The sequence below is a fragment of the Labrus bergylta genome, chromosome 7, assembly GCF_963930695.1.
Source record: "Labrus bergylta chromosome 7, fLabBer1.1, whole genome shotgun sequence".
In the NCBI taxonomy this organism is placed as follows: domain Eukaryota; kingdom Metazoa; phylum Chordata; class Actinopteri; order Labriformes; family Labridae; genus Labrus; species Labrus bergylta.
Genome location: NC_089201.1, coordinates 20,688,550 through 20,760,638, shown reverse-complemented (window position 1 = coordinate 20,760,638; position 72,089 = coordinate 20,688,550). Strand labels below are relative to the sequence as shown.

The following is a 72,089-nucleotide window of genomic DNA, read 5'->3' as shown; positions in this document are numbered from 1 at the left end:
GCATGCTAAATATATGAAGCCACCCACTAAATGAACACATGTACAGCAACTCTTGTTTCATGTTGACAGGTCACATTTTGCTGTTCTATTGCTGCACTGACCAGGTCTGTTTCTTCATCACTGTATTTTCCAAATGATAGAATGATGAGCTCATTTCAGCGCCCACAGATTTATTTCTGCTTAATGATGTTTGTAAAAGTTCAAGTTGCTAAGTTACCTTAAAAAGAACGATGTACAGGAAAATAATCATTAACGTGTTGACCCATACTTTGAGGGTTACTGTTTTGTTTTGTTGTTGGCCTGTGCGAGTATTTTTATGATTTCCCCCTCTGAGCTTCTGCAGAACGGTGCTTTATGTCTCTGGAGAGATGAGACTCCCTACTGCCTGTTCAACCACCAAGTCAAAATGTAGATTGAAGCTGAAATCCACTTACTGGTACCATATGTTATTTCTTTGGAGGCCGGCCAAAAGCAAGACAAGATAACAGAGGGCCTGGTTTTATAATTCGATTCAGATTTTCGAATCCATAAAAAATATCACTTCCTGTTACGGTTAAATCAAAAGGGAATTGAAACCGTCACTGGAGTGTTGCAATGGTGAAGGCAGACCACTCTGTGTTTGTGTCTTTGTGCGTGTGTGTGTGTGTCTGCACCATACTTGTGTGGTATGCATGGGGCCTTCTGTTTCCTCAAGATAGGCATGTGGAGAATGCAAACAAGGCTTGGGATGCTAAGTGATGCACCATTCAAAGTCTGTCAATGACTTTCAGACATACATCCGCCATTGAGAATTTGGCACATTTTTCTGTATATTTTATTTAATTAATTAATCCTCAAATATTTCATATGAGGTTCAAATGAGCAAAACATGAGAGGGAAAAAATGGGAGCGATAGAGAGAGAGAGAGAGAGGACATGAATCCTTAAATAATGTTACAAAACACGATTCTCCTCAAAGGCTTGCTGATATTTAATCAGAGAGTGCATTCAGAATAATAGCCGTGAGAGAGTCTCTGTGCTCTCCTGATAGATTGTAGGCGTGTAGATGTACATGCCTTCAAGTTTCCCATAACCACTGTTAGCATGGACACACGTGCATGCAAAAACATGCACCACATCTGCACAGTGAACTCACCCACTCAACCTTGGAGTTTCCACTCAGGTAATCTATCTTCATAGGAATAACTGAGCTTCACCCCGTCTGAAGAAACGCTCTCATCAGCACCACATACACATCCTTTTCAAATGTCTCCCACTGACTTCTTTGATGCATGATTGTATAACACAATCATCTCTCCATTCCATCAGGTGTTTCCGAACGTATTTTCTCGCTCACACATTTAGCTTCAAGATCAAGGTTATGTTTCTCCTTTCTTTGAATGATGCAAGAGTCTCTTTGTTCAAGGGAAACCTTTCGATCTACAAACAGCCTCGTTTTCTATTTTCTTTTTAACAGCAGCCGTGCTTTCCAGGGAACTGTATAGTGGTAGATGTTCCTCAAACAGGGAACAACGTGATCATACCTCAAAACAGATGTTCATAAAGGCTGCCACAAGAGAATACGGCTTGCTCAGTGCTGCTGCTTTATTAGCTGTGGCAGGGGGGTCGAGTACAATATATCAGACCATTAATCAGGTGCCCTTCAAAGTGCAGTCAATCTAGATCAATGATCTTTTTTTCCCCCCTTGTAACAGTAAATCAGATTAAGTGCTTACATTTACCATGTGGGTGTTGTTCTTTTGAGCTGCTTCTGACATGACATGGACCTTTCACAGAGGAGGCTGTGTTATGTACAGTTTATTTTATATACTAAAGCCTGTCCAGTTTAGAGTTTAAGAGGCAGACGAAGATAATAGAGAGGAAAAATGTACCTATTACCAATATGGCCATAAATCATGTCATGTTTTGAGCTGAGTATAAGGCATTGCTTTTGCACCAATGAGATAATGCAAAATTAGCCAGAAAGCTTAAAGTGTAAAATAAGCTGATACTTGTATATTTTAGATGGGACTATTTTGTTACATAATACTGGCCGATAGATAGCATCATTAAATTGTGTTTATTGTAAATTCTCATTCTCATTTCATCTTTGATCTGAAGTTGCCTTTTTCTGATCCTTTCAAGGTTCTGTTTCAAAAGAAATAGACAGCTGACAGCCAGAGATGAGATTTGAGATCGAAGAAGACATGAGCAGGATGGTTTTCTGTCCACAGAGCCACGGCTGCTGCTGGTGTTCCTTTCAACCTTTAGTTACACCACCAATGAATGGTGCAACCATTAGCAAACTGTCCTGAATCAATCTACTATTTCCTGCCAAGTGTATCAGAGATCAATGAGTGAACCCATTTGCCAGCTCTTTTTTCAAATCAAGTACTAAACAGCAGGGGAGAAGACACTCTGATGCCTCGATTACTGTAATCATACTGATCCATACGGACAAAAAAACCTCACCTGAGCACTATTTCTGTATTTCTGCATCCAGATAGCATATATATGATTAATCTGCCCACTTCCTTCTACTCCTAGTCAGATCATATATTGTTCCTGTGTTTAAGCATTCAAGCTATTTTCTCTTCTTGCCTGTTTTGACAACCTCAAGAACACCACCTTTTCATTTTTCCAATCTGGCCCATTTAAACAGTGATGTAAGCATTTAAAGAAAAGTATTTAAAAAGAGTGAGATCTATCTTATCTATAAAGAGCCTCAAAGAGGTTTTTAGTGATTCAAGCTTATTTGAATCACTAAAATTCTAAGTATTATGGTTCGAGTGATGCCTTTGGGTTCACACCGGTTTCACAGAGACTTCACAGCTTGGATTTAAAGTTAAAACTCGAATGAGGGAATGCACAAAGATAATCCCTAATTTGGCCTTTAAAAAAAAAAAGGTGCAGGTGCTCCTTCACCATAAAATCGTGTCACTTGCCCATCGTTTCTGTATCCATAGACAGAACCTATAAAGATGAGTTAAAAGCAAACTATTATCTACTCAGTGATTGATAGAAATAAATGATTCGTGATGAAGGCATCTGCTTTGATTCTGCCTCAGATGACTCAAACACATTGTTGAGGACTTCACTGTGTTAATGGTAGCTCTTCTTTGACTGCTTTCAGACGGTCGCAAATCAGATTTTCCCTGTTTCTTAATGAGACTTCAAACTTTGATTTCATTCATGCATTTGAACTACTACAAGCCAAATGTCTACAGGCTTTGAGTTATCTAATAATGCTTCAACCAAAATGCTATTTAACGTAAAGTGAAATGTGAAGCTAATGACCCAAGTGTCTCACAGAAGCCAGCATCAAACTGAAATGTCCACGTGAGAGCTCAAGAGCCGATCAGCACACAGAACATGTGAATACGTGTAGATCTGAAGTCCGCCTACAGCTGAGGAAATGATCTGGAACATCATGATGGGTCATTAGAAACAGGAACAATTAGTTTCAGGGCCGGCTATTTTCAGTCATAACAATTTTTTCTATGACCCCTTTTGGGTAATTTTTTTGTTTCATTTTTCTATGAAGATATTTGTAAGAACTTGAAAGGTCTGAAGCACAATCATTGTAAAACATCTTGAATCAAACTGTGTCGACAATCAGTTCTTTGGAGGTTGGCAGAGGATAACCCTGTCATCAGCTTTGAGGGGGCGTAATAAAACGTTTTCTTATTGGGACTGAGTGTGCCCAATTATGGCACATGCTTTTATAATGCAATGTTGTAATCATAGGTTATTAGTTTCTGTCTTTTCAAACTCATTAAAAAGCCTCCTGCTGCGCGCTGAGTGGTGATTATAAGGCCTTTATAAAGCAGGGATAGCTGGGCATTCCTCTTTATGGTTTGCAGGATTCATACAGCCTCTTTATATACATCAGTGTCCTTGTTAAGTCGCATATTTGATGTTGATTTTACCCCAGTATGTATAAAAAATAAAGAAAAGATGAATAAAAAAGAAAACAATTGTTTAAGCGTTCTACTTATTCAAATTCAAACACAGAGACGAGGAGAGCGCCTTGCTACTGAAGCATCTAAGTTTTCATTATTTCTTCCACGTAGGGTTCAGGTTGCATAACCCTGTGTGTACTTGGTACGGATTTTCACAATTATAAACCTGAATGTGATGTTTACTGAGGCACTGATTTATCTTCGGCCTCGAGGCCAAGGCGAGCATACAACCCTACATATTGACTTACATAAGAAATGTATTACAGCCGGCCTCTGCGGAGGTCCTGTTAGTTCTCATAACTTCATCCATAAAATAAACAGGTAATTAAATGTTTTGTTTGACGGGATCTTCATAGGGAGAGACTGCAGTCGTCTGGGAGACAAAATAAGGTTTGTGCTTTTATTAATACTGTAAAAAACAATGAGAGAATGTGTTGTGTCTTTCTTTACATAACACACAGTTTATGTCAAATAAGGGGCAAGATGAAGTGACAGAGATAGCGTAAGGTCTTAATGGTATAAGCCAGACAGAACAAGGGGAAGCGTGTGCAGTCTGTTGAGATCAGAGATTTTTCTCTTGCCAGGTATTACAAATAGCAGCTTCATAAACAATGTATTAATCTTCTGTGTGCATCTGAACACACAACGATCCCTTCTGATGCATTCTATCCTCTTAAGATTGAGAGACTTGTTAATGTTCAACAATATGTTATCATTTATTTCTGCCAACACAGCAAATAAAAAGAAAATTCACACAGATCTAAGGAGGACTGCACAAAGTAGTAATTCAATGTCTTTATTTGTGGTTCAATTAAAACAACAATACAGTATGTCACTTTTTCACGTCAAAATAGAAGCTTTAAAGTCAATCTACAATAACTTTCAACAGGGAGACTCTTGACTTTGGCAGAAGTGCGTAGGACATTACGGCACTGGTTCACAAAGCAGTCTTAGTCAGGCTAAAAAGAATCGAGTAAGCCCTGCTGTGTGCTGACTGATACGATGGCTTTGGGAATGGTAGGCTGCAAGTCCGTCACAGAGTCTAAGGCTAACTCTGGTGCAATGCATCAAATGGATACATTTATGTTTTAATTGCACAAGGTCCCTTACAAATAAAGTTGAATTGAAATTAATTTGAAATTGAGCTGGCTATGTCAATACACTGTGTTTACGACAGTGCAGTTGAGCTCCGAGACCTTTGCTGGCAACAAACCAAATTCATCCACTTGTTGGTTTAAAAAAGTAAAGGTTTTTTTATTCTCAAAGCTTTTTGATAAGATAAGGTACTATGGGGAACTTTAATTTTACTGTTGATTTTGGCGCCCCCGTTTTCTGATCTTGTCCTGCACATGAGTTTGTTGTGTTTTCTGACTCACTCAGCATGACTCTGGTATCCAAAATGTCAAATAAAAAGGCTCTTTTGGCAGGGTGCTGTTTCTTTGTAGAACACCTACCCTTTGACAGCGGTATACAGACATAAAAAAGAACTATTTTGAAATAGTTGATCTTATTCTTTATGGTGCTGTTTGCTTTTAAAGGTCATATAGAGGCATCAGTATTCATTTCAGTCAATTAAATATTCAGCTAAAAAAAACTTCACAGGCATTTTAAGTCATGGAAGAAGGACATTATGTTTTACATCAGAAGAAACTCCCTAATAAGGTGTTTCTATCCCAAAGGATAAAACAAACAACGTAAAGTGACTAAGAGAGAGCCGTCTACAGAACCTTTATCCTGTGAACTAAGGGAAACACCCTGTAAATGATTTAGACCGACTTCTCTGGCTACTCGAGATCACACGATGCATTCCCATGATTCCTGGGCCCAGACAAAATGTCCTCTGTTATGGATGGTGAACTGAGTCTTAATGTTCTGACGCTGATGAGACAAACTGAGCCTGGAGCTGTAATAACAGCACAGGACGTCTCAGATGAACGTCTTCAAAAACAAGAGATGAGGGTAAACGCGGTTGAGTCCGGCGTGAAGAGAGACATCCGCTATACTGTCCTTGAACCCCCCCCAGGACAAGACTGGACTGTACCAGAGTGTATAAGTGTGTTAGAAATCAGTCACATAACAGAGGCTCCCATAGGGGGAGGTGGATAGGTGGTCAGCAGACGCCCAGGGCAGCAGAAATGTTCCTCGCTTGGGGTTCTGATGATGAAGATTAGGAGAGACTAACATAGGAAAACATTAGAAAACTTCATTAAACCTGTAAGCTAGGTCAACCGGCCAACAGGAAACTTTTGGAAGAGGCCCCAGTTTGTACAACTCACTGCGAGGGCCATCGGAAATGAAAGAGAGCAGAGCCTGCAGTGAACACAATAAAGATAACTGTGCTCACTATCAGCACATGGATCAGAGGAGCTGAGGAGCTGCCGGATACCCTCGGACGGTTGGCAATTATGTGCCTTCGTTATGGAAACTGTAATAAGCAACTGACATTGTTACGGCTCACTTATGTAAAGAAGTGCAGGACAAGTGTGCAATAGAGGAGGATGGAAGGATGGAATCTTTAACAGAAAGAGAAGAGAAGATAAAACATGCAGGAAACTCAGAAGGCCGGTTATTTCAAGGTGAAGCGTTGAAATGAAAGGTGTTTTGAAAATGATGGCTGTTTTCTGATGAAGTATTTGCTTTAATCTGCTTTAAGCTTTAACCTCTGAAATTATTTTTTCAGCAAGCTCAGGGTTAAACCTTTAACCAGTAATGCAGAAACACTGTAAAATTTTCTCCGAGAATGTACTGTAGTAGGTGCTTGGAATATGTCTTTCAGTGCGGAAAACCAAATCAAAGCTAAATATATTCTCACTATATTCTAATAAATGAAGGTGTTTATGCCATAGACTGCAGTGTACACAGCCACTGCGTCAAAAACATGCAGGCAATGTAGAAACATGAACCTCCACTCTATGATTTGGGCCAGCAGGGGGCCACTAACCTCTGCAAAAAAGTGTGATTGTATATAGATGAGGAAATTATGCAACTTCTTCATTGATTTATTAGCTCAGTAAATATTTCCCTTTGGTGTGTATGGTCAACATCTCTTGTTTGAAGTCCTCCTTAAATACAGTATGATATTGATATAGTGAATTATGATCCGGTTGGGAGAAAATAGACAGCCAAGAAAGTAATATTTAAGGGCATGGCATGCAATTGACTAGATGTGACCACATCAACCTAAAAAGTCCTTGTTGAGCATTTGGTTGTGCTTAAACATATTTTAAGGTTCAGGCTGTTTTTTAACATGTTACAAAACTGTTTACAGGCATCTGATGAACATGGGTTTTCCCACTTAAAGCACTTTGAATTGCTTGGTGTCTGAAAGGTGCTGTATAAATAAACTTGCCTGGCCTTAAAGCACCAGCTCTGGGCTGGACTCTCACCTTTGGCTTTTTATCACAAGTCATTCCCCAGTTTCTCATTCATGTTTCAGACTCTATCCAAGGTCCTGTTTTATCAAAAGAGACATGAAAAGCCAATAAAATATTTTTTTCTGGTCAAAGTGAGCATCCTATATTTCCATTTCCATTTTCCCGTTACAGTTGCAGATGCACATTGCCGACCAAACTGTTTTTTGCATTTGCTAGACCTTTCCCCCCTCAAGCTTCCCTCTCTCGACCAAATATGGTCACCCAAAAAAAAAAGTGTCATCTAAAAAAATACCAAACTCGAAATAGTTGTACACAAACCATTTAGTTACGTCCCTGTGGCTATACTTCTTTCTTACGGTCAACTGTTACATTAAGAATGTTTCAATGCTGTGACGTTATTGACTACATTTTATGTGCAAACACCATCAAAACTATTTGGCCAGATTTCATTTTTACTTGAAGTTATAAGCAAACTGAGGGAAAAAAAGTTTCCAAAGGTCTTTGTGATAGCAACTTCAGAAAAACAACAACACAGGGATTTAAGTGAAACTCAACCTTTTAAAGTCCACAACACAACCAACTGACTATTAGTGGAAAAACACAGCACATAACCTCTTTCGTAACTTATTATCGAAACCAGACTCCTGCAGTTTGAAATTCAAGTTTACCTTTTGAAACGCTTAACTTGATCAAAAATCAGGTTCTTGGATCAAACCAATTCAGATAAACAATTTAATCGGTCCATCATCGCACCGGGCTCTGCAGAGGAACGCAAACAACATTCCAGTGTGTTGGTCAATGCATTCCTATTACATTAAATGGAGACTCAGATTTTAAAAGCCGATTAAGAAATGCATTAAAAATCTGCAGTTTACATTATGCTAAAATCACAACAAGAGATGTCCAATGCAATAGGATACAGAGGATTTTATAATGGTTAGTTCACTTTGCAGAAACACTGTAGAGCGTGTGACTATCACTTTGTGTAAACTAGCATTTCACACTTTGACCTTAAGCTGTTTTATTGTGTATGGGTTGCTCAAAGTACTCCCTCTGACTTTGACAGTTGTGTTTTTTTTAAGTAAACATAATTGCTTTCTAGATATGTGGCTAAAACTGTGAGTGGGAAGTACAGGAGTGATGTGGAGGGTGTGTACCTATACTCCATGGGAAAGAGGCTGCACACTGTAAACAATGCAGTTATTCACCAGAGTGAACTTTAAGCAAGATATAAAAGAAGAAAAATCGCTGCTTATTATTTCTTAAGTGTTTAAACGTATTTATTTTTGGTAAGGTTGTAAATTTAAAAAAATCTCATTGAACGTTTACTCAAATTAAAATTGCAATCGAAAATGTATATAAATATTCAGCAACTAGATTTAAAAATGATCCTTAGTTCTGTCATGGCTTCCAGGACACAAAGGAGGAAAACGTGTGTTAAGATTAAGATCCAATGAGTTTTCAAGGTGTTTCATTTTTTACAGTGTATTCCCTTTACGCACACGCCGATTGAAACTTGACTCGGGTTTAAAAAGCCTTGAGAGCAGCCACAAGTCAGAGAGCAGCGTGTTCTTCTCTATGAGCATCAGGTAGCTCCATATACGGATCGGAGGCACTTAACAGCCCCTCTGGCTCTGTATCTGCTGGGGCGCACAGAGGGGCAGTGCCATGCACACTCCTGACTATGCCTTGCTCCTGAGTGGAGGGAACCAGTCTCGGGGCTATAGTCCCGCCAATGACTTGATGATGGGGACGCCAGAAAACGACACCGTCCACCTGAACGGATCCGATCCGTATGCCCGGAACGAGGAGGTGGCTCAAATCGAGATACTGGTCCTGAGCATCACCTTTGTGGTTGCTGTGATTGGGAACTTAAGTGTCCTGCTGGCAATGTACAACACCAAGAAGAAGATGTCGCGGATGCACCTCTTCATCAAACACCTGAGCCTAGCTGACCTGGTGGTCGCCTTCTTCCAGGTGCTGCCGCAGCTCTGCTGGGAGATCACTTACCGCTTCTACGGTCCGGACTTTCTCTGCAGGATCGTCAAACACCTCCAGGTGATGGGAATGTTTGCTTCCACCTACATGATGGTGATGATGACCCTGGACCGGTACATCGCCATCTGCCACCCACTGAAAACCCTCCAGCAGCCCACCAAGCGCTCCTACATCATGATCGTCTCCACGTGGATGTGCAGCCTGGTGCTCAGCACTCCGCAGTATTTCATCTTCTCCCTGAGCGAGATCAAGAACGGCTCGGAGGTCTACGACTGCTGGGCGCACTTTATCGAACCGTGGGGCGCCAAGGCTTACATCACCTGGATCACCGTGGGCATCTTCCTCGTGCCCGTTGTTATTCTTATGATATGTTACGGCTTCATCTGCCACAGCATATGGAAAAATATCAAGTACAAGAAAAGAAAACCAACTGGTGGGGCCGCTGCTAAGAACGGGCTAATTGGGAAGAATTCAGTCAGCAGCGTTACAACAATCTCCAGAGCCAAACTGAGGACTGTTAAAATGACTTTTGTGATAGTTCTGGCGTACATTGTTTGCTGGGCGCCGTTTTTCACGGTTCAGATGTGGTCTGTGTGGGACGAAAACTTCCAGTGGGCTGGTGAGTGCTGAAGGAATGTTTCAATTATTATTTTAATTAAATTTCCCACAGCTTTATTAGTGATGTGACATGCAGTAATAAAACAACACTTTAGATGACTGCAGAAGCAGAACCAGCCTTCCGTTAAAACTCATAGTGCGTAAACAATCTTTCTTAGTGCGCACAGCCATTACGCACGAATGTATCTGGCATACAAAATCAAAATATGCCTACATGCATTAAAGACAGACTCTACTGATGAGTCAAATTAAAATGGTATAGCCAATATAAACGAATATTAAGTTTACATGCCACTTTGTTTGTATGAAAGAGTCAAGTGCGACACTACAATGAAAATGTAAACATCATTGAGGAGGCTTCTTTTTAGATCTTTAATCTTAAAATTCTAAAAAGTCAAAACAATTTAAACCAGGAAAAAATAACGTGTAATTGGGTGATTAAGCTGCTCTCGCATCCGTTTTTTTTTTTCTTTTACAAATGTGCACCAGTCAAAACTACTTCAGTGATATGATGAAAACAACACTTGATCCAAATAGGCTTAAAACAAATCTGATTAGAAAGGAAAACTAACTTTTTGAACTTCTGCAGTATGGCAGATTTTCTGCTCTTTGCAGACTTGACAGATTTTAAATTTCAACACCAGATTAATTGCATTAGCCAGGCATTTCTGCAGCCTAGCCTGCACCAGATGTTTTGCACATTGATCATCCTTTTTCCTCTTTGCTCTCTCTGTTCTCCAGATTCTGAGAACACAGCGGTGACTCTGTCTGCGCTGCTTGCCAGTCTCAACAGCTGCTGCAACCCGTGGATCTACATGATCTTCAGCGGTCACCTCCTCCAGGATTTTATGCACTGCCTCTCCTGCTGCCTGAGACTGAACCCCGACTACAAGAAGGAGGACTCAGACAGCAGTCTCCGCAGGACAACACTGCTGACTAAAATGACCAATCGAAGCCCAACGGGGAGCACAGGCAACTGGAGAGAGCTGGACAATTCTCCAAAGTCCTCCATTCAGGCTGATTGATCACACAGCGAGACAACTCTGTTTACAGGGGTGGGAAATAAACTATGTATTGCAGGGGAATCAAGATTAAAACGCAGATTTAATTTATCTTAGCTCTGGGTAAAATGGACAGTTTCTTAAAAGCCAAACATAATCAAGCAAATCTATCAGTTTTTCATGTAAACAAGATCTAGAGGGAAGCTGTTTGAAAAAAATCAGATAGGACAGGGAATTGCAAAAGTTACTTATAATACATTATGTTTGTTCTTATACTGGAAAATATAACAGCCTTAAGTAGACGCAACAGATTTGCTGAGATTCTTTTAAATGTACTGTATTTATAAAAAGCTCCTCTCCAGGAATACAGAGGCTTTTCACAGTGGTTGTGTCTCCCTGCAGCTCCGCTAAACACCTTTTCCTGTAAATGTAAAACAGCAGCCAAGCAGGAGGTGTGTTGTGGTGAAAAGAACTCCTCCAGACAGCGTGTCTTTAAGTAATCGATACAGCACCTCATCCTTTGTGTTTAGCTTTCCGTTTGTGTTTTTTTTTCTGTTCGGTTTTTTTTGTCAGAACCAGACATAAATTGTTTTGTTTTTTTTGCTTTGTTTTTCAGCTGCACACACATACACACACACACACACACACACATGAATACAGGACTTTGTGCATCCACCTTCTTACTATATGTCCTTTGTGTGGATGCTGCAACAAGAAGACCGTTTACCTTGTCACGAACACAAAAGCAGACAAACAAAGATTATAGGAGGGTTAGAAAAAAGGGAGGCTAGCCACAGCTGGAAGAGCCTACCTATGAACCCCCGGATCCGTCCTCCCCCTCCCCCTCATTGTGGCGTTCACAAAAATCTTGGGGGTAGCTTACACATTCCAAACATGCTACGTCAACACACTCCCCCCGCTCCTCCTCCCTCCTCCCTCCTCCCTCCTCCCTCCTCCTCCCTCTGACATCCTGCACCATTGCGGGGGGTCTGTTGTGTGGCTTGTGTTGCACTCGTGAAAAAAAAAAAACTTTCCTCACATTATTTTGCACGCAGCACCAGAATGGTTCCCAGACCACCTTTACAACCGCACATGCACATTGCATGTTGTATGAAGGCATTTGTATCTTAATGTTTTGTATATTTGTACATAAAAAGGCACTTCAATACGTGTAAATAGGAGTAATATTTGTAAATCTGTTCAACATGAATTCTATTTGTCTGTACTGGCTTGTGAACATTGAAAATAATGGAAATATCTTCTAAATATATATGTAAAAATATACATGTTGATGCATTGTTTGCTACACTGGCTCCGTGTTGTGTTTTTCGCAGCCACAGCTCATTTCACTGTTTAGGCTTCATTCAGTTGCTACACAACCTCTGCAATCTCTAGTGTTATTGTTGCTTAAGACTGATTGAGCAATTTTGAGTTTATAGAGCATCTCCAGCCAATCCAAGCACTTACATGCTGCCAAGATCAAGGATTATGAAACAGAATAACAAAGACGCTCTATTAATAAGAGGCTTCTAGTCAACAAGCTGTCCACCTCCGCAAGACTTCCAACAGAAAATGTAAACAGAATGTAAATGTACCTGTTTCTGTAAATAAACATAATACAGCTGTTTGTACGGTGTATTTCTGGCTGCAACATTATTACATTAAAGGGTCAGTTCAACCTCGTGAACGAATAATGTGACAGTTTTAGACACCTAAAGGCATTGAAAATTCATATTTCAGCATTTCTGGAACATGTGTTTATTCACGTTAATGTTCTTACTTTTCTCAGTTGCATAAGAAGATCTTTTCACTCTTATGTCTGCACAATAAGAATGATGCTACAAAAGCAGGTTATCTTACGTTAGCATCCAACTGGAAAAAGGGCAGGGGGTCAGCGAACCTGCCTCTTTAAAAGATCCCCCTCCCAACACTTTACTAATAAACCTGATTTAATGCCATTCATCGTTCATAAAGAGTGTGAACATGTCCACTTAGGGTTGTGTGGAGGTTATGTTTGGGACTTTAACTAGGCTTTGAGGCAATGACTTTGCTTCTTAGGCGCCGTTAGGTCGATACTGTTACTTTAGGACCAAGATAGGACCCCCTTCTCGTGTGTTTATGCAAAAATAATGGGCTTCTGGCTGTAGCTTCACTCTCACCATACCTTTTGAGATTGGTCGTGATCTTTTCTCCAACCCTTGGATAAGAAGGAAAGCTCATTTCCCAAACTTTTTCTTGACTTGTTGAACTTGTCTTTCCAGAAACAACATCTCTGTTTCTCTGGAGGATCTACAGAGCACACAGCCGACTGTTTTAACTAGGACATTTGTTTCTTTGGTCGAAAGTAGCTCCAAAGAAAAGTGGTTACACCAAGGCATGTGTTTTATTAAGAGTAACATTTTTCCCTGCCACATTTGCCGCCATTGTCCTGTGTTGCTTCAAATAAAAGTAATATTTCAGAATCTCGGCAAATAAAAGCTCATCTGTGTGATTAGGTACCAGTTTAGTGAGTAAATGTTTTTCATAATATGAATGATCTGACTCACTAATTGTCTGTCAGACTCCACCAGGAACGTAATATAATTTCATTTGATTTTTAATGATATTATTGTCTAATCAAGTTATTGAATTCCTTTCCTTTTTCTTGAAATAATGTGTTAACACCTCTTATGAAACCTTAAATGTGTAACGCAATAATGCCGTGATGTTTCCTAATCCAAATTAAACACAAACTTTATAATAGAATAAAAGGTTATATCAGCATGTCATCTTATTCTGAGCATGCACATTCCCCTAAATGCTTTAATACTGACCATATTTGTAGGTTTCCTTCCTAGTAACTAAAACCTCCCATCCCTGTTGATCCTCTGCTGCTCAACTTATCTCTGACCATCTGACCTTATAACAAGAGTCTGGCAGTCATATCAGAGAGACTTATGGGAGGGGAAGTCCGACAGGAAATTATATTAGTCCCTATAATCGGTAGGAGAAAGGTAAGTACAGCAATAAAGGATAGAGGTGGTTATGGTCGGCAATAAAAAGGGGAATAAAATAAACATCGGGCAATCCCTGCTGGTATCACCTGGGATTATGCAGCCATGATTTCTACTTGAGGCGGTATGAAAGGAGTATTGCTGTATAGTTCTAATGCGCATGTCTCAAATCCCACGCGTAGAACCTGCTCTGTATCTCGTTAGGCATGTCAATCATTAAGGAGCATACATCTGAAAGGCAGGCCATGCTAATATGATCCCCAGCTCAGGTCGTCAGTCAGTGAAGACCAAGCAAAGGCTGCAGGAGGCAGTGATTGGGTTTCTCCAGAGAGTATGGAAAAAAATATGGCTTCAAATAAGCAAGAAAAACTGGAGGAGTGCCATGAAGAGGGTCTTTGTACCACTGCATTCTCTGATTATTGTAAAAAGGAATCACTTCAATATGTTTTGTCTAAAATATATATCAACCTGCGACTACAAGTAATATATTCTATCAGTGTTTGTATTTTGTTTCTTGATGACAGGAGGGAAGAAAAAGGAAATCATTCCCAAGATCCACTTCACTGCACAGCCTCTTGGTTACTGAGCCGCTAGAGAGACAAATGGAGTGAGGCTGACACATTTATCAGAGAGTTGTCTGTACGGTGGCTGACAAGTACAAATGGCCCAAAAGATTTGATGCAGTTTCAAAAAAATTATACAAATACAAAAAACAGCTATGAGCAATGACTAGAACTGCAACATTGTTCTGTTGCTTTTGTCTGGGCTGGTGTGTTTTTGTCTTTTTCTCTGATTATGCATTTGATTGAGCTTTCTGCATCACACAACCCATTCAGCATTTCTGCAACATATTCCTCGTTGAAACGAGTGGAGGGAAGAGATAAATCTAAACAAAGAAGCAAATCAATCGGAGGGCGACCCGGGTTCAAATCTGGCCTGTGGCTCTTGTCCTTCCCACTCTCTCTCTTTCTCCCCCCGATTTCTGACTATATCCACTGTGCTGTCTCTCAATAAAAGTATAAAAAGCATGAAATAAACATAAAAAAAAGAAGTGGATGAATACAGAGGGTCGCTCAACATGCATCTGCAGTCATTGTTCTCAAGAATCACTTCACATATACTTCACTCTGTTGCATCTCCAGCATGAAAAATTACTTCAAACATCAGTTTGCCATTTCTTGATAAACTCCTTCAAAGCAGTTTTGTAAGAGCTGAACATAGACTGTATACAATTGTACAGTCTATGGAGCTGGAAGGACGTAAATGCTGAAGGAACTGGAGTAAGAGTTGAAAAGAAGATTGCTAATGGGCTCCCTCTGAGACATTTTATTTTGGGACTAGAAAAACATTTTGATCCTGCATTAGTCAGGACCAACCCTAAGAAGATCCATGCTGCTTTTCTTGGTAATAAAACAACATCCATCATGTTTTTTTTCCTGGCACGAAAAGGAGTCCTGTTTTCTGTCAATTTGGACAAATGTGTCCACAGCTGTCTTCCCTCCACCTGACACCCTGCTGTTTCCTCAACCTACAGACACTGTTACTGACCAGCCAGCAAAAAAACAAAACAAGCTCAAAACACTCACACATGTGTTTACAAAGGGACTATTTTTAGCCTGGGTCTTGAACCAAGATTAGAGGAATTACAAATTAGCCTATTTCTAATACAGGAAGTTCTCTCAGCACTCTGGTCAGAGGAGTTAAATGAGACGGGGAATCTCGGTGTATCTCCCGCCATCACATGCAGCCCCTCACTTCCTGCTCTATTGTTCTCCTTCCGACAGCCTTGAAAATCACACCTATATAATAGTCTATTTCTATAGACTATTGTGCTGTTTTAATCACTCCCCTGCGGTCATTTATTTCATGAAAACATGCAGGTCTAAACATGCTTGTGTATGAGGTTTGGTACTCAATCAGATGTTTTCGTTCGAGACTTATTGCATCCTGGAAGTGTGAGGGTGGCTGAATGGGAAACAAATGTAAAGAACAGCAAGAAAATCAGCCACCCAATCAGATTTGGACCAAAGATAAATGACCGTCTATTCACAATTAAGAGGAAAGAAAAAACTGCTCATGTAGCTAGTGCTGGTTTTCTGTGACATTTATCTATTTAGATGGCATGACCTCCTTGTCTACTCTTTTTCAAAGCCATATTTCTTCGCACAGTCTGTGTTGAGTTGTTTTTCAACTGTCAACTTTCCCCCCTTTTTCCCCCCACCAAGTGTCCATAAGTTATTGTTTCTACCAGCTAAGGGTTCAGTTCCTGGTATGCCCCCCCCCCCCCCCCCCCTTTAGCTCAATGTCCACAAATTTGAGTCCAGCAGTTGTTTACATGCTAATGTGTCCACGATTTTAAGGTCAGCACTCGGCATGGGCTGAACGTGCGGGTCAGTTTGGGAGCTGACCCTAACATTGGGAGCCTTCCTTTCTTGTCATTTTGTCTTGGAGATCACATAACCGCTGCGTGACTCAAAAGCAAAGCGTTTGAAAGCAGGGCTAATGAAAGTATGAAGGTCATGAGGAGGTCGCCAGGTGGATGCTGCGTGGAGGTGATATAAAGCTATTAATGAAACACTTAAGGACAGTGAGATGCTTAGTTTGAGCATTTTTTTCTGTTCATACATTCAAAATATATTTAATGTTGAAACATGCAGGAGAAGAATTCATCTTTTCAAACAGGTTTGTAATCTGTGATGTCCCTTAATATTTACCTTCAGCAATATATTTAAGGCCAACATGTGCTTCAAATCAACTATTTGACACTAGGAGTGCTTCAAACGGAAGTTGGGGTGAAAAGCCTGATGTCACAGAGAAGCTGGATATGTAATTATCTAAATATGTGGATAACATTACCGTCACTCTTTGCCACCTTCAGGTCGATGACATTCTAATGTCACTATGGGAGAAATGATATAAGAAGAAGATAATGACATCATTGTCAGCATACAAGCAGTTTCTAAGTACATATTACCAAAAACACAACCCGTTGAAAGACTGGAGAGGAATCGGAGTTGTCTTTCCATTTTTCATCCATCAAACTGATTTGTGTCCTGGCTTTGCTTGTGCAACACACACACACACACACACACACACACACACACACACACACACACACACACACACACACACACACACACAGCAGTATCCATATATACACAAACCTTTTTTATGTTTCTCAAAGAAGAGCAAAGGTCATATACAAACCTTATTAATCAAATATGTCCTTTGAAGTGCTGCAGGATCACAGCACGGCCTCATACGAAGGCTGCACACAGATGATAGACTCGCTCTGTGCACATCCAAACCAGGTGGGAATCAAAGGCAGAGCAGGGGAGGTGAGCTGAAAGGCTGACGGACAGGTTGTGTACTCCTGCCTGTGCAGTCCAAACGCACAAAACACAAATCCGACATATTTGTGCCAGTGCAAAAGATCCCTTGAAATGCTTTGTTAATACATTCTATGTAAATGTCAAATAAATGTAATTGGCTGCCTCTACACCACAAACACAAACACACACCACGACCATTAAATTGGAGTGGCATGTGATGCCTTCACAGCGTACTTGTTGCCTGGAAACCAGCAGCAGGTTAAATTGGCAGACAATGATCCCTGCTCGGGTCCGCAGGTCAGGGAATAACTGACCTCTCTGCTTATTACAGCCTTGTTTGTGAACAGCGATGTCACCACAGGAGCGAGATGAGGTGTTTTCTCATATCACTTCCCCGCCTGGTTATTTAATGCTGCATTTTCCAGCATCTGACGGAGTAGGCTGTTCACTTCTTAAGATTGTTTTTTTTTTTCTCTGTGATTTTATCATGACTTATCATCTGAAGGCGGTGTTAGGCTTTGAACAGGGAGCTCTGGGTGACTGTGAGTCATAATGTATTGAGGATGTTTTCTGAGAAGAACATCTCTTTTAAGAAGGAAAACAACTTTGAAATAGTGAGTTTCTGTCCAATATCTGACATGCCAATGTTTTTCAAATCCTTTTGACCAACTGATAAAGATTCTTGTTGAGACATTGCAAAACCATCAAGTCTTTCATGTGGATTTACAGATTGTGTCAACATGACCCTCAGGCAGACATAACACACAGTTCTCTTTAAACTATGTATCCACTTGTGAAAAATAAGAATACAACTTCAATTCACAAGTTTCATGCAAAAGTGTCTGTACATTTATCCAAGTTATATGCATAGCTAATTAAATGAAGAATCTGCAACATTTAACACTAAATACAGCAGAAATATCCTCTGTAGATCTCTCTGAGTCCTGACTGTCTAATGAGTGAGAAGCGCAAATCTCGCCAGCTGTAATGTTGTCGGCCGTGTTTACATCATGTTTACATGGACGAGACGGCCTTGTGTATAAAACTGTTTCACTCAAGCACTTGAAAAAATAAGAATAACACACTGACACTTGGATGTCACGTAAATGTCTTTAGATCACAGTCATTATGTGTCCATTGACGTGCAATATGAAGCTATGAGTTAACCAAAGTGTGCTAACATCAGCTGGCTAACACAACAATGCAGACCACAGGCAATTTCAGCTCGAGCAGAGGACAATTTTGGCACCAATAATCAGAGGATGGCTGATAGCTAGTTTGAGCTTCATCTGACTGCATCAAATGGTGTAATAGCACAGCCATTATAAACAGGCCTCCATCTAATGAGTATAACGTGTGCATGCTGAGTGAGATAGCATTGCTTATTTACATAAATAACTTGATCTTATTTATTGGGATAAATTCAGACGTTTACAATGTGTTTATCGTGAAAACTCGTGTGGGATTCTTTGTTTTGTTTTGAACAACATCGCACAGCCACTTTTTATGCTTGTATAAATGTGTCTCTGTCAATGTAAAGTTTAAGTGTTTGAAAGCAGGGCTAATGAAAGTATGAAGGTCATGAGGAGGTCGCCAGGTGGATGCAGCGTGGAGGTGATATAAAGCAATTAATGAAACACTTAAGGACAGTGAGATGCTTAGTTTGAGCATTTTTACTGTTCATACATTCAAAATATGTATGATACAATATGTAAATGTGTCTCTGTCAATGTAAAGTTTAAGTTTTTTGTTTGGTCATTACTTGTTGTTAGGTTATTGGTTGTCATTGTGATTATAGAAGTGTGTATGTGTGTACCACCAACCTGCCAAGGGACTACAGATGAAAATTAGCGTATGGCTACAATCTGGCATATTTACATGTTTTACTTATTTAATCTGCACTCTCCCCATTTTGAATAAATAATGAAATAGCGAGAAAAAAAATTGCACAGTCCTTGTCTGCAGGTAGCATTTTGTATCTTTCGATACAGAATTAGCAATAAATTGGAAAAAACATTATGTCAGAAATCGGGACAACAAACTGACACAGACATTTAAATAAAGCACTAAAAGCTAACCGGCTTCATCAGAGGTTCCTTGTGTTCGCTCCTCTTGGTATAAAACTTTGCACGGACAATATACATGCCACATGTGAGCATGTCTTATATTTCACTATACGGTCAGTTAATCCTTAACTGCTACATGTGCATTTTTCCCAAGTTCACTGTTATCACCTGTTTTTAGTGTGACAACAGCAGCCCACTTCCTGTTCTGTCACATAAAGCTGTAGTCTTATCTTATGGCTGCGTGAGAAAACTCGAAAACGTGACCTATTGGGATCTGCTGTTAATGGCTCACGTGCCCTTCTGCTTCACACTAATGTCTCAAAATCAATGCAGGAAAGATCCATAGTGTATTTTAAATCATTTTTAAATATTTACACAACAGGCCTTCAACATTTAAGATTAAATGATTTATGTTGACTGCAGAGTTACCAGAATATTTTAGGGCCTTTTGACATCTTGTCAAAAGGTCCTAAAATATTGAAGGTTAAATCCTAAAACAATATTTTTCTCTTCCTGTTAAACAAGTAAAACATAAAGGCTTTAATGTTGCTCTGACTATATGAAATGAATCTTCCTCATCAGTATGCATTGATTTGTTCTTATTGACTTTTGCTTGTTTTGAGACTGTCTGCGTGTTCATTGTCTTGAGAAACAAAGAGGCGGTAGCCAACAATGTCTTCATTATGAACCTGGAGATGTACTTGGTGATTACACATGGACTCCCATAACAATGCCGTGAGCCAGTTGTGACGTGTAAGGACACCGTCAAGATCACAAAATTAGTCGTACCAATAGTGGATGTTTATATGAAAGTCATATGTATAATTGCTTGAAAAATGAATTAGATAACTTGATTCAACATAACATAAGTTGAGGAAGTGAATTTTATTCTAAAATGTAATTTGACCGTCATACTACATTACATAAAAAGTGATCAAGTGATCTCCTTGGGCATCGTGAGAATGCACATTTATATACTTGGACAAAAAGTTATATTTTTTTTATATAAGGAAAGTGTATAAGGTTTATTTCATGAATTACTTTTGATCTCTTAATCATATTCAGCACAGAATGTTCCTCTTTTAAAAGCTATATAATTATTGTTAATGCAAGAGTCTTGCAACAAAAAAAAAAAGTTTCAGGTTACATAATTTACATATTAAGCAATACTACAGATCTGTTGGGCAGTGGGCCCACCAGAGAATAAACCTTCATAGAGGCAAATAAGGTGGTGAACAAACACATCTGGAATGACCTACACAAACACTCTTGCTCCTTATGTTTATCAAATGCTATATGACTACACACTTAAGACAATACATATTTAGCTTTTTTGCTACCTGTAGCTAATCTCAGACATGTTTATCATGTACAACAAAGACAGATATAAACCCCTCTAAGAAATGTTCTTAAAGAAACAGCGAAAACATTACATAACCTCGACAATAACATATATATCCTGTTTTTTTTTTTCACATGCAGACACTAACAGCTACTTTGCGGCTCAGAGGGGGGTTTACCCCCCTATGACGCGAGGAAGGCAATAACAGAGACAAATGGTCATAGCATCTGACCATCCCCAGCTTAACCCTCTGACAGGCCAGATGGGAAAAGAATTTGCGTCCACTGACCCCCATAAATCACACAAACTCACAGTTCAACACCAGTTACCACAATCTGTTGGTCGCGTGCAATGTTATTCCCTTCCACAATTACAAACTATGCATGTGTTTGTGTCTGTGTTAGATACAATGTCACAGTGTTTATCCAATGTAGACATTTAGGCAACATTTGCATTATTATAGGCTACATATGTAATGCAGTTGGCCTTCAAAGATTCACACAGAGGAACAGATTGAGTCATGCTTAGTTTCTACAAAACAGTAGTCCAATATGGTTTCTATTGAAGATTTTTAAGTACACTGGTGACATCTGCTGGACATAAAATATAAAGCATGTAGAGTAGGTTTTTGTGTTTTGACCTGTATCCAGTTATTGTAGAAACCATTTATTTATGTTTTTAAACATCCACAGTTGTTTATTTTAATGTTAAAAAGGAAACAACAAGAACAAACAAACAATGAGTCAATCATTATAGAAACAAAAAAAACATCCTGGATATACGAAACAAAACCGTAAAGATGTGAGCAAAAACGTCTGCAGCATTGCTTGAGTTGGTAAAGCAGTTTTTTTTTCCATTACTATGGAAACGGCCTTAAACAAGATTAGCTAGCAACTGATTTCCAGACAGCCCAAGGCACACGTTAGCTCACTTTATGCACACAGCACTAACTCAGTTTTAATGCAGCTCAGCCCGGGCAGTCCTCTTTCTTCCTCAGTCTCCCTGTTTGAATTAGCTGTCTGTGAATCATCCCCTTCACCCACCAACATCCCTCGTGTTTTGTTGTTGTTGTTGTTGTTGTTGTTGTTGTTGTTGTTGTTGTTGTTGCATTAAACAGGTAAGGGTGCCCATAACCAGCACGTGAGCACGCATGAACTTATTTTTCTCTGAATTGATTCAAAACTCGTTACAACACCAACACAATGAACATCCTCAGTTATGTGTTTATGTTATCCAACATAAGCAATCATGTATGAACTATGAAGTTAACAACACAAGCAGCAAAGGTCAGTCAATGGGTACTGTAAGGCCTGTCATTACTGGCGCCACTGAAACGTCATCACATAGATTCAGGTATGAATGTGGACCTATCGGTAGTCCATGTGGTTTGTAATCAATTGCTATAGGCTGTATATTAAACTACTTTTATCCCGTATAAATTCAGAAAGTGCTTACCCTGCATTCAAATTTAGTTGCATATTAAATGTAGTTTCATCAACTTCATACTGGCTGTAAATCTTTCCCCAGTTTTTAAAGGTTACAGGTTATTTTTGTAAAAGTGGCAGGATTAAGAGCAAATCAGTGCTTATGAATGTTCAAGCGCAGTAGGGTGAAACAAGAAGGTTATGTGCACAGTCACGTATTATTGAATAGGCCTACTGTTTCTCTACCTAAAGATGGAGTAGCTGTTGCAGATGCAGTATTGTAGGCTCTATGTATGGCCATCCTGTTACATAAGCCACATGATGCAGCTCTTTGTTTGAAGTTGGCTTTTCTGTCCCCATACTATTTGTTTCATATTGTTCCTTTTTTTCATGTAAGATAAAAATGACATAGTCTCTCTTTCTTATGTTGGCCTACAGCATTATGAGATATAGGCCTTTATCAGATGAGTGGAGCAATACTGCACACTCCTGAAAAGTGTTTTTGAAATACTGCATTTCTAGAACCTGTGCTGACATGAAGATGTTTTAAACTATCTCACACAGACAAACAGATCATCCGTACTAACACTAAGCTTCGCCACCTCCACGTTATCGTCTGCTACCACAGTGTGTCGGCAGCTGTCTGAGTCCATCGGTGAGTCATTCATCAGTTTGACTAGCAGTCTGATTACATTCACACACACACACACGCGCGCACACACACACACGCTCATGACCCTGTCAGCAGTGTGATTATACAGAGACAGAGCTGGAAGAGAAATGATGAGTGGGGAGAGGACTAAAAAAAAAATAGAAGCTGATTAAGATTGTGTAGAATCATAGATACTAGTCTACTGTCAATAACTAACATTTGTATCATCTATTATGAGAAATAGAATCAAAACGTAGCTCAACATGCTTCATTTAAGACGCAACAATAACATTGGAAAATAATTAGATCCACAACTAGAGCTTTGTGTACTGACTGATCTACATTTACTTTAACCAACAATAAAAGCAGCAACAAGTTTTTAAAGTTAAATTTAGACGAAACGATACGATACGATACGAAATGAAATGAAGATAGGATAAGAAACTTGTTTGTTAGCGCATCAAATAACAACAAAGCAACTTGTGATACGATACACTTTATTTTAACTTGCACACACAATGTGCAGATAATCAAATGGATCCAGTCTTACAGACAAATACAGATTCACACAGTGCACAAAAAGGATCGACATGTTATTTCATGTTGCTAATGTTATTGTGGGCCTTCGCTGTGTTAATAAAAAAATCTTGGGTTCAGCTCATTCCCGCCGACAGTATGTGTTGTTCCTCACTTCAAGACTTTAGCCTGTGGCGATGTTGCTTTGACTTCAAACTTATTATAGTACACTTGTAATGAAGAGTCTTCAAAATGTCAAGTTGAAGGACTGCTAACACTCACTCTTAAACGGGTTGAAATCCAGTCAGGCGTCATTTTAAATAAAAACAAATTGATGATCCAGTCTAAGGTGTATCATCTCCTGCACACACGCTCACACACTGGCTCACTGTTGGTAATTAGGTCAGTGGAGCTCTTTCCTGGCAAACTCATGAATAATTGATCTGAGATAGTCTGCCAATGAAGGAACTCCACTTTGATCGGAGTTCATTCATTTTCTCTGGAGACTTTGTGTATAATGAGGGAGCTCACAGTGTTAATGTGCATGTAAACTTAGATTTATTGAAGATAATGCAGCTGTGCTTTGGTGCATAGAGATAAGGTACTCTCAAATTCAATCAATCCCATGGTGTTTACTGTCAGATTTAATAAACTTCAAACCTCACAAGAAGACACTTGACTTTCTGTGTGCGGTTTTGCATGCTCCCCTCTTGCATGCGTTGGTTCCCTCCAGATACTCCGGCTTCCTCCCACATACCAAGGACATGCTCATTAGGTTAATTGATGACTCTAAAATAGTCAGTATGTGGATGCGAGTGTGAGCTGTTGTTTGTCTCTGGATGTCATCCCTGTGAGTGACTGCCGTTGATTGGAGGGTGTACCCCCCCCCCCCCCTTGCATCTCACCCACGACAGCTTGTATCTGCTCCAGCCTCTTGCTTCCTTGAATTGGATAAACATTATACATAATGGATGGATGGATCTATTCAGTGATTAATATGGAGCATATCAGACATATTTTTTGTGGTATTATCTTAAGAGATCTTGTGGCCCTATTTTGCAACGGTCCCATGTCTCCTAGTTTAATTATAAGACCTTTATTGTTTCAGTTGACATTATGCTTTGTTGTTTATTGCTATTTTTTTCTACCTTTGATTTCTGATCACATTGTACACACCGTGGTACATGTTCTACCTGTGTTTACTCCAGACACAGTATTTGCAGCCATGTCAGAGGTCAAATGAGTTGTAGATGAAAATTACATGTAATAAGTAAAAGCTTATGGTCTATTTCAGAAGTTTAGATTTAATACAAAAAATGACCTTGTAATATGATTACAGTAAATTGGTGTCTAGTTGAGCAATGAAGCCAGGCTTGGGTGGGATGAGGGCAGCATACAGTCTATGGGGTAAACGACAAAAGTGTTGCCCTGAGACAACTTAACAGGTTTACCTGGTCATGCTTGACTGAAGACTTTTAACAAAGAAGTGATTCTGACATAACCTGGGAATCTTTAATCACACAGTGATTGAATTACGAGTTTTTTAATAGAAGTAAACCCCCTGGAAAAACGGCCATGTATGGCGGTTTTAAAGAACGTATTCTTGTTTTAATGCTAGTCATGCTTTTCTATTTAAAGGATGATTAGATGTCTGCTTACTCTCAGTCGACTATAACAACTTGACTTCATGGTTGTTGATAGAAGAGGACTCTCTCCAGATGGTGAAGTTTTCCAGGGAACCGTCAGACAAGATGAATTCTAATCAGTTGGACTAAGTGCCCATGTATGACAGTTTTCCATCACTACAAGGACTTTTTAGAAAAGGCATTCTTAGGCTGCCATGACTGAAAAACATCACCTTTCAATGCTGCTGGTCCTCGAATAGAGAGAATCCTGAGAGTGTGATCTGTGGGTTGGCTGCTCCACAGACTGTGAGATTGTATAACAGATCATTTTGTGAGCTGTACTTCTCTAAACTGCAGCTCCAAGTGTGTCCGTGTAGTTCGTGATGTCTAGACACACATCCTGATGTGCTGGCTGAACGCCCAGCCAATCATACTGAAACTGACTCTCAGAATAAACTGGACACACACACACAAACAGAAATCGACATGTGATGCACAAGGTAACTTGCCAGACGTATCACATTTGCAGTTATATACTGTAAGTGGTTTGAACTGAACTATTGTGGTAAATGTAACTCCTCAATTTTCCACCGAGGAGAAATTTGTGTCTTTGTGCTGCATTCATTTCAGAGCCGGATATGATTCTATAGTTATAGTCCAGTGACAGTCAGTTTAAAAGAGAACTCAGTTTGAGGGAATGAGGCTACCAAAATAAATATAAAAAAACAAACTTCAACATTACATTATTCCTCCTGGTTTTAACTACTGCCATTACATGTATCACTCATTCATTTGTTTTTATCAGGTTGTGTCTTCTTTACTTTGTATTTGGTTTTATTATTGCCTCGTGTGCAGCTTTGGATGTCTCTGTTATTGTTTTTTATTATTTTTAATTTACACTAATATGTGCAGGTTGCACTCTGCATGTGAACTTCTTATTAATGTTCTTCCTGATAACAGTGTTGGTTTTAAACCCTTCTTATTTACAAGAGATGTTATCAGGTACAGAGAACATGCCAAAGTCAGCTGACTGTACTCACACTGTCCTTCCTGTGAGAAGGAGGAAGGGAAAAAGAGAGAGGAAGGGAGGTTGTGTGACCTTTTTTCTATGTAAGGATATAAGGACACTCAGCGTTTGGCTTCAAAACTCTCCGTCAGCAACCAGTGGGGGATTACTGAGCCTATGTCCATGTTTTATACAGTCAATCTGTGTGCTCCAGGAAACGTCTCTTGAGTCCACTTTCTGTTTAACATTACTAATAGAATGAAGATATATAGCCTCAGATGTATGCATACATTAGTTTAAATACTATCCTTTACAGTTCCCATATATTGATGTAAACATCTGTTATTGGGGTATTATTTCAGTTGATAGGACAGAAAATTACTCATATTCTACATGTCTTGAAAAAAAGTCCCATATTTGTTGCTGTTCAGCCCACAACTTAAAAACAAATATGAGATATTTCCCTTGTTTGGTGTTATACCAATATTTTATGGTACATTTTAGCATTCTGTGATCTCCATAAAATGAGCAAGAGCTGTTTGTGGCAAAAGGGAGGGTTTAAAACTTTAATACAGATTGAGCCTTATAAAGCAGATAAAAGGAGTGACAATATTAGTTTAACACAATTTGTTACCTTGGGGTCTGTCTGAGGACCCCAAGAAATTCCAATCTGTGTTTTTATGACTGCTAAGTGCGTCTGTGTTTCCCAGGTAAGGCATGGATGGTGTTTAATTTGTGTCTATTTGGGGCCCACTTTTCTTTTTTGAAGTACTTCATTGACTATAGACAAACAGTCAGACATGCCAGTTTACAAAAGGACATACAAAGAAACTTGAAACTTGAAATCATTGACATAGATTTTGTGTTCGTAATTATAATACAAGAGACTTAAAATATTGTGAATCAATAAGAAAAAGCTTAAAAGAGGAAGTTGAGCTCAGAACTTTGGCCTTGTGAATTTGACATTTTGATAATAAAAGTTTCTTTACACACAGTTTCTTTATCATTAAATGTGAAATAAGTGCAATTTTTTTTATTTTTTTTATTTTTTAATCTCCAATGGTAAATCGCATGTTTTGTTTTGGGCCCACTTCTCAGAGCATTGAGTCAGCCGTCTGATGACGTCACCCCGTAGGCTACTTCCTTGCACCTTGCAAGGAGGTAGCCTACCCGCCCATACGGGATTACGCACCTTTGACCTCCAGCACTGTCAAACAGCCTAAGCTGCTCACAGAGATGCCAGAGCGTCCAAATCCACCAGCAGCAACCGGTTAGTCACATGACCAGCGTACAGAACTGCCTGTCTCTGTGTGTGTGTGTGTGTGTGTGTGTGTACGTGTGTGTACGTGTGTGTGTGTGTGCTGCTTTTATTTCCGCGTTCACCGAGGGAGAGAAGAGCTGAGCTGAATGAGTTTTCACGGCCGCCCTGTGTCTGCACATTTGACGCCGAGAAGCTGCGTCGCCGTGCGGGAGGAAACTCACACAATCGCATCGCCGCTGCAGGACCATGCTCACGCGGGTGAAATCGGCGGTGGCCAATTTTATGGGAGGTGTGATGGCTGGTGGATCCAACGGGGACCATCCCGGCGGCTCGGATCTGCCGCTGAGGTACCCGTACAGCAGACCGGAGTTCCTGGGACTGTCGCCCGACGAGGTCGAGTGCTCGGCGGATCACATCGCGAGACCGATCCTCATCCTGAAGGAGACCAAGCGGCTGCCGTGGTCCACCGGCTACGCAGAGTGAGTAACCTGTATGCGCGTCCATCTTTTTCTTGCACAGTAGCATCCTTCCTGGACCAATGGTTCGCACTCACACATGAACAAAACGTGAATGCACCTGCCGCCTTTGTTCATTTTTATATGGAGGGATTTCATTGGCAACATTGGCTTTAAAAACATGTGCAGAAGCTGACATCGTCGTTATATTTTCCCATCAGTGACAGCCTGCGCTACAGTGTAAACATTACAGTGTAGAGGAGACCAGCTCCTCAGGACATAAACACGCCTCTACCAAGCAGATGAGGTCACAGTAATATAGTGTTTACGGCCATAGAAGAGCACATTATGATTGTGGAGTCATGGAAGTAAAAAATATCATAAAGTAGGTTAAAGTAAGGTCACAGTTGGTGCAGACTCTTTGCAAAAATAAATCCTGCTGATGCTATCTTTTGCTGGCAACATAAAACTGCACCCTCAAGGAAGGATTTTCAAAGCCCTAATATCTTTTATTGGTTTATACAGAGGAGGCGAGGCAGGAAGGCTCACGTCCTCACCTGTGTCACTTGTATATCGTGTTTGCATAGTCATATATTTTTCTTTAATGGATTGTTGTCTTACTGAAGCTGGTCAAACCTGACTTAATGCAGGTGAGGTATAATTTGCAGCAAGCAGGAAGCAAGTCATCCTCCTCCTCCTGTATCGCATTGTTGATGTCACTTATCTGATGTTTGGGATGCACAGGATCCATTTTGGCTCCCTGAGTCACGGCGACACATCATGAGCTGCAGTTTCTACAGCAGCATGAAAAGCTGAAGTTTGCTAAAATCACAGCTTGACAAAAACTATGGAAGTATTAGAAAATGCACAAGTAGGGAAATATTATGTCGTGTTTCTAATGGCAGATAACAGGAGCTGGAGTTGTGAAGACTTAATTCGCGTGCGGGATGTAACGAGTCACTCAACTCACGATACGATTCACGATACTGTGTTCACGATATGATTCTCTCACGATTTGTTTTACAAAATGAGACTGTAGACAAATGATGACTGAAAAAGATTCCTTGCTTGTCAGTGTGGTTTGGCCTTTTAATGTTTTTTTTTGTTTTTTTCTCAACAAGGGGAGGTGATTGGTGCTTCTCGTTGTGGTGTGATTAAATGCTGCATCATGTTGATCATGCTATTTGTGTCGTTCCCCGTCTTCTTGTAATATTTGCACACAGTTCTTATCTTGTCTGTTATCTTCTCACCTCTTTCACTTTCTGTCTCGGGGAAGCCAAAATGCTTCCGCACCTCCGATTTTAAAAGACCGCGGTGCGTCCTCAATTTCAAACTCTTGCTCTACAGCTGCTGACACTCACAATATTATTGCCATTCATTTTTCAGAGGACCGATCGATGTGAATCTTGACTCCTTTGAATCGATTTATCGCGATTTTACGATTAATCTTTACATCCCTACGTGCAGTTGTAAGAGCAGCATATTGTTCCACTGCCCAGGCTATAAAAAAAAAAAACCCTGCACTGCACTAAACAAGTTCATATTTTATTTGATGGCGCTTTTAAAGATCGAGATGTACTTTATTGATCTGAAAGTGGAAAATGATGGTGTTCCAGCAGCTACAGATTATCTAAGCATATCATAGTAGACCGACTAGAGTGAACACAGTATTGATATACTTTTACACTAGAAAAATAGACTTTAAAAAACAAATTTATACCCACCAATAATACAATAAAGAACAATGTATGAACACACTATGCAGGGAGGTCGATTGAGATGTTAACGTGAAAATGCACGTTTACCTTTCAGGACAGGACTTCACTCATAACTGAAGAGGTCAAAGAGCGCGTCACTGCAGTTCAGTGCCCTGAATTCACAAGTGAAAAAAGAGCAGTTAGTTTGTTCTGTGTTGTCCTTCTTTACATTAAGTCTTTATCTCCTCTCAGTGATGGGCTGGAATGATAGAGTACTTATTTCCTGCAGCTTAATTGTTTAATCGGTGATGTCATGAAGACACTCAGTGAGAGCGCTATCTGCAGAAACTTCCCCTCGTCCCTGTGCATCTAATGTTTTTAACTTCAGCATTTCTCCCGTTAACCCCCCCCCCCCCCCCCTTGATGTGCAAGTGCTAAGTTGTCATGTTAGGTCAGTCAGCACTTCATCACAACACTTCAGCAGCCCAGTCTCACACCCTTAGGCAAGTGTTCCTTTTTTTCCAGGAACTAGACGGGACAAGGTTACATTTCGTGGGCAAAGAGCAAGATGAGCACTGCTGCGACACACATCAATTTAATCGACTCCTAAAATGTTATAAAACAGGGTAAGAGACATGATACACAGTTTTCCCAGATATTAAGTGAGTGTCATTCTACTGCTTGTTTAATTTGACCATCATCCCATATTTAAGACGCGATTTTAAAAAAAAAAAAAAAAAAAAAAAAGAAGAAGAAAATAGCAGATTCCCACAATCCATATTCTTTTATCAGAGAAAATGAATGTGGCAATGTTGTTCCAACCATTTTCCTCCTCTTTACTTGTTCCAATTCCGACAGTATCCCTCTGGTAATAGTAGGATTTGATAAAAAATGCACATCATTGGTGGAAAAACACTGATTTCAGGCTAGAGCTGCACTGTTCTTACTTATTATAGCTACACCATAACTCTCCTGAAACCTGTTGATTCTTTGGGGGCAGTGGATTATTAATAATTGCCTCTGATTGCTGCATTGACCGACATCCTCACCGATAATCTATTCCATATTTTAGGCAGTTTCAGAGGCCCATACAGATACTTGTACTAGTATGAATCCAGGTCTACAATTGTTTCTTGCTCCTATATACTTAAAAACATTGCAGATTTATTTTCTGTGGACCGTGTAAGTGATCGTGGTCTCGACGTCTTCAGTGTTAAGAGATCTTCATGGTTCCTGCTTGCCTTCTATACAATGAGGAAATCCCGTGAACATTTTTTTTTTTTACACACTCTCCTCTCTCTTTCTTCATGCTAATCTCTCATGACCAATTTTTAATCTGAAAATGGAAAAGAAAGAAAGAAGCATGAGAAACCATCCCCCCTCATATGTACGATAGTGGTTGCATGAGAGTAAGCTGAAATAATAATCACTTGAAATGGAACTTATTTTACTGAGGTTTCTGTGTCAACTCAGAAAAAAAGGAGTGAAGTTTCAGCCAGGATTTTCTTTGTGGTTGTGTGTGTGTGCGTGTGTGTGTGTGTGTGTGTGTGTGTGTGTGTGTGTCTGCCCATATGCGGCAGCTTGGCAGAGCATCAGCCAGGACTGAGCCAAACTGTGGATTTGTCAGCAGCTGGCCGACCAGCAGGCCCGTGTTGTAGTGAAATCTCGCAGTGTGTGAGCAGAGAAAACCTGAGCACATGTGAGATGATGTGATCCATACAGAGCCACAGGGGGGTCACACAGGGGGTCACATACTAATGACATCAGGTCTCTTTAATATAAAGTCTTGATCGGAAGTTGTGATGGTTACAGATCCACATTGTAGCAGCAGTATGAACTTTGTAAACAAACATGTGCCTGCTAGCTAAAGCTCCTGTTAGCATTTAGCTCCAAACAGATCTGTGCCTAAAACGCCAGCTTCATATCCCGGAATAATCCTGGTTTTGAGCTGCCAGCTTGTAAATATTTTGTTCAGCTGTGGAAACATTTGAAGATTTTACTGAAGTGACCGATAACGTCATAACTTACCCCGCACATCAGTCAGTATTATGCTCGATGTAATTACACTGAAATTCAGTAGATGTGCTGTTATAATGTCAGTGTGCATGTTTTATTCTCGCACAACCCACACTGTCATCAATCAACCTCGATGATGTTAATGCTTGAAAGTCATAACTTGATATTTTTCTTCTTCTTGTTTTTTTTACCAACCATTACATACACCATCAACAGCATGAGCACAGTCTAGCAGATGCCCCTGCTGTAAGCATAATATACATCACGATGGTCTGAATAATTGAAGAATATAAAATAGAAAGGTGATAAAGTGCAGGATTGATCACTCTAAGTCAGTTTCAGTTTCACCTCTTATCATTCTTCACGTCTTAATTTCTTTTCACTTCTGTCCGACACGATCGCTGTCTTTTTCTTTTTCCTCTTCTTCGAGTCTGCCATCAACTTCTCTTTTGGCCAATTCAAATCTGTTCGTCTTTCCTTTATGTTATGAATGAAATGGTGACGAATTAGCTGGGAAATCTGTTAGGAGAGCAATATATTTTGTTAATTCCAATATGCGATTAGCTACCAGTGATTCAATAATTGTATCACGAGTCAGGACGACGGTATATCACCTTACTGATATTTTGTCCCGCTGCTATTTGCTGCCGACTCTTAGTTTTGTATTTATTGTTTTTTTCTAGTAAAATGTTTTTTTTCATATGGCTGGCTTTTAGGAGTACAAAACTAAACTTTAATGTGGTTGTTTTTCTTGAAAGAGAAGATAAGGGTTTTGAAGGGCAGCCATGCCAATATTGACAAATCTTCCGTAGTGGAATGTAAAATCAAAGTTCAGGATCCCACAGGATGACAAGCTCGTGCCTCCTTCCCTCTACGCTCTGTTTTTTTTTTTCTCTCCTCTTCATACCCCTGCCTGTCTGTGAGGCCTTCCTTTGCCTGCTGAGGTTATTCTAGGTTATTGTGTTTCACATACATAGCTGTGGAGAGAGGACGATCAGTTCTGCTTTACGTGGAGGATTGTGATGAACTGGCTCAGAGTGCGTGCATAGCTTGTCAGGTCCACTGAGCGTGATCATTTGAATGGATCACTGACGATTGCTCACTCTTAACTTGGGTGACCCTTTCCTCTTCAGCACACTTCTCAGGCGTCACTTTTGCAGACAGGCTGGATTTACTGCTCCTTTTCTTCCAGTTGTTTTCCCCCCTCATCATGCATGCACACCAGCACAGTCCCCTAATGCTTCTCCCCTATGAGGGTGAAGCTCACAGAGCCGCAGCTTTGGAGGGGTCGACCTTGCTGTGACATGGATACAAAGAGCATGTAATACATTAAACAGAGCAACTCTGCAATAAATGCTACCTCTTATTTATTGACGAGGTCATAGATGTTGGTATAAGTTAACGAACTAAATTAATAAACATCGCGAAAGTCTGAATTTATTGGAATAAATCACAAATTTTAAATGTCATGCCATGCAGGCCTTTTAACCAGGTAATTAACCCATTGAGATCAAGCTCTCTTTCACAAGGGTGAAATGAGGACGCTCATCCAAGTGCTTGTCGCTGTTGGAGGTGACACTAATATTTGGGAATTATCACATAATACTAAAAATGTTCTCACTCCTCGTCTCTTTTTTTTTTTAATGCAATTCTTTGTTGAAGTCAAATTAGAAAAGTGATCAGTTAATCAAAGACTACTAAATAGAATTTGAAGATTACCTTTGGTTGGAGTTCAAAGACTGATTTAAACAGAGATCTCACAACAGAATCATAATGAAGCTAGTCTACAAGGCCACCATGCTTCTATTGCAAGAAAAAGGGAAACGTCTGCACGCTGTTCAGCTCCCAATGAGCAACTTAATTAAGGGCAACCTTTCCATCCAAAGGATCTTCTTCAGGCCCTTTGGATCGAAACGTGGCCCTTTAATATAGTTGCTCATAGGGAGCTGAACAGCGTGGGGACCTTTCCCGTTTTTCTGCAGTTTCTACCTTTTTTATTGTCCTGCACCTGTATAGCTTGGATGTGCCCACACTAGTCTTTTTTTCTCATCATGATTCTATTGTCATCATTTGGTTTGGACTGCTCGAGCTTGAGCTGCTGACATGTTGGCTTCAAGTTACTTTCTGAAAAGAGGACAGGAAATGTTCTTGCAAAGAGAGCTCATGTCGGTAAACACCTGGATGTGGTCATGAAAACCAATCAAGAAAGTGATAAAGCTAACTTACTTTCCAGTGGTAGAATTAGAAGTTGAAACCAACCGACTCTCTTTAAGAGTACCTGGAAGGTGAAGTTCAATTCAACTGCTCATCATCTTAGGCCTCCCTCCTCCTGCCTCAACTTGTTAGAACAGGAGAGTATTAGAATGAAGAGGGTAAAGAAGTTGTGACAAAGCTTTTTCCACCCACTCATTCAATCATACGATCACTCACTCGCCGACTCCCTAAACACACCCCTGCAACCTCAGCAGCAGTCCGATCAATGCTTAATCAATATGCGTGTCTGTAAAATAAACACCATTAGCACCGCAGCACTTAGTATGTTTGGTCTGCGGTTTGGCGGAGATTGACTTGAAGGTATTCTCATCTTGAATTCTTAAGGAAAGAGAACAAAGAGAAGTGGCAACACCTGGCCCAGTTGTTCAAAAGTATTACACCCAACATGTTGGATCAAATCTTAAGAATGGGCTGTTGAAAAGAAAAGATCTGAAATACGTAGATGAAATAGGTAAACCAGTTTTGTCTTTATGCGGGATAACTTTAATCCAAAACGCAGGATTATCTTGACCCTAGCAGAGGGGTCAAGATTTAAAATGGAATGTATTAACACAAATGTAATAAAAACCTTGAAGTAGTCAAGCAAAAACAACACACACGATGTTCATACTGTAGACATGTTCTGTGTTTTGCACTTTAATTCCTCTCTCAAATTGAAATTAGAGTTGTATGATAAAAATGAAAGGCTTACTATGAGACTTTCAGAGCAGATTTTCAGATTAAAACAATGCTCTCTTCAGACACGCCACCTTTATCCCTCAGCTCCCTCCTCTCCTTCTGTCTCCCCACCTGCCATGATCCTCCCATCCTGTTTCACTAGCAGGGCTCTGTGAGGCGAAGACCGAAGCAGACGTGTACCAATAAAGTTCTGAAAACAAGATTTTGCTATCAATTCACAATGTGCACCTCAGAGTTTATTCACTTCTAATATTTTTGTCTTTTTAGGCCATTAAAAAGTATTTCCTTTGGTTTGGAAAGTCTGTTGGTTCTCCTTCAGTTGCACACTTGCGTCGACACTCAGTTTTAATGTTTCTAGTCACAGCTTCCCTGAATGGGCAGGGCCATCGCTCTTCCCACTCATGGTGGCAATGCTGATGACAAAAGGAGGGTGGATTCACTCGACAAAAAACAAAAAATCAACCATGTTTGATCCTCTGAGTGTCAAATAGACAAACTGAAGGAAGCACGTCCTGTCCAATGTGAACACAGACCCAAAAACAACAAATCACGAGGGAGTTTAACTTCACTCTTTTTTAGGAAGTCATTACTACACAATATAATTACACATGGTATATTTGATTTGACATTTTAAAGAACCCTCTATTTGTCTGTATAAAATATTTAATTCAATGAAATTTGAGGAATTTTCATTTTCTGTGGACAAAGTATGTAGTACTATGTAGTCTGAATCAGAATAGTATTTAGGAATTCAGTCTAATGAATTAAGCATCGATCATTAAATATCTCTATAGTTAAAGAAGTGCACAACAAAATGCCATGAATAAGTGTGTTGTCCTTTAACTTTCATCGTACATCTGGATTTCTTTTTTTATTTTTTTTTATTTTTTTTTTTACTGTCTAGCAGTAAAATCAAAGTAGTGTCAGACTCGGCTGTAGAGAGGATGTTCATGAGCTGAACTATCCACAAACAATGCCTCCCAGTGCTCTTATCCATCACATGATGCAGCACATGTTCTTGTGTTTTTTTCTGCTACATAACTGAAACGATTTATGTTGTTTCTGCCTCAGAGGGACGCGTTGTGTTAAAGTGCAAGCTTCATGTGTAGCATCACCATGAGCCCCCGCTGCTACATCATGTGCTTCACACTGCAGCGATCACACCTTAGATAAACTTTACAACGGAAACTCTGATGCGGCAACATAAAGGAGCATGAAACCAAATAGAAGTCATGTTGAATTATATAAGCAATTACTCTGTTATATTTGCTAAAAAAATAGCTGTTGAGTTTATGAATTGTTGTGAAATATATTTAAAAAAGCCAAAAAGATATTTTTGGGGCAGCATATTCAGTCTGTAGGGACTTCCATACTGTAGGGACTTAGATTAGGAACCTCCAGTTCCTAATCTAAGTCCCTACAGTATGGAAGTTGGTCTGGTTGCTGGAGAGGTCACTTTCCAAGTACTGCTGAGATACCCTTGAGCAAGGCACCGAACACCCAACAGCTCTGGTGTGCTCCCGGAGTAGCAATTAATAAAGAATTTAAAAAAAAAAAAGGCCAAATACAAGTTGTTGTTTTTTTCCATCCAAAAGTGAGAGCTAGTAAAATTACAGACAAGTTAAAAGAAAGAAAAGTGCAGCGAACTTGCATATTTCAATAACATGTAAACAGTTTTCAGTCCGGATAAATGACTTTTTTTTTTTCTTTTAATATCAAAATTGCTGTCTCTTTTAAAACAACCAAACGTTTAGTTAACTTTTTTTTTTTTTTCACAGTTTTTGTTCTGCATTTTTATTATCTACCATCGAAAGAAGTAGGAAAGTTTTTTCCTAATCTAATATTTAATATTTTAAAGGCTTTATATGCAATTTTTCACACTTAAATATAATAGAAATCAAGTATATCCTCTGAAAATAACTCTGAGTGATGACTGTCTACAATGGGTGTAACACCCGAGTCCCACTGTCTGTGATGTTTTCAGAGTTTTCAGAGTCATATCTTCAGTTTGTTTATATCGCCGGGACGGCCGGCTGACTCCTCCCCTCGCGAATAAAAGTTGTTTAATTGAGGGACTAGAGAGAAGAAGAATAACATACTGTACTCACTGTTTAACTGTGTTTCTAGATCACGCTAATTTCGGGTAAATTTACATGCAGTGTGAAGATACGAGCATAATAAAGATCGCTAGCATTAGCATGCTAACACACAATGCACCGCAAGTTGTTTTGGTTTCATGCTGGTGCTCAAGGGCGACATCTGCTGGATCAAAAAATTGCATATAAAGCCTTTAACCTTCTGAATGTGACCTGCTGGTGTCTGATTGGACCATTCAAGCAAAAAAACTTGAAACACTAACCCTTTCCTAGAGGAGCTGGACTGTCGGTTCCAACTCTGACGGGGTAATTAAGGTCACACCATTGTCTCAAATGTGAAGGAGTGAAACAGGGTAAGAGAATCCGACAGCCCTGCTCTCAAGACACTGCTCATGCCTTTGGGGGGGGGGGGGGGGGGGTAGGGTTTCTCTCCTTGTATCGGAGATGAAAGGCCTTGAAAGCTCTACTGTTGTCAATCGTGTGATCTTAAGGATTCCAGTGAACGTTGCTCAGACAGGCATGATGGTGCATGAAGTTTGTGGTCTTCATTCTTCATGACAAGTTAGGGAAAGGGAATAAAGACACAACAACTGCAATGACATAATCCCTAATACTCTCTGCCTTCTTTTGTACCATCATTTCATTGACCAAGTTCAAAAAGAAGACTTTACTTTGCTGGTTCTTGAAAAATGTGACTTGACCAATATGTACATGGTCACTTTACAACTTATGTACACGTTATTAGTCTGATCGCTCTTTTCTGTAACACATGCAAATGTTCAGTATTAGTCGTAAACGTGTTGCCCCATACCTCGATGCAAAAACTGAAAAGATGGAACAATAGGCATATAATACAAAATATGCATGCTCTTCTTCTAGTCTTTTTACTGCTTCAACACTTGAATTCCCCTTCTGGAGATCAATAAATGATTATCTTATCTTAAATATCCTTAAATTAAATGATATTGAATCCAATCAAATCGGGAATTGAATCAAATTGGGATCCTATGAATCAGAATGGAATTGATTCAGGCAACCAGTAGTACACGACCAGCCCTACATAGTTATAAAACATCACTTTACTATAAGTATGAAAGTTCATTCCTATAAAATAATAGTGCTGTAGAAAGATTTTAGCTAATGTGTATTGATGTGTTGCTTTGGAGATATCTGTTGTTGTGGTTCAGCTGTTGTTGTAGTGAAGCTTACTCATCTTTTTCATGGATTAATAGTGTATCATTTGTTCCATTGTGGTGGAACTTGAAGTTGCTCTGTCGTGGTTATGGTGTGTAGTGGTTTTAAAGTGTTGTCCTCTTAGCCAGTAGCCCCATATTGTTTTAGTGTCATTTGTGAATTTCACTGTGCGTGAATTGAATGCTGTATTAAAGTGGTTGTGTATTGTTGTGTAGACGTTTTTATGTTTTATTACTGAACAGAGGTCTCTTGTCTCCTGCTGGACGGGACTACATTTAGCTCATAGCTAACTCTGGTGCAGCTGTTGTCAAAATAAACAACATAAATAAAAAAAGGTTCCACTTCTTTTTGTCAGAGCTTGAACTGTATGTCATGTTGTTCTTGACAGAGATGAGTGAGCTTGGTGAGGCGTTAGTGAAAGGGGTCCAGCTAACAAAGTAGTTACATAATAAATCGATTGACTGATTGATTTTTAAATGTTATATAATGTCACAAATTCTGAGACCACAGTGTGCTGTTCTGTCCAGAATCCAGAATCCAAAGATGCTATAATTTATCATTTATATAAAACAAGAAAAACTGCAAAAAAGAAGTACCTCTTTTATTATTGACATTGTCAGTGTTGTGCTTTCTCTAGTGTAAGCTGTTAATTGAGTTTATAAACTATAATATTACAAAGTTAGTGCCTCTCTGAGCTCTTTACTTGTGAAGGTAAAACACAAAGATAATAATAGTGCAGAGTCCCTGTGCACTGTGTGCAGGCAGGGAGTGTTTCCTTTAAACCTCTCTCATTGACACACTACAGGGAGTGTGCTATTTTTAGTTTTTATGATAGGGAAGTGGTAAAAAAGCCCATTGTGTAAGACCCCAATTCGAATCAACCTTTCTTAGAGAGGGTCTGCTCAGATTAATATCCTGTCAGTTTTACAGCCGCCTGTGTTTACTTAGCTGGAGACAGCAGATCCCTGCTCTGCATGTTCATCCTCATGTCCAATTAGGATGAATGAAACCGGATCCTCCACAGGGAAGTGATCTCAACTGCCTCTAATGATCAACATGGAGACATATATGGTCTCAATTATTTTATATGATGAGAACTATTCTGGAAAGGTCTCGACGCGTACAAAATAAACATGTCCAAAATGAAATGACTTTGTGAAGTTCCCATTTATTGTAAAAAAAAATGAAGTAGACAAACCGTGATGATGATTTGATGACTTCTTGTTGCTGAGATTGTAAGTGTTTGTTGTCGTTGATTTACGTTATGTTACATTACCCTGTGTTACGTTAAGAACCGTTTGTTCCCACCACCTATGCCACCATTTCCTGTTCCACCTCAGTTAACCCACATTATCAATTATCCCCACCTAGTGTCCAAATTAAGTAAAGAATTAAGCATATAAACCAAACCCATTCAAATACAATACATAATTACACACACAGAGTAGATTGGCTCCTACGATAGCTTTAGAGAAAGCGTAAAGACACTTACTATGGGTTATGGTCTGCTGTCAACAGAACAGGCGTGCATGCTGGGAGATTTCTGCAACGAACACTTTCCACTAAACTGGTAACTTAATCAAAATGGTAATAAGCTTCATTCATTGGGCACTTCCAATAATGCAAGAACCAAAAATGCTTCACAACAGGATTCATCAGGTTCATAAATTCATAAAGGATATAAAATATAATGAAAAGGATCAGGAAAAGCTGTCTTATAAAAGTACGTTTAAGTAGGGACTTGAAAACGCTGACCTAACATCCCTTACAGTCTGTCCAAATGGAGAATACTTGTAGTTTTGTAAAACAGCGTCTGGTCGTCTATGACTCCAGCAGCAGCTCACAGCAGTAGGAGCAGTAGTGCACCATCTGCCAGGTGTTGCATAATGCAGTATTTATGTTTCTTTCTGCCCTTTGCCCTTCATGCCTCGTCTCAAATCGAAACGTGTACTTAAAGATTGTGTACGTGCCGACCTTATCCTACATTGCCTCACTCAGTCGTGGAAAGAAATGCTCTCATGAAGGGGCAGAAATGGAGTTTGGTGAGACATTTTAGTGCGGAGAATGTCGTGTGGATTAAAGGCCACAGCTACAGCTGAAATGTTAAAGAAGATATTGAAACTCCCTCAAACCTGCAGCTGTGTATGATCTTTCACCATCAATGTTCCAAGTAATTTTCCCTTTCTTTGTTGCGATGAATGCAGAGTCATGAATCACCTTCTGAAAGGTTAAATCAAAGACACAGCTGCTGCTGCTCAACTGCGTTTGTGTTCAAAGACCGGAGTGATTGAAATGATGTGAGTTAAGATGACAGACGATGTCTTCAAAATAGTTTCCCCCCTCAGATCCTTCAGGCTTTGTTGTGTGTTTGTGTGTATTTGTGTGTGCACGTGGGTTTTTTTGTATTGTATTTAACCTGATATTTTATAGATAAGGTACACGATCCCCTTTGTGAAGGAAACATGTACAAACAAAATGTTGTCCAAGTTGCTGAAAATATCATTTTTTTTAATCTTAGATGAAAGATGATGTCATAGTTAAAGTGAAGCACAGGTTTCATCCCCGTTCGTCTCTCTGTTATCTCCCCTTTGTTTCAGGGTGATTAATGCAGGAAAGAGTACATTAAACGAGGACCAGGCCTGCTGTGAGGTGCTGGTGGTCAAAAGGAGACCTGCAGGAAACTCCACACCCAACCGGACCCCCACGGACCGCAGGAGGTCTTCCCTGCCTAACGGAGACGGTCTGAACATCAGAGACTACCAGGTGGGTCAAACTTAAACTTCTGGTTCCTTAAATAGATATCCTTCTTTTTTTTCAATATTAGCTACTAGCATGACATCTTTCAAATTCATTTATGTTCCTGATCATATGATTTCTGGGTATATAAAAGTAAGAAACACTCTAGATTGTGAGGTGAAGTGGAAATTCACATAAAAAAAGACTCATTGCAAAAATGCAAAAGTCAAGTTTGATTACCAGGAAAAAAAGTTAATACGATTATTAGAGTAATTTCATCTGGATGTCAAATTTCAGTCCAACGACTGTAAATCAAATTGCCCCCGCAGCTTCTACACTGAGATGTTTATTCACTGATGAGATCCATGAAATGATCAGAGAGACTGTAGTGTCTCAGTTGACTTGCTGGTGGGACCTGCCGTCTCCTCTTCCTGTCCCATCAGCAGTTTACTGGGGCGTGCAACTCAGCGTCCTTTACACACCACTGCGGCCTTCAACAGCTCCTGACAGCCACTAAAACAGGCAGGCGAATAAGCGTCGGTTCACTGAGACGCACAAGGGGAGCCTGACCGATCAGTGATTTTAAAGACTGATAGTGATTTTAGTTTTTGAAGAGTTGACTTCGGAGGCAGCAGATAAGGTTTATTTTATTATTAAATGACAATTCAAAAATATCTCTTTGGAGGACCCATATCGACCTACTGTCCTTCCACAAGTACACAGTGTGGTGTATGAAAAACTACCCAGTATTTGCTTCCTCTTGGTATATTTGACCATCTTTTTAAAATTAAAGCTATATACTTCTTTATCTACAGGCTGGAAAATGATTTATCCCAGAAACAGTAATGTCTATCTCCTGTGTTTCACTTTGTCCTTTCTGATTGGACATGCACTCTCTGCTCTCTGCATCTCCAGATAGAACTCACTCATTTTATTTAATCTCCAAAGGCAATATGTATCTATTTTGAGTAATGCTGCTTCTACAATTTCCTCTCAGCCCACCAGTACTTTGCTCAGGTCCACCCAGAGCCTACAGCAAACTCAAGCAAGTACCTCATGACTCACTGCTGCAGTGATACCAAACCAATGAGAGTAGTGCTGAAGCCTGTCTAGTGTTCTTAGTTTGCTTCATAGGCTCCTGTTGTAGAAATCCACCTGGACTATATTTTTAGAAATCCAGACCTATAGTGTGTGTAGAGATAAATACGTGTTAGCAAATGATGTACACTCAGTGACCAGAAACATTTAGAACAAATGCTGCCACTGCACAGAAAGTCAGCCATCTTTTTTTATGTAACGTACGGTAGGAGGAGAAAAAGTACATCAATGCAATGTTTAGTTTGACATATTAACCATATCAACTAAAGAGAAGAAGAACATAAAGTATTATTTATCCATCCATTATCTATACTGCTTTTCCAGTTTGTGGTCTCAGGGGGGCTGGAGCCGATCCCAGCTGTTATTGGGTGACAGACGGGGTACACCATGGACTGTTTGCAAGTCAATCACAGGGCTGACATATAGAGACAGACAACCAGCCACACTCACATTCACACCTACGGGTCACCAACTGACCTAACAAGCATGTATTTGGACTTAAGAAGATACCTCTTATGTTGAAGAAAGCCATATGTTTGATGATACAGTAACCAAATTTCAGATTGATAAAATAATTGAGCACACAACAGCACATTTTTAGGTGACCACATAGACAATATCTGTTTACTGTGGACTGCATGTGACCTGATTAAGTTTGGTGATGGCTTGTATTCTCAGTTAGCGCACTTGTTATTCATTAAAAACCAGAAGAGTTTCCTCCATAGAAAATCAAATTTAAAAAAAGTGAAGGAAAACTTGAAACCATAACAACACTGGTATAAATGATCCAGGTCCAGACCCTCAGGATGGTTTGGAAAGTATAAAAGGCCTTTCAATTCAAAGGGCTAGAAACATTTAAGATACACCAACACGTATCGGCTTGCCCTTTCTTCAGGGTGTAGTGACACACTGAGACAAAGGGAGTCATTATTGCTGCAGCCAGTCACCACACTGTGTGCACAGGTGAAGGCATGCAACGTTGTTTTTCTTGCCTCTAGGGGCATTACATAAGAAAAAGATCAGATTCAAGTCAAAAAAGCAAACCTCACAATAAAATAATGCATTCAAGTGAATCACATGATATCAATATGAACAGAAAAACAGCAAATAATACCTGTATACTAACTGTTTATATATTAAATACATGTATTTATATATTGAATAAATTACATCATACAAAGATAATCCCTAAAAAAACAGAGGAAAGAAAACCAATGATTATTGAAGACTACAAAATGGAAGAGTCAGAGTCCTCATTGGGCAATGTGGGTGTTGCCTTTAACACTAGAAAGACCAAGGCAGTCATTTTGACTGTTTTTTAATTTTGCAATGTAATAACTTACTTAAAATAAAACCTATGTAACTACAGGACCATGACTTTTCCTAAATGTGTCTATATTTTATTCTAGCATTGTTATTTTATCAAAAACACAAAACATAAAATAGTTTTGAGTATTTATACCTTGAAAGTCCATATCATTTCAGTATTCGCTACTTTTTCCCGCTCTTGAAGGTAGAGGTGGGCGATATGGGAAAAATATCATATCACGATTTTTTTTTGGCACGATCACGATTTTATCACAATGTTTTTCATACTGTTTAGACAAATTTGTAAGTTGCTGACCAGTTCAACCAAACTGATTTCCCTGTATAATGTTTTTAAATGCACAAAAACTGCGCAGACAAATTTAATCTATTTGAAAAACATCTTTGTAGGAGGTCTGGAGGTCTCACCCAGAACATCTTTAGCGCCAGAAATGTCTTTTCCCTCGATTTGATCGATATTTATGCACAATTAGAAGGTTTTCACACCTACGGAAAATTATGATTTAGTTATGTGTCCTCTTTTTATGTTCATCAGGAACATTTTCACGCAGTGATGCATTCATTTAAAAACATGTACACTTCAAGTTCTTGTGTTTCTGTTCTATTTTAGCCCTGCAGAGTTCCTACAGCTGGAGCTTCATACAGGCTCTGCAGCCTTTGTTTTTTTTTTTTTATGACATCATTGGACTAACTTTAGTTTAGTTTATACATAATAAAACATAATACAGAATGGGTTCAAAGTAAGTTTTATTGACAGAAGAGTTTAATTCACAGAGGGGGCGGGACATTGTTGATTGACAGACAGACAGTCACCATGGTTACTCACTCTCACCTGCCTGCTGCTTTGTAACATTGTTTAGCCTAATCCCTATAAATTCAGTATTCACAACAGGTGAGTTTCGGGTGGAGAGGATGACAGTAACTTTGAAAAACCGAGAGAGATCAGAAAACACAGACAGCAACATTTTAAACACCGGGGTTATATCTCCCCTCACTGTCTGTCTGAGCTCCTTCCTGTCTGTCTCTGACTGTTAACGTCTCTCTGTGTCGCTATCTGAGATGTAGACTAATCTTAACTGTGCACACTATGCAGATAAGTTAACTGTTGCTCACAGCGTGTCGGTTTCCGAGATGGAGTTGTTTTTGCGGACTTTACTTTTAAGTTTCGTTTTCACCACTGCGGAGCAAAAAAGGACGGGGGGAGACGCATCTGTGTAAGAGCATAAACTGCAGCATGATAGAATAAACACATTAGCCCAGTTCTACGATCTCTCTGCTTTGGCAGATCGTCAGCAAGTTAAAATCCTTCACGATCTAAGATCGTTATATCGCCCACCACTACTTGAAGGTGCGCATCGCTGTTGCCTAGCAACTATTGTTTATAACGCTCGAGCCAAGGAGGAAAGAAAGCTTACCCGCCTAAAACCATATAGAAAGAATAGGAGACATACATTTGAATTAATCAACATTGAAAAGGCAGAATAGAGTAAATTAGGATCTGATTTAGAACAGAATAGAACAAAATGTCAGGAAGGAGGAGGATTGCTGCCACAGAGGCTCCAGAGCCTTGATGAGGCAGAGTGTGATGGAGGCGCAGGTTCGGATACGGAAAGTGATGTCTCCTGGTCTCTCGAAACTTCATCTGACACTGACTCTGAGATTGAACCTGAGAATGATACAGAGATCATTCCCATTCGCAAAAAACGCCGGCTGCTGTTCCCGTGGTTGTCGATAAACTATTCAAATTTCAAATTCATTAGAATTTAATGTTTGCGTCCTGAAGTTTATTATACCTTTCACAACATTACAGATCCATTTATTCTTATATTTGATATTGATTATTGAAATGATATGCAAAAAATTCGTAAACAGTCAAAATGACTGCTATGGCCTTTCTAGTAGTGATAGAATGCCGGTCGTTCGAGTGTTAAGGGGATGATTCCAATACGACTCTCTTTGTTTGAGGTGTTTTCTTTCATCTCCACCCCTGACATCAGAGCTGATCACTTCAATAGCTGATATTTTAAAGTTGCATCACTTCCATGTTGTGCTTCCACCTCATTTTTGGCAAGAGGATAATTCCGATGAGCAGTCCCAATGGCATACCTGTGCTCAGCCACACTGTCCCTCAGCCTCCTCCTAGTAAGGCCTATAACCATATTTATTTAGTTTATGTAACCATAGAAACCATAGAAATAATTGTAGTCCCTCATTGGTCGATCAGTGTATAATTTCTTGCTACCCTTCCATGCTGTATCCTGCAGGTGCAAACACTGACAAACTTTGTTAATGCGATGTGTTTCCATGTGTCCAGGACTGCTCTGAGAACCTAACGTTCCACTACTGGGCGCTGTTCGATGGCCACGCAGGCTCTGGCGTGGCCGTCGTGGCTTCCCGCCTTCTGCATCACCACATCGCCCTGCACCTTCAGGAGGTGTTGGAGATCCTCTGCACTCCCAACCTGCAGCCCCCCACCTGTCTCGGGGAGGAGCCCATCAATCACCTCCTCACCCCGACGTCCCAGCGCGCACTCACCAGGGCCGCCTCGCTCCGTGGCGCCGCGGGGGCTCCAGGCTCGCCCAGCACCCCGCCAACGCGCTTCTTCACCGAGAAGAAGGTTTCGCACGAGAGCCTGGTGATCGGGGCCATCGAGAATGCTTTCAAAGACATGGTAAGTAGGGAAAATGAAAAGTAGATGGTTGTCACAAAAAGTACTGTGATACAGATTTAGTAGATTAACTCCATTACACCCGAAAAATGAAACTTCACCCCTTAGATCACCTCAAACAAACTGTCTCTGTCCCAGTTACCTGTAACTAGTATTTTACTTCTCTCTGTTTTATTATATTTTTGTTGTTTTATATGGATTTCATCCATCATTTTAATGTGTATCTAGAACAAAGAAGGAAGTCACGCCCTCTTTCTCAAAACTGAAAAAACAAAACACATTCATACATACACCCTTAAAAACATACACACTAACATTGTAGCCAAACACTGCACTCTCATACTGTTTAGATGACATTTATATAGATATATATAAAGTCTTTATGTTATGTCATGATGCAATAGTTCAGCTTTGACTGGTGCAGCAACGCGCTGAAAAATTAAGATTAGGTTTGTAAATATTAAAACATAGTTATGATATAATGATATCATTGTATGACTGTAAGCTTTTCACAGCGCATGTCACAATCTCACATTCACACTGAGGTGCCAAAGGCTGCTATGTAAAGTTTCCATCAGTATTAACTATCCAATTCATACACGTTGGCACTCCACTGAGGCAGAAGCGGGCGCAATTTGGGGTTCAGTGTCTTGCCCCAGCACATTTCCAGATGTGGAGCTGCAGGAGCCGGGGATCGAACCTTTCTAGTTTTAAGGCGTCCTACTCTACCACTGATCCACAGCCGCTCTGCTCAAAGACAACTGCACAAGGACTCGATAGCACCAGTTCAACAATTAAACATTTCTAAAATTCCTACTGTGTGAGTGTTTTCCTCAAAGTGGAAGCACACGATGTCAGTCAGTCAACAAACAGGCTCCGAGCAAGATAACTGATGTACTTTCCCCTTCTGGCTGCTTCGGTCACACACTCTCACCATCTGGCCGCGCAGTAAGTGGATGTTGGAGACTTTACTAATGCAGAGGCCAAGAGATCAAGACCACAGCCAATCAAAACAGTGCCGGCTTGCTGCACAGGCTTTGAGAGGAAAGAGGTCAAATAGCAGCGGCCTGAGTTACAACATGAGGGGTTTTGAACAACAGGGTTTGTTTTATTTGTCCTCTGCTGGGCTGTGGAGGAAAATGATCTTATAAACTGTCAGCAACAATGTAAACGTTTAACCAATTTGAAATTAAAACGCCCCCCTTTGGATGAAATCAAAAAAATATAATTGAGTAAATGACCAGTCTAAATGTAGATCACTATTTGTGTGATTGACAGCAGATCACATATAATACATGTTGTCCTGCTGCTGTAAATCCTGCAGCCACCCTGCCCTAGAATATGAAACATAGATCCTTCAGTAAGGCTGAATTCATGTCTGCACAGCCCAAACTGTGTGCTAATAGTTACCATGTGTGGTGAGGCTGAGATCACATGGTAAGGTTACATCTGCAGATCAGCATAACCAAATAAGAACATTTTTAGTGCATCCTGGTCTTACCTTAGTTGAACCACTAGATGGCAGTGTGCAATTAACTATTTTTACCAAACTGAATGCACATAGTATTGGGCCTCTTAAACCTTGGTGTGTGCAGGTGAAATTATTTCACCTTCAAGTGTCTGTAAATGAAATTAACAGTCTGTTGTGATTTGTTTTGGTTTTATGAGGCTTGGGTTTGTGATTAATAGTTGGACAGTTTGATTTCACAACAGCAATTTCCTAGAAAATGTAGCAGTTATATGAAGAAGGCCTGTTATTGAGCAAAATCTACATCAGAGACAATACGTCTATGATTCTTTTTTATACAGTATTAAGCAAGTAATCATTTATACTTAATATTGTGATAGTTATCTCTTTATCTTCCTCTTCCTCCAAGTCTGCTCTCTCTGCAATCAGAAAACATCAACATCAACATCTCCTTCTGCTTCCTGTCTCTCCTCTCACATGCCTCTCTGGCTCTTCATCCAGCTCTGAATCTTTTGTTGTTACCTTACGTGTCCTCTCTCTTAAAGGGCAAGTGCACTAAACATCCACCTTTTTAAAAATGCAGATAATGTCACAGAGAATGTACCTCGACCGTCAGAGCTGCAAAATATTCACACAGTGGTTTAAAGCTGGAGTTCAGCAATCTACAAGGTACTTCCTATTTTTTCAAGTGTGTCATTGTTTCTCCAGGTGATCACAGCGTATTTCTATGGGCTCTAATTACAGTGTGAACTTTCCTCCACAGCAGTCATTTATTCTAACTTCAGTTATTTTGTCAAATTAGATGCAAACGATCTACAATGATAGATACCTCAGTGAAACTCTGCCCCCCAAAGTCCCCCCCCCCCCCCCCCAATCTTATTTTTGTATTGAAGCTCATCCTTTAAGAAAATGGGAAGTCTTGGGAGTATATGATTTCACATTCAATCTCTGAGATCACTGAGCCTCTGAAGCTTATCAGCTGGATCCACCTTTAATTCTGCTCCGACTCGACTCACTGCATTCCTATGGAAGTGGTTTTTGTGTGTTTTAAGCTGCTGCTGAATGTTGATAAACACTCAGGGATGTGTAGAAAAAGGGCACACAGCTCATCAGTCAAAATGTTGATTTGGTCACCTTCAGATCATCAGGCTTGTATGATCCATTAGTTTAGTTTGACCTTATGAGCTACTGTATATGTGTTCAGCTTAAGCTGTACTTGTGCAGACTACTACCACTGTTGTCTTACTGCCATTTGAGGTTTTTTTTTTATCTTTTCCAGCTCAAACAGAAAGCCGATGTTCATGTTTTTTAGAATACAAGATTATTCCTTTAAGTTACTTTAAGTATAAGGTGTTTTGTCGTTAGCCTTCAGGATTTTTTTTTTTTTTTTTTAAATAGAATCTTTGTCATGTGTTGTCTTATTTTGAAAAGCTTGGCTCTACATATGTGTATAGTAGAGTAAAGTTTGTGACTGTGTGCATTGACAGCAGGTTATTAATCCTCAGTGTTCAAGTGACATGAGCTCATTGTTGAAAAGAATTTGCCTCAAGGTCCTTCTCTCACTCAAAAACAGCTGATAAGCAACAGCTTTGGCTTCAGTGATTAATTCAGTTAATTACCTGTCTCACTTTCCATCACGAGAGTTTTCCATCTTTTACCAGCTCTTTATTTCTCAAGAGTTTTCTTCCTTTAAAAAAAAAAAAGAATCTTTTCGTGTCAAATAGTTTGAGGCTTTATCATTGATTTGGGAAACTCTTAAACAGATGATGTGAAGTGTGATGTGGACTTTGGATTTGAATATTGTTTTTAATAGAATGGCAGAATTAGATCTTTTTACTCACTTGATAATCACTACAGTTCTTTTTTTGTCATAATGGGGTGATGTAGCCTAACCTGATGTGATGTGGTGTGATGTGAAATTTCATCTCCTTATCTGTCAGTTTCACCTCTAGAGATTTTTTTTGTTGTCTTTTAAGGACAAAGCGTACTTTGTAGGAAAATAAACCTTTGACTTGATTTGGATTTGTAGAATTTGTTGTTTAGGTATGGACAATGAATGTTCCTCTCCTGCTGGTTGTTTAGCTTCATGTTCAGATTCTTCTGGTTGGCAGAGTAGAGACGTGTAGATCTTTATGCAGACATACTTCTCATGCAGCAAGAGATACTGGACACTGTCAGGAAAATTATGTATGGCTCACTATGGATTCATGAATCACTCAGGGTAAAGGACACATTTGTTAAATCTTCCCTATACATGTGTATCCACCTTGTGTAACCATCATGCCCCTTCACTCCTGAAACGATGTCCCACAACAACAGTATGTGTTTGTGTTTGTTCTGAAAATGAAAATACCTGCACAAAACGTATAAAAACGCCCACACATGCACTCACTCTTATGAATTGGTTTTTATGCACACACAGTTATAGCCATGCACACGCACATGCACACACGCACACATTTGTCTATGGTTCCTGACACAAACACCTGTGTTCGAGCACACAATGCCAGCATACATTCCAATCCACCTCCGCCGCCTGTCAGAGAGACACACAGTGTCACTTCCACGACTAAAGCACACACAAGGGGTGAGGTCTTCAGTTTGGGAAATGTCCCTCATGGGGTAAAACTGGTTCAGGACGGCTTTGCTTAAATGGTTAGCCGACATTTTCACACTGCACAGTCTGTTGATATTGACTGAGGGATGTGAAGGAGAAGCTGGGGATATGACTTGTGTAAATCAGTGTACTCCTGGTGATGAAAGATACAACAGAAAAATCAAAGTACTGGGTCTTTTTTTCAATTCTCTGTTTTGCAAACAAAATCCCCGCCCCAAAAAAAATAACAAACACCCAAATTATATATTTTTAGACACTTCAAATCCATTATCACCCCTTTACCTTTACCCCTCTGATGTTTTGTGACTCAACCCCCCCTCTCAGGAGCTGCTAACAACAGACCAACAACAAGAACATAAAGCGTTAAACAAAGTGTGCACAGCTCAGTTCACATTTACGTGAGCATTTTGATTAATTCCCTGACAGGTTAATTATTCATCTAGTTAATGAACGGATCGCATTGGGGTTTTTTTTTTTTTCTTCAAATCATTTTTTGGTTTAATTAGCAACAAATTAATCTGGGCTAATTAACTGCTGTAATAACCAGCGGTCCCTGCAAACTCTCTCTCCAATCCTTTAGGTCTCCATAAGGTTTTATTGCTGCTTGACTCATGGCGCTATTGATAAATGAATTCATTATGTTGCTATAATTAATAACGGCATCATGGCGGGTGTTTAAAGTTTAAGGGCAAAATTTCACGCAGTAACAGGATTTCTCTTAAAATACTTTGTGTAAAAAAAGATAGTTTAAAAAAAAAAAAAAAAAGTTTTTGATGGCTGTGGTGGTTAGAAACATGATTGTTTGCTGATGATAGGTTTTGATTATTTGAGGAAGGGGAATCAATCTATGTGTGCGTTTGTATTCAGGATGTGCAGATAGAAAAGGAGAAGGCAGTCTACAATATCTCAGGTGGATGCACAGCTCTTGCGGTCATCTATTTGCAAGGGAAGCTCTACGTCGGGAACGCCGGGGACAGCAGGTGAGATACCCAAACACGCACTTATTTAGACCAAAAATATACCCTTGCAATGAACCTATGTGTGTCTCTTGTCTGTCGCTCGCAGTGGGAGAAACGGTGTCCCGTCTAAAATAAACTGACTTCTATTTTGTCTGCTCCTCTCCCTCAGAGCTATCATTATCCGAGCCGGAGAGGTCATCCCCATGTCAGCAGAGTTCACGCCGGAGTCAGAGAGACAGCGACTGCAGTTCCTGGTATGAACGAACCTTCCTTACCCTCCTTACTCGCAGGCACAGCTGTCAGATATTAGCAGACCTGACCTCCCCTCCCGTTGAGACACACTGACTATGCTTAGCTCTGTCTCTCTTGCTCTGCGTGCTCTCTCTACCAACTTAATAGACTATGGAATTGTTTTTCCTATCCCCTGGGTATGTCAATCTTACTCTTATTCTGTTTTTCTCTCCCCCCACCCCCCCTTATATCAAAGGCCTACATGCAGCCCCACTTATTAGGGAATGAGTTCACACATCTGGAATTCCCGAGGAGAGTCCAGAGAAAGGAGGTTGGGAAGAGAATGCTGTACCGTGACTTCACCATGTCAGGATGGTGGGTTTACTCATTTATTCCTTTTCAAACTGACTTACTGATATAGTTTATCCTAATGAGAGAGCAACAATAATATCAGAATGATTTGTACGGTGCCTGGGAAGTGCGAAGCAAAATTACAAAGTGTGAAACACTTTTACAAGATTTGAGACAATTTACAAGTGACAGAACACTCACGGTACAAGTCCCCAAACAAATGTACAAAAGACAGAATCTTGACGGAAAGGGAATGTGCCAAATGCAGGAAGTGACCCAGAAGTGATTGAGTGAAGAGTCATTTTGTTTGAAACAAACTTGGACTGGTAAAAGTGTTTCACATCTTGTAAATTTGTTTTTTTTTAAATGTAAATGTGTTTTGTCCTGGGTAAAAGTGTTTTGGTTTTTTAATTATGTTTTATAAAATGTTAAAATGTTTTTCAAGATTTAAATTTGTCTTAAATCTATTTAAAGTGTTTCACACTTTGTAATTATGCTTTGTACTTCCCAGCCATCATAGATTTGGACCAATTACAATATATCACATAAATATACTTGTATATACAGTATGCAAGCATGAAAAGTAAGCTATTTTACAGAACATTTAATCAGAAAAAACAACAACATTTCAGTTGATTTTAAATATGTGTCATTGTGTTGTTTGTCCAGCTGAGAGCACTAAAACTCAACAATTTAAACTACTCTCAGCACTGTCTGCGGTATTTGTACCACACAAACATGGTACACAATGTTTTACAATGTAGCCCTCTGAATATCTTTTATAATCATACCTGTGAAAAATGGGTTCCCATTAGTAGTAAAACATGGCTATATTGTTTTCAATATGTGCTGCCATGTAGGTAATCTCTAAAGTCAGTATCTGTTTTGAAAAACTATATATCAGTCAGGCTCTAATATAAGCTCTGCAGACTTGGAGGAGAATACAGTACACCACATTCAGTATGTGTGGCAGTAACTTTCTCCACTCCCTTCCTGCTAAATTATTTAAAGCTCTAAACACATTGTTGAAAATACTGCTCCTTATTTTTCACATCCCGACACTTCCTGTGCATCAGACTGAATCCAGATATGAGCCCTCAGAGAGACGCTTTTTATGTGGAGCTCATTCCCGCTACCTCACATAATCATGCCTCGCTGAATTGCATTACTTTGTTACATTATCTTCATAACTCTGATAATCAGAGTCTGATTACCTCTAAGGTTTCCCCCAACGAGTATAGCCACCTGCAGCATTCTCCATCGATTCAGTGTGCAGTGGTTTTAAAAAAAAAAAAAAAAAAAAACTCTTGAAGTGAAGCTGCAGTGGCAGAAGGAGAGCAGGAAGTGGCCTTGACATTTCTGCTTCAGTATGAGAAGAAGGTGAGAAAGAATCTGTGGGCACATCAAGGACTCACTCTTTTATCTTACTGAGAAGATAAAAAAAAAAAAAAAAAGGTCAAAGAGAGAAAACCAGATGGAAAAAGAGGAAAGATATGGAGAAGTGAGAGAATTTTATTTAACCCTTAAGTGAACCAATCAGAGTTGTATTTACACTAATAATGTACTTAGGTACCTATACTTGTGTTGTAGATACAATTTTATTGTAGCTGAATTGAAGTCCGCTAAATCTTTGTTGAACACCTTATGCTGCCTAAACAAAAAAAAATATATATTTATCAGGTCAGGGCTTTTCATCTCCAGTGCCGTAACTCTGTTTTTTTTTAAATTACAGCCTCTAAGCATCGATCATCTTGTGTGGCTTTTTTTTGACCCCTGTGCACAGAGCGGAACATCTTATCTCTTTGATGAACCCGTCTGACACACGCGTTATGTGTTTTGTGTTCTTCAACAAAAAATATGTTGTTTTTTAACTGTCAAAGGTATCACTCAGCTCAGTCGGCTTTGAAAGGCTTTTTATGACACCAGTCCACCGGCAGAGGTTACAGGCAGTAAAAACACCTTTACAGAAATAGTCGCTGTTCAATCTGATGGTCTTGTTTGCTTCTGCGGGTCACAAAGAAGCATCGCTGTTAATCAAAGTCTGTTTCATTACCAAATAAAAAAGGCCTCAGAGTGCATTTATGGACAGTAAATTGAGTATGTCTCCACACTTTGTGTAAACTTACTTCACTTCCAAGTCTGTGTTGTTGTTTTTTTCTATTCTCATCTATTATTAGTGGTGAAGCCTTTTAAAGGTGCACTATGGGGTTTTGGTAGAGAAATGTAAAAGTTGGAGAAATGTACAGATTCTGTGGTATATGTTCATAACCCTATACTCAAACTGTCCTCAGAGGAATATTTGGTCCCTGTAACACTGTTAGAAGATAAAATGCTACTCGAGAAGTTAAGGTGGGGGGTCCTCAATAGTGAAACCGTAACTCTCCTGGTAGCTTTTCTCACTTTGCTCACTCAACAGTGTTCAAGAGACCCATTTTTTCCTTTTGAAAGTTTGTGTATTTAGTTCAGAAATATAGCATAGAATGTATTCACTTCTCCAACTTTCAAATTTGCCTCCCAAATATACATAGTGCACCTTTAATGATGTATGTTCTTGCAAGCTCCTTTGAGGAGTTTTCTACCTGTTTATGAAACACACTAAAGACATTCCTGATGTTGATAATATGCAAAAGCAAACAAGATCATCAACAACGATATCTCTCTATATAAAGCTATTTTGAATGTCTGTTACATACAAAGTGACTGCTTAAACAGCCTTTGTTGTCACAAGTTTCACCACAAGGTTTAATTGTGAGTGTTAGATTTGACTGTTAAAGAAAGCAGGGTGGCGTTTATCAGTAGAAAAGACTACTTACACATGTACAGGAAAAGATCAGCAAAGCGATAAGAGGCCCCACTTTGTCCACAGGGGAACTTAGTTTAGCTGGTTTATATGCTGATGGGAGGTTGAGTCTTTTACACAGTTGCATATCTTACAACTGTTGTATGTCAAATCTTATTATGCCTAGTTGTTATAGCTGTTATAAGGAGCTAAATATAAAGATTATTTTTGTCTATGAATTTTAATGGATCTCATAGAAACATTTATTTACAAATACGAGTACACTTAAAAAAAACGTTTAAAAAAAAAATGTATTTGGTTGCTTACTTCAGCAGACTGGTCTGTGCCGTGTTTTTTGAACGCTTGATTCATGTGCACCTGCTGTTGAAAATCTCTAATGCACATGAATGCGCTGCTGTGTGTATATACATAAAAGGTGTAGCAGGTGGAGATGAGCTGTATATTTCCTGGCACCACCTCGGCTCGGCACATGTAGGTCAGTCTGCAGCTGTGTTCCATGTTGGACCCAGAACTCACAGCCTGACGTCTGCTGCTAACCGCCTCGGCAGCGCAGACCAACCTGTGATGTATTTTTAATCAGGTTCTAACCATAAGCAAGTTCTGCTCCTTTCACCCGGTCTATGTCTGGGTCTTTTTAAATGAGTACCCTGTCAGCCGGGGCTCTGATGTGCGTGGATGTGACTTAACTGTGTCATCTCATATGGGTGCACTTCAGACAGTCTATAGGTGCAGATGATCTTTTTTTTTTTTTTTTTAAAGCCTCTGAGCTCTCTGTCTGTACATGTACGCTCTCCTGTCTGTATGTGCAGCTAGCGTGCCCACATGCTGCGTGTGTATGTGGGTGTATGCTGGCATCCAGTTCCCTCAAAGGCATTCATGATCAAGGCCACGCTCTAATGAGGGCATACTGGTCTGCAGCCCACCTCTCTCTGTCTTCCTCTCTGGACTATAGGGACTAGATTGTGCGCTGGCGTTGGTAATGGTAGAAGCCTTGTGGAGACATCTCCGAGTGATGGATGATGAGTGGTCAGCCGTGTTTGACACGATCAAAACACCGGGGCAGTCAAACCAGCCAGGCGGAGGGAAGGCGAGGAAGAGGATGCATGGCTGGAGAGGACAGAGACAGGTTAAAAAAGAAAAGAGAAAAATGACAGTATGACCGCAGATAAAAATAGAGATACAGGAGGAGAGGGGAAGGGAAGAATGTAGGTAAGATTTGAAGAAAAATGACAGAAGTTAATGTGTAAGACACAGAGGTGGGCATTGATAAATGACAATGATTAGCGCTCAAGCTGTCTCTCTTTGAAGTCCCCGCCCCCTGGAATGCCTGTCTGTCTCCTGATCCTACAGACAACAAATGAAAGAACAAGGGGAAAAAAAACACACACCTTCATCTCTGTCACACATTTTCCCTCCCTCTGCTGCTTCTCCTCCTCCTCTTTTCATTCTTTACAATGCCTTTGTACCGGCATGACTGATATCTGCGCTTAACGGTGGCCTTGCTCTGCCCCTGAACGCACCACTCGATCAATAAAAAGCCCATCAACGTCGGCCAAAAAGTTTATTTGAACCCCGCTGTCAAATGCTCCGATTTGTCTGACTCGTCCGGTGCTGACACACAAACCCGACCACAATGTCACCTCGAAGTCTGTCAATGTGTGACCACTTGAATGTTTTGTGTGTAGACTTGTATGTAATGTTTGTGCTAATGTTTCTGACATCACATGACATCACTCCTCTCTTGCCCGTCTCTCATCACCTGCAGAGATGATGATACACCCTCCTCCCCCCTCTATCCTTTCCTCCCCCGTTTTGTCGATCTTAGTAATCATGCTTTTTCAATGTATTTGCCGTCCAAACAGCTCTTAAATGTGAAGGCGCTCAGTGTTGTGGTCAAACAGTACAGCCAGTTGAGCTAACTCTCCTTGCCCTTTTTTTGTACTGCGTGTTCCCAGAGCAGGAATCGGGTATTATAACAGGATTAATGTGTTTGTGTCTCTCTCTGTCACACACTTCTCTCAAGTCTGACAGGGTGGATTCGCTGTAAACACAAGTCTCAGGAGGGATGCTGTCCCCGACAGCAGGCTCCGGGGATTTCTTTCAAGATGTCTTTGAATAAAGACATAAAGTGTGTCTCTGTGCATCAGTGCTTCACGTCCTGGAGATGAAATAATTAAATAAAAAAGAAGTGAGGAGTGTTTTAGCAGGAGAATGGTGGTTTCATTTTTTTCAAATAGAGAGTGCGAGTTCCCCCAGTGTAATTAGTGCCTCTTTTGGTGCTCAGATTAGGTTTCATGTCATCAGACTGCTGTTTTAGAGGTTTTTCCACACCATGAATATTGCAAACATTAGTGCATGAATTCGTCTATGGGTCGTTATTTTGTGCTGCAGCTCTTCGCTCCAAAGATCCCAAAATGAATGTTTTTTTTTTTTCGCTCCAGAGATCCTCAGGCTGCAGACTGTATTTCTGTGTTTGTGGGCTGCACTCGTGGTGATACTCCTCGCTCTGCACACTGTTCTAAAAAGTGCTGAGTGAAGCAGTATAGCGCTCGCCTAAGGTGGAAACATATGGTCTCTCTGAGTGGAACCAGCAGTAATGTAAAAACCATCCTGGTCTCTCCTAATCTTCTCCACAGCAGCTGAAATATGTAGGATGAAGTGTGTGAGGCCGGCCTGAGTCATATCATATTCAAAAATATTACTTTGGGTCTGATTTAAGCAGCTTCTCAGACTAAATAGCTGTTTATTTTTAACATTATTTTACCATAAAAAGAAATGTCTACTAAAGCCCAGTTTCCACCAAGCAGTCCAGTTTGGTTTAGTACAGTTTGGATCACTTCGGTACGGTAAACCCTGAACTTGCTTGTGTTTCCACAGCCAACCATATCCTTACTTGTTAAACGGAGTGTAAGCCAGATGGAGATAGCTGCGTCAGCTATGTAATAGTGTGACATCATAGCAGCCCAACACAGTGTAGCCCGCTATTAATTAAGTTCAACAAAGAAGAAGAACGGGACACAGTAAACAAAAGGGACCCTGTAGGGTTGGATCGGTACCCTTGGCACCCCAACAGAAGGGTACCAAAAAAGTAGGACGCTATGGATCCCTTATTTTGGTACCATTCCCAACTTTTGGCGGTGGAAACCACAATAAATGTGTACCAAACAGAACCAGACCGCTTGGTGGATACGAAAACTCTTAGGCATGTATTACCTTATTTCCTCTGGTGTTAGGCTAAAATAAAGAATAACTTGCATCTTAAATTATTGACCAAGGAACGGCCATAGTTCAAACAGACAACAATTTTCCATTGGTACCTTCTGAGAGTTGAGAAACTAAAACTTTTTCCTTATTCTTTGGAAATGTGCTCAAATTTCTGTCCTTTCTGGTACTGCATACTGACACCGCAACAGCATGGGTAGGGAGGTGTGAGTACAAGTGAAGGGTTCACTTCAAGTTCCTGAGCTGTTGAGGTAAAAAGTGTATCCTAAGACCTGGCATGAATGCATACAGTATTCTACAGTCTTTTTTTCTGTCTTTGTGCTGCTGCTTTGTCTGGTCTCAGTCTAAATTATTCATCAGTTGAGGAAGTTTAAACACTGCTCCGAGAGCAGGGGAATGTAAACGTGGATAGTCTTGCATCATTCATCCGCTTTACCTCTGAACCTTCAGAAACATGCATTGTAGGCATGCACACACACAACTGTAGCAGTAATCCAAGAGTGTCTCATACATGCACAGATGTCTAACTCTTTGTCACTAGGGAGACTTTTACAAAAAACAGTTAGAGAGACTAGGAGGGAAATATGCTAAGGGACTGTGTAGTACTCTGAGTGATGTCTGGGAGGATTTCTTTCCCTCACTCTTTCTTATTCCTCCTATCATGCTCTTTCTCTCTGTGCCAGTTGCTTCAGCAGCAGCAAGGCCTGCAGGGGGCGATGGGAAAGCGATGCATCTCTGGGGCACGTGCACGCTGCCTGCCATAAACCAAAAACTCATTAAAGTGTCCTCTCTCCCCCTGCACAGGGCTTATAAAACCATTGACGACGATGACCTGAAGTTTCCCCTGATCTACGGCGAAGGCAAGAAGGTAAGAAGTGGTCAGACCGCCGCTGGCTGAGTTACTCGCCTGGCCTTGTGTGTTTCGCTGTAATCAAAGCTCTCCAGGGCACCATTACTCAAATCCCCGACCCCAGCCCCTTCACATCTCCCCCCCCCCACGTCACTGTGTGGAGGAGACAGCCACTGAAAGGCATTCCTGTTGCCTTTCTCCACAAGTATTCATAACCACTGACTATAGCACTGAAAGCATCTGATCTAATTCAGTGTGTTAACACACTGTCCCATTTCCCTCTCACATCACACTCAGCTTGGGAAGTTAAAAAGCTGTTGCAATGTGTTTTACATTTTAATATGTATGAATAAAAAAAAAAAACTCAATAAATAAGCAAATGGAAAGGGGGAAAAAATCTGGAGGGGAATCTGTCCATGTTTCAAAATAAAATAAAATAAAAACTGGGCCTCTCAGCATTCACACGTTAATCGCGATGCAATTAAGGTCTGAAATTAAAGCATTTTTTTTTTTAATCGCATTGATCGAATGTAATTTTGTCCCTTTAGGCGCGCCGTAGCTAAGCCACCACACAGACTTTGTCTCTTTGCAGGCACAGTGATGTAAAAGAACGACACCACTGTAAAAAAAAAACCTCCCAGACAGCTCAGTTGACAAGTCAAAAGTAATATCCACCTCGCGACATCAAACATTTCCCCCTTTTTACATTCCTCTGTAGCTGTTTTCATTCACTTTTTGATCTGTCTCAAGTTCCTTTTTCCGTGGTTAAGTTAATGCTGTAACCTTGAGTTTACCTCAAATTCTTTGAAAATAAAAGCAGTTTCCTATCTCAACCCAGGAATAAAGTACCCTTGGTTTAAGCCAGTTTAGTAATCCCAAAAAAACCTAAAAAAAAAATGTTGCAATGCAAAATAATGGAATTTCAAACATTTGTGTAAAAATGAGATTAATTGCAATTAAATATTGAATTTCAGCATTTAATGGCAAATTAAAAAAAAGATAATTTGACAGCCCTAGAAAAAAAAGCATTCATTATACCAGCTACCTTTTAACAAAAGCTAAGACTAGCATTTAAGCACTTCACGTTAGCTTAGCTTGTAAAACATTAACTAGTCATTTGTTCCTGCTAGAATTATGCTTGCTAAATTATGTTAGATAATCAGATGCTAACTAGTTATTTGTGTCAACTAAGATCATGTTAGCGAACTTCTGTTAGCAGGAATGATGTTAACTAGTTATTTGTTCCAGTTAACATTGTATCAGCTAGGAATTTTGAAGTCCCCATGAAATTAAAAAAATATATATCCCCCCCTTTAATCCGGCGTTCCTGTTTTTAATCTTCATTTATCTGCCATATATAGTTCAATAACGCAATATCTGAGTATTTTTACACAAAATAACCTTCTTTTCTTTTCCTGGCAAACTTGGTGATGCGGTAGTAAGGGACTCTTGAACTTCCGTTTCCTGGGGACTTTAAGCCTTTCCGATTTAGTTGTGTAAATCTACCAAAAGGAAGTCTTAGATTTCAGCCACTTCCAAGCTAAATGTAATATCTAGTAAGTGACTGAATGCTGACCTAAGCATTTGTTGTTTTATTGTGTGTAGAACTATCAAACCGTATATTCACTATTAGCCAGTTCTTAGCTTAAGGTATTTTCTGGAAAGTGGCTGAATGCTAACTTTAACTGTTGATTGACCTTTGCTAATATTTAGTTTTAAGTATGAGCAGATTGTCCTCTGGATTTTCAATAAGAATGGTCTGTGTTTCTAATTAAACTGAAGGCAGTTAATTTGTCAAAAACATTAACCCTAAATGTTTGACTAACAACACAGCAGTACAGTATGACAGCTGTTGAGCCTCCCACACTGAGCATGACTTAGAAAAAATAGCCGCCATGTCAAAAGGTCTATCGTCTCACAGCAGGTAACATGTAGCACTAGAACAGCTATGAGTCAAAGGTGAGACTCCCACCTGAGCCAACTGTTAGTGGATGAAAAATGTGTTAAGAAGCATATGAGAAGTGTCAATATGTTAACTGAATCTAACGTCCTTCAACCACTAACTTGCAGGAGATTCTTTTTAGTTGTCTGACAGGAGACATAAAGCAAAAGGTCAAAATCTCAGCACACTGTTCATGACATTTTCCTTTCCCCGGCGCTGCTGTACATGTGGCGCTGTGCAGCATCTTGTCCTTGTGGCATTGAAAAGGTCAGAGAGGAAACACGATAGATCTGAATATGTTTAACTGTGGCCTCCTCTAGTTTTCAGTTGAACCCAGACAGACAGTAGATTTACATTTGACTGATGACTGGGGCAGATGTCACCCCACAGCGCTCCCCTGCCTTCAACCACGTACGGGTTCACCCCTGCACAGTCAGCCGTGCCCACGTCGTGTCCTTTGAAGTGAGGCGCAGAGATGGATGTCTAGATAGAAGAGTGAGGGGGCTTTGTGCGAGGGAGAGAAACGCCAGAGCACTTCAAAGCCCGGCGTGCAGCTCGCTGGGCCCCAACGCTCAACAATTAATCCCAGGATGTCTCCCCTTCTCCGCCGGAGAAGCTTTGCCGCCACTTTCAAGCGCTCTCGCTTCTCCCCACCTCTCTGTCTCCTTCCCTTCTATGTCTCTGTGCTGCATACTGATTCAGGCTCTTTGCTACCAGGCCTCAGTCGCCCTCATACTCTCTCCTCGTCTTTATGTGGCTCCCCTGTCACACATGCTGTACAGTAGATTCAATTAGCCCAGTTCCCTAGAAGCCATTTTTAGAAGCGGCAGTGGTGATTTGTGCGGATAGAAAGAGTCAATAAGAGTTTTGTAAAGCTTACAAATGAGTTTGATGGGGTCTGGGGCTCATGGAACCTTCGTTAGGCACTCAGCACAACTGGAAGGTGCTGTCTCGAAGTGTGTGTTTATTTGCCTGAATGCTGCTCATACATCCAGATACTCTAGGAATGTCCCATGCTGGTTTCTCTTTAAAATAATAAGGGATGAATGCATAGGCTCACTGAAGCAAACTAAAATCATATTGTGTCTTAAACTTAGTCTTACCTTCATCCTAGGATGTTTCCCCCAAAAATAATTCAGTATGCTCTCAGTCAAAATGTCTCGGTTCACAGTAACAACACATTGATATGACTGATACAAACACTGACAATAAATTAGAGCAGATTCATGTCAAATAGAAACTTACACAGCTTCTCTGAGCTGAAAAGATAATTGCAGGTTTTTACAACTATGGTCTTGTAAAACAAAGTTTTAATCAAATTCACAAGTTAGCCAAACTGAATTAGAAGCTTAAAAAGACAGAAAAAAAAAAACCTCCTAAAGAAATTATTCAGAACTGAAGATTAAGATCCAACCTGTCTCCCCACATTCACACACTGATGGTAGAGCTTTGTATGCAAAGTGTCCATCAAAAGCAACTAATGCCATTCATACACCACCTACCAAGCAGTGGGAGTAACTTGAGGGTTAAGTGTCTTGCCCAAGGACACATCGGGCATGTAGCTGTAGGAGCTGGGGATCGAACCCCCGACCTTCCCGTTAACAGATGACCGACTCTACCAACTGAGCCACAGCCTCTCCAGACAAGCCAATCCCTGCACACTACTGAGTGTGTTGTTTCTATTTGGTTTCTAATTGAGTTTCCATTTCTTCTTCTCTTTGCAGGCTCGTGTGCTGGCAACCATCGGGGTCACCAGAGGTCTTGGGGACCACAATCTCAAAGTGCACGACTCAAATATCTACATTAAACCCTTCCTGTCCTGCTGCCCAGAGGTAAGCTCCATGTTAACTGTTGTCCTTCATCACTTCATCCTTCACTGTTTGCACATTAAGATGGAATAACTTTTTCCATCAGACAGAAACCAGAGTGACAATGACAGTATTTTATAACTTTTAAGTAACATTTATTCTTTGAATATACTCAGTTGTTGCTGAAAACATATAATCATCCTACACTTACTGGTACATGGCATTTGAGCCTTTATGAGTATGCGACTCACATCATCACTTCATCATTTATTTTATGGTGGAACTTTCCTTTCACTTTGCCTTCTCACCTCTCTGTCCCGATGAAATGAGCGCACGGTGGTAATGATGTATAATGACTTTAGCCATTAACAGTCCACACTGTGAACTGCGTGGTCATCGGGCACATTAACATTCCCCACCAGCCGCCGCTCTCAAATGACTCCTTTCCTTCCCGGTGTCTGCTGCTCATGATTGCAGTAGTCGCAAAGCCCACAAATTCCCTTGATCTTTAATTCATTGCCCTCCGAGTTCAGTTGTAGTTCATCCTCTTTTTTTGATGTTGTGTTGTTGTTTTTTCATTTTATCACAGTTGCTATTGGTGATGTGAGCACATTTTTAAGTACATGTCCAGTAAGATGTTAAATGCAGGAATTTAAATGTGTGGGAGAGCTCAGGGAGCGCCTCGTAGTAATCGTGCAAACACGTCAAGAACCACTGATTTCTTTTTTTTGGGTTGTACGAAGCAATTCTTAAGAAAGAGCTAACCTTGACACGTACAGTCGTCAGATTATCCTCAGCAGAAATCAAATATTGGCCAAGGGTCAAAAATGAAATGCATGAGTCAGCACCTCTCCTTCAAAGATGTTTGTCAGTGTTTAAATCCTCATTGCAAAATCGAGTCCAAGTACTTCTATCTGTTCCATGGATTGATAGAATCTGTGCTTTACTCTCTGTCAAAGTGTGACTTGAAGCCCAAGGTTTTCCATTACACAAAGGCTCACGATGCACACACACAGAGGTTAATCTGCCTGCGGCCTCAGCAGTTAGTTGGAGTATCTCCTGTGAATAGGCGACTCCCACTGTAGCAAAGGAAACACATGGAGCCACTGAACTATGCCAGAGTCCAAGGTCTCGGTGTATTCTCTAGATATGTTCAGGCAGAGTAATTAGAAAGTGTTGGCCTCACAACAGTTGCCACAGTAACAGTTCTCCTCTCGTAAGGATGTCTTTGAAAGAAGAGGTAGCAGAAACATTTATAGATGAGGATGTGCCGAGGAAAAGGGAACTCTTATGGCAGTTTTGGTACTTTTTAGACACTTATGTCACCCCAGTAAGAGCCTCAGTTATTCTATTATTACACACCTTGTTTTGGACAGCTTTCTTGGACTATTATTTATGCTAAATGTATTTGATCCATCAGGAATATCCCAGTTGTACTTAAATACAGACATTTCAGTTATCCTTAGCTGTTTTTAATGTGCTAATTATGCAACATGATGTGTGCCAAGAATAATAACCGTGAAACTAAGCAGATGAACATCAAACGTTATCTTTGATATACATTAGTCCAAAGTATGTTGTGTGTTCACTCTGGAAAAGGGAGTTAAAAAAGGATAAACAACATCAACCATGCTTACCAGTAGTCATGTGTTTTTTCAGTTGGCTCTAGATGTTCACAACATACCCATAATGCATTATGGGTATGGGTATAACTGGAGCTTCAGCTCTTAAAAAAGTGCAGACAATGTGTAAATGCAAAACATTTCATATGACATCTTCATTGTAAATGAATGTTACAGGTTCAAATGACTGATAGAGTCCATGCATCCCTAATTATTGCCCTCTTTTTACCCCCCATGCACAAAAAGGTAAAAGTTTACCCTTTGGCTCAGTGCGAGCACGGAGCTGATGACGTTCTGGTGCTGGGAACTGACGGCCTGTGGGATGTCCTCTCAAACCAGGAAGTAGCTGAAGCTGTGACCTGTTTCCTGACAAACTGCGACCCCGACGACCAGCACAGGCACGTTCTACTCATCGGCCATCACGGCTGAACTTCCTCTCTCCCCTTTTTTTTTGTAGAGGAGGAAAACTCTTTTCTTATTATGCAAATTTCCAAACATTTAGATAAGTAATCTCTCTGATGTCAAGGAAAAGCTTTTGAGACTATTAATAAGGCAATCTCACTCTTATTCTCTTGTTAGCATGGTTGGTAGTGTAGTTCAAAAGTTCACCGTCATTCAAATTTTCTTTCCTCATCTGGCTGCGGGCGGATGATTCTTAGACGAATATTATGTTAAATAATGATCAAGTGTTACTATCTTCTTATTGTACATTACAGCTGGTTGAGTGTGCTTTTATCTTCTGTCACTTTTGTTTTATCAGGTACACAATGGCAGCTCAAGACCTCATAATGAGAGCCCGCGGGGTGCTGAAGGATCGAGGCTGGAGGATATCTAACGACAGATTAGGCTCAGGAGACGACATCTCCGTCTACATCATCCCCCTCATGTACGGCAACAAGCAGAACTAGCAAAAACTTTGAAAGTACAAACAGAAACCAAATCATAACCCTCCCTTTCCAACTTATCCCCTGAATTTTTCCTTACCCCCTTGTGCTCTTTTTGAAAGTGCTTTAATGTGGACTTCCCTCCTCTGCTAAAGGGATCAAAGACGTTTCTGGTCAGAGACGGGACCTCTGTCTAGGCTGTTTCCCTGTCAGTCATCTCAAAGCTGGATGATTTCTTTTCTCTCCCTTCTTTTTATAGTTAAAAGAACCTTAAAAGAAGCCATCTTGAATTTTGTTGTGGGGCAATGCCTGATGTTGAGAGCATGGACTCTCATAGATGAGGTGGTGACGTGCATCTCAGGATTGCTGTTGCAAACTATTGCACAATATTTATAAATGTAAAAAAATAAATGTAAATACTCTGAGGGGTAAGATTTGAAGGGTGTGTTCGGTTGAACGCTTGTACAGTCTGTAAAAAAAAAAAAAAACCTACCTGAAGACTGATGTGCTGCATTTTAATCACACTTCCGCTGTCCCATGTAGAGCTTTTAAATTCGCTTGATGGTAAGTTAGCTGGTTGTCTTAATGCTGCAGTTTTTGTTCAGTACCCCATTACAATGTTATTTGCAGCTCACGATTTGAGGACAAAAGCTACCTTTATTGAAGAAACACTAAAAAGAAGAGCCAACTGAAGAAGATTTTCCAACAAGAATACAAAATCTCAGAATTTGCTAGTATAATCTGGTGGCCATTTTCCTATAATGTGAAGCTCAAATACTGGTCTTAAGAGATAATGTTCTCCTGTGCCAAGTCATATATATGTTGAGAATCTAACCATTTGTCATCATCAAAAAAAAATATCCGATTTGATTGAACTAAAAAGGTTTAAAAAGTCGAAGTCCAACGAGATATCCGGCCATTTCTCAAACAAAGGAGTTAATCGCTGTGAGGCGACTTACATTAGCATTAGCTGCCACCCTAGCTTACATTTCTGTTTGATGGTGTTCCATGTAATTATTTGAAATGGCATAAAGATCTGTTGACAAACTCTTGAAAAGGTCTTTCATAATTAATAAACCCATTTTTCTATTGTAAGATGTGACATTATCAAATGGTGTAAGCTTGAAAGCGGTCGTTATTGTTAGCTGTTGTCTCATCCGTAAGCTTAACAGGTTAGCATGTTGTGTTATCTTGAATACAGCTTCTTGTACATTCATATTTCTTTATCTAGTATCTTTTCTGTTGTTGATCATTCAAGTGGTTGAATATATTGAGCATTACGTCAGAGAAAAAAGGCCAATATGTGTGATTACGTCGATTATATCCAGCCCAGCTTTTACATTATTTATTAAAACGATAGTTATCTTTTGTGTTATCATTCACCATTAGACATCTACCTCATAATTTCTCCCCCCTTTTTTTGTGACACCCATTCCAAACGCTGTCATTATCTGCTTTAAGTGGCTGTTTGCATGCTACATCAGGTGCACCATGAGCTCCTCCCTGTGCCATTATTGTTGTGAATTTGCTCCCATACCTGCTACATTTATATGAATGTTTTCAGAAAAGCACTGAAGCAAAAAAAAAAAACAACACAGAACTGTATGATGGCTCTGCTGTTTCACAAAATCTATTTTTTTATGTGTTCTGTGCTCAAAACTGTCATCGCCACACCCATATACTTTTTCACTTTTTCTCTGAATCAGCTGGATGTATTTCCCCATTAAGAGAATCTTATGAAGAGCAGGTGCCTCTAAAAATTTTCTTTTTTTTGAAACATCTGTCACATTAAAGGAAAACGTACCATCATTACAGACATTTAAATAGATGCTACAAACATTATGTGTCTCTTAAATCATTTTGACCTTTACTCAGAGGTCCTCCACATGTAGTAATTTTCAGCTTCGGAACAATTGTGCACAACTATGTCTCTTAATCGCTGTAGTGAAGTAGTGAAGAATGGAACAGAGTAATATAATTTCAATGTAAAAATGTAAATATGTTTTCAGTGGACACAATTCTCTCCTTTCTATTGCTGTAAGTGATGTACAGCTTACTGGAACAAGACGTAATTTGTACCGTTTGAGAATCCTGGTAACAGAGTAATAATGGTTTACATGCTCGTTTTTCTGCTGTATTAAAATTCAAATGGACAATTTTTGGCCTTTACACTTTCTTTCCACCTTCCTCCCTCTGCTGTGTCATTGATATGAGTGGGTGTAGAAGAACTGCTGATGACATACAGTATATAAGAAATCCTGGTTTAAATGGGTGTGTTCTATAGAAGCACTAATCAAACACGTATCCATACTTTTTATTAACATCAATTTTCATTGATAACGAGTTGATTTCAGTTGTTCTTGCTATCTCAATGTTTGAATGAGCGTCATCTCATTATCTCAACATGATCAAGCTTGTTTTCTCATGATAATGGGATAATTTTCTGTGATCTGGAAAACAAAAAAAAAGCAACAAGCTGGTCAACGTGGTAGGCCGCACCATGACCTGCCATGCTGCCATTGCCCAGACTAATCGGTAAATTAAACCTTTTTCTGTGTTTTTGTGCTATGCAACTTTGAGGATAAAATTCCTGAGGAAACATTGAGAAGTAACTTGTTATTACAGGAAACGGAGTAAAAAATATGGATGGATGGATGTCTGCTTTGGGCCTCTGTAGTTTAAGCATTTGAACTTGAATATGTTTTTTGTAGCTTTCGTTGAGCCTACAATTCTAAAATCTAAGTAATGAACAACCAGCACTGTTACATTTCAACTCATAAAGTCATTAAAAATGTCTATTCAGTATATGCAGCTATTTGACTATAAAATCATTGAAGTCTTGCAAGAATAGGAATAGGAACTCTGGGCCTGAACGGGGGCCATACTCCCTTACAATCAAGTGTTTCTATATAAGAAGCTCAGCCCCACTCTTGACAAAGTGTGTCACATGAAGTCCCAGAGGAATATGTGGATAAAGAGTATCAGTTCACAGAATAGCCTGACAGAAGATTTCATGGTGAAGGCTGCTGCAAGGGGTGCAACTTAATACTGAAGTGCGCACACACACACACACACACACACACACACACACACACACACACACACACACACACACACACACACACACACACACACACACTGAAGTAAATGAAAGACAGCTTGATCACTTTAAAAAAAAATTCATCCTCATTCCAACTAGTGTTTCGAGAATTTATTGTAAGTGAGAGCAGGTGTGGAACAATGAAAAAAGACATCCTCATTTTTAGGTGAAACCTAAATACTGCTGTGATACCAAATACCTGAGAGCCAATATGGAAATCCAATCAGCGATCAAACCTCGCAGTTTGAGACGTGACAGATTTCAAATGAAAAATGATGCATTCCAAAGTCTTTTGTGAGCATTAGAAGGACACTTGAGAGTTTTTTTTTTGGCACTGGGAACCTTCACATTACTCTGCATACCTTCAACTTCTCAAATGCATGCTGTGAATCAGTGTATTTTCTGCATTCTTTTTGTTGTACACTCTTGGGCTCCTCGTTCCCTTTGACAGTCAGCTTGTTCAGATTCTTTTTTTTTGGTGCCACTGCTAACATGCCCGCCCCCACATAAAGGGTTCAGAAAATGATAATGAATTTGGCAATTCCTCTCAGAATGTATTATTTACAGAGGATTAACACTTTTTTTGTGACACTATAAGAACCCATGAAATGGATGCTAATAATAGTTGGCGCCTGGCAGGTTTCCCTGTACTGCAGGTTTCAGAGTGCCAAGCATGACGCAGGTAGTGTCAAAATATTGTTTTAAGAGATTAGATCCTTTTAAAATGCTTTATATTTGCAAACACACTAACTGATATTTGATGGAGGAGCTTAAAATAGGCTTCTCGTACAATTGACATTATGACTCATTTCTGTAGAAGCTGTTGCCAGTAACAATTATGGTTCTGTTTGTGTCAAAAGACCTTTGAAGGGCATCTTTTTGTTCCCTTTATTCCTTGGGTTGCATGAGTTACATTTTTGTACAACAAGCTCACACATCTGACAACCGTTTAATCAATGAGACACTTTGCACACTCATTCATAGAATCAAAGATGCAAACTAAAACTTAATATGTCCTGTGTCTGTTCCATTCATATAACCAAGTTGTTTTTTTGCTTTGAGATGTTTTCACATCTTTATTTTATGATCCATTATCTTTTCCTTTCAGCGGCTTATCCTTCTATCATATTAAAAGTGAGTCTTTGATATTTTTATAATCAGAACAGGTTTAAGTAAAGAGAGCTGGAGGTTTATGAATCACACTTACCTTAACAACAGTAAACATTCTGTTTTCAAATGAGCTCAAAGTGAATCTGTTCCATTCATATATTAACCTACCCAAATGTAGAGCCGAGGTTTAAGCCCTTCACACACACTTACATAGGGGTACCTTCATGAATGTCTTCATACGCACTTAGATAAAGTGCTGTCGTGGGAGTCTCACACTCCTGGTCCTCTGCAGGAGCTGGAGGGGCCATCTGGTTCCCACAGGCCGCCCTGCATCCTCCTCCAGTCAGGCCAGCAATGATCTGGCACTCCACGCCTACTCTCCACACGTGTGTGTGTGTGTATGTGTGTGTGTTTGTGTGTGGTCCAGATTGGATGACGGCAGTGATGACACAGTCATTCCTGTGGGTGGCTTGTTTTTCCAAGGTTACAGCACTCCCACCCCACCCGTGGACAGATCTGAGGGAGATGCTGAGTGGGCTTTCAGTGAGATACTCATCTCCTCTGTGAGGGAGCGCTGCTGAGGTGACAGGCTCAGAGCCTCTTTTCAGATTACAAAAATAGGAACCATTTTTATTCTATTTGAATTTCTACATTCAAAATATGGCTGCAATTTAGGATCATTTCTCAAGAATAGTATTTTTTTTAAAATCTGAATTAAGAGTTTAAATCTTACAGGTATTTAGTGAAGTACAGCATAAAACAAGACGGGCAGTAAATCCTCCCGACGATTATGATTATCGAAATAAAGTGACTGATGCTGTCATGCAGATCAACTATTTGACCAGCTCTGGTTGCTTATCATTATTCTGTTCATGATTTTCAAAGATGATCTGTTAAATGTTTTTAAAAAATGGAAATGACCTCACAGTTTCTTAAAGCCCAAGGTGAAGGCTTCATCATTTCCAACCAACTATCAAAACACACAAGACTACAATCATGGCTGCAGTAATTAGTTGATAGATTGATCTAATGTAAACTAATTGCAGTTTTGGATCAATTCATTGTTGTTCATTGGCCACAGGGGCTTATTTGTGATAAGTTGCTTTTCATCGTCCATTTAAAGTATCCAGTCTATTTCCGTGTTTATGGCTGTTGGATTGACAAAGACATATTATAAATTAATTACCACGATCTCTGATGGGCATTAGAAACACTTTTTGGAGACCAAACTGTCCACCAAGAAAAATAATCCGCAGATTAAGCGACTACAGAGGCCATGATTGTGAGTTTCGGCACCCATTCAAAGAAAAGCCCAGGAAACTAGCACAACTTCAAGAAACCAGAAAGGTCTGCATTTTACGAAATTATGAAAATTAGTTTTGATAAACGTACCGATAAATAACGATAATTGTAAAAGCATGAATTCCAAACGTTGCATTACAGAGGCATGTGTGAAGGTATTTAGTGGACACAGTGCACACACACACACACACACACACACACACACACGAGGGTGGACTGTCCTGTCAGGATGAGGGTGCGGCTGCATCAGCCGTGCAGCTGTGATACCCATCTGAGCCATGAATTTTCCACTGGGGGCTCTAATTTACTGCTTTAGGGCTTTGGCTGCCTTGAGCGTGATTTATCTGCGGGCCGGCTCAAATGAGAGCCCTGACACAAGATGGATGAGGAGGACAGGGGCTGCCTCCTCAGCTCTGCTCACTGGTCCATAGACCGGCTCGTTTTACAGTCTGGATGTGATGAATGATGTTTTGGTTTTACCCTGGAGGCTGGATTACTTACATTTCTTACATGAGACAGACACTTATGTGAATAAATTAAATGCAGACGTGTAGGACTGCAACAGACTCCGTGTGTGGTTTGTTTACTAGTCTGCTTCTTCTTTTCAACCTACGTGTAATCTCTACAATGAGTAGCAGAATGTATTGTTCAATGTCTGCTCAGACGCTGGTGGGCGACCACGAACAAAACTCTGCGTAACACACCATCAAGTGTGAACTCATAAATGTTTCAGAGAAGTCTCTCTGGAAGGTCAAAAGCAGGATTCAATCTCCACCCAGTCAGGCAGTGAGTGAGGGGCCTGCAATCATTTGAGGGTGATGGGGGTCTGATGAACACAAGACTGCAGCCCCCTGCATGGTTTCATCGACCCGGGCACGCTGCCTGGCCCCTGCAGCCAATAAAAGCTCATTACCCATTCTTTTGCCCCCCCACCTCCAACCCCACCACGAGACCCCTGACTACCCATACTAATGTGATACAGAGCAAAGCAGATGCTGCTGGGCAGCAGAGAGAGGATTTCAAAGGTTAAGTCACAACAGCATGACCCACATCAGCGCTCAGCTCACAGAGCTCAGCGAGGACACCACTGCTCCAACGCCTGTGGGGGTTAGGTCATGTGGTGCGTCTGTCTGTGCATACCATAGAGTTTAAGTACTGAGGCTTCCAGATTTAGCATAATAATCAGATTATTAAAGCCAGCAGTGCTGCACAGATTTATGTCTGAGCTCTGGCCCTGCACAGAAGAGGTGTTTAAATGCAGGGGGAGCACACACACATACACACACATACTGACTGACTGACTCGCTATCTGCTCCAGTGTGACGGTATGCAGCATTATCAACAAAGGACATCGGGGGAGAGCCATAAAGTCAGCCTTTGTGTACGAGAGCAGATGTATTGTAGGATACCTCTGTGGGCAGCAGGAGCCACGTCACTCCTCTCCTCATAGCAACAGTACAGTTGACCTACATGCTTTCTTACACAGCCCACTCCGCCTGAGGTGTTGGGAAAACGATGCAAATCCATAGCAGATATCGACTTACTTTTGCATTTGGAAGTGTGCATTCATAGTCTAAAATATGCATGTGATTCATCATCTAAACCATGCAAAGCGTTAGCCCCCATCCTGCAGAAGAAAAAAAAAAAAAGACATAATGGTACTCTTAAAAAATAAATAAATAAATGGATGTCAGTGAGGCGGTGTTAAATTAAAACTGCATACAACAAAGTGCATTTTCCTCCAACAGTCATTCCCTGTTTTATTGGATGAAACGTGATACATTTGTTAAAATGCTATGGAAAAAAATAAAACGCACAAGCCGATAAAAAAAAAAAAAAAAGCAGAAACATGACAGCTTCAAATACAACACGGCAGCGAGCTGCACAATTAGCGGATTGAATTACCTGTTTTAACCGTAAAACAGCGTTGAAATCAAGGCTGGGTTTTTTTCCCCCCCTCGGCTGAAGTGGAGACACCAGCACTAGCAAGGCAGTAGCTTGCGCAGTCATCTCCATAGCGGGCAGTGTCACAACCCAACCAACAGCACAAACTACTACCTCAGCCAGTGCGTGGTCACAAGGCGAGAGCAGGGCGAGAAAAAAAACAAAAAAAACAAAGAACATTAACAAAAAAAAAAAGAAAATCATCGTGAAGATAACGAGAAATACACCGTCCGTGTCGACATTCCCATGCAGCCGGAGCTGCTCCGTCCTCTCCCGCTTCCCTCCTCTTCTGTGCAGACTTGAAATAAGAGGGGAAACCCCGCCCAAGCAGACCCGCTCCCTCCTCCCTCTTCCCTCCCCTCCCTCCCTTTCTTCAATGCTAACCACAAACCGGTCCTTTCCCCTCATATGACCGAGTGGATGATCCGAAACGCAGGCTCGGGGACCTCCACTGGGACACAGAGAGAGGTTAGAGCGGTCCATGAAGCTTGCA

At 40.1% G+C, this 72,089-nt stretch overlaps 2 protein-coding genes across 2 annotated transcripts; both read left to right on the top strand.

The window, feature by feature from the left end:
• The first annotated feature begins 8,850 nt into the window (after positions 1–8,850).
• On the top strand, positions 8,851–12,558 carry avpr1aa (arginine vasopressin receptor 1Aa). Its single transcript, XM_020660179.3, has 2 exons — positions 8,851–9,931; positions 10,672–12,558. The coding sequence occupies exons 1-2, from the start codon at positions 8,983–8,985 to the stop codon at positions 10,953–10,955; spliced, it is 1,233 nt and encodes a 410-aa protein (XP_020515835.1). The 5' UTR covers positions 8,851–8,982; the 3' UTR covers positions 10,956–12,558.
• A 14,547-nt stretch (positions 12,559–27,105) lies between these two features.
• ppm1h (protein phosphatase, Mg2+/Mn2+ dependent, 1H) lies at positions 27,106–66,298 on the top strand. The gene is made up of 10 exons (XM_020660651.3): positions 27,106–27,627; positions 40,156–40,321; positions 45,033–45,389; positions 50,339–50,451; positions 50,600–50,684; positions 50,918–51,036; positions 57,839–57,902; positions 61,551–61,658; positions 63,503–63,654; positions 64,017–66,298. The coding sequence occupies exons 1-10, from the start codon at positions 27,395–27,397 to the stop codon at positions 64,162–64,164; spliced, it is 1,545 nt and encodes a 514-aa protein (XP_020516307.2). The 5' UTR covers positions 27,106–27,394; the 3' UTR covers positions 64,165–66,298.
• The last annotated feature ends 5,791 nt before the right edge of the window (positions 66,299–72,089 follow it).

What these genes read in the sequence shown, in the direction of transcription:
- avpr1aa (XM_020660179.3), top strand. Translation starts at nt 8,983, where the DNA reads ATGCACACTCCTGACTATGCCTTGCTCCTGAGTGGAGGGAACCAGTCT. An exon ending in CGAAAACTTCCAGTGGGCTG is followed by an intron (nt 9,932 to 10,671) that starts GTGAGTGCTGAA and finishes TCTGTTCTCCAG; the next exon opens with ATTCTGAGAACACAGCGGTG.
- ppm1h (XM_020660651.3), top strand. Translation starts at nt 27,395, where the DNA reads ATGCTCACGCGGGTGAAATCGGCGGTGGCCAATTTTATGGGAGGTGTG. An exon ending in TGGTCCACCGGCTACGCAGA is followed by an intron (nt 27,628 to 40,155) that starts GTGAGTAACCTG and finishes CCTTTGTTTCAG; the next exon opens with GGTGATTAATGCAGGAAAGA. An exon ending in GACTTCACCATGTCAGGATG is followed by an intron (nt 51,037 to 57,838) that starts GTGGGTTTACTC and finishes CCCCCTGCACAG; the next exon opens with GGCTTATAAAACCATTGACG.